The sequence below is a fragment of the Carassius auratus genome, unplaced genomic scaffold (assembly GCF_003368295.1).
Source record: "Carassius auratus strain Wakin unplaced genomic scaffold, ASM336829v1 scaf_tig00005214, whole genome shotgun sequence".
Lineage (NCBI taxonomy): Eukaryota > Metazoa > Chordata > Actinopteri > Cypriniformes > Cyprinidae > Carassius > Carassius auratus.
Genome location: NW_020523638.1, coordinates 2,729,611 through 2,799,560, shown reverse-complemented (window position 1 = coordinate 2,799,560; position 69,950 = coordinate 2,729,611). Strand labels below are relative to the sequence as shown.

Sequence of the window (69,950 nt, the reverse complement as noted above, 5' to 3'; positions counted from 1 at the left end):
TACCGAAAAGATTGCCTACTATGACTGACACAGTACGTCTGAACCGAACTGGTTCTTTTGGACAACTGATTCAGTAACATTGGGCTAACACTGACTGAACTGAACTGCTGTGAAGAGAGAACTGATGCAGCGATCTGATGAAGCTACCGAAAAGATTGCCTACTATGACTGACACAGTACGTCTGAACCGAACTGGTTCTTTTGGACAACTGATTCAGAAACATTGGGTTATGAGTGCGGGTAAACCGAAGAATGAAGGGCAATCTGGCGAAACGTACATTTATTTAATAACAAATAAATCACAATGTATTATCTATAGTAAAGGTGGGCGTACACTAGGGATGTCAACGATTAATCGATGATCGATTAATTGTCGATAAGAGATGCAATCGATTAAGGCTATCGATGGTCGGTTAACCGATTCAATGTTGGGCTGCGTGCGGCTCATGCGCACTCAACACGTGCGAGCGGCTGTGAGTGACGGTGACGATATATAAAAGCATCATCATTCATTCACAATGTACAAATTAAGCTTTTAATGTGATTTAAACTTTAAAGTACATTAAAATAGAAACAACATAAAAGTTCTTCAACATTAAATGCAATAGAAATGTAGTTACTAATCATTTCATCAGATAACTGTTTTATATCGTGCGCTTTGCAGGGCTGCGGGACACAGTGACAGGACAGGTAGTCTATTCATTCCTACAACTTTAATTCATTCCTGCGAATTATTAATGTGGCAATTGTCCATGTTTCATTAATTTTGTTCCCTAAATAACCCATGATTTAAGTGAAATAAAGGAACAAATTAATAAATCGAACGAATTCTTAATTCATGAAATCTTTAATTTCCCTTCCCATGTTTACCACAGTAAGAGATGCGAAAACAGTTATTAAAAGCGAAAGATAATAAAATAAACCTGGGAAATTAGAGGGTTAGACTATGAAGATTTAGGAAAAGAAACAATGCCTAAATATACTGAATTTGTGGAAATTCGTGACCAACCGGCAAACCAGAACAAAGCCGCGTAAATGAAGACTATGGGGTCCAAAAGCATGGTCGCGATCTAACATTTTCCAGTTAACCTATTATTCCTCTAATAAACAAAGCTTTTATACCACACTTGTCATAATCTGATCTTATCATTTCTAAATAAATAATTGCTGGATTCAAAACAGCGATTAATAGGCGCTGTGACCGACACATTCCTGGAGCATTCAGTTTAAATAGACCGTAGTATACCGGTCCACTCTGCTGTTATGCCAAGGACGTTTTTGCTCATATGAAGAGGATCATCTTTTCCGTCTATATGCGAATGCGTGTTAAGTACAAGCCTAGTTTACATTATAAATAATAGTTTAACATTCAAATACATTGCGAATATGGAAACATTTCGATTTGTGCCGAATGAGACATGAGCAATAACCTCCAAATAAATCTAGCCAAAGCCGCGCTCGCTCATCCTCGTCTGCACGCATGCACTGTCACGATCTAATGACATTTTCTAGGACAGAATCCAGCAGGATCAAATTAATGTGAGCAACTGTGTTTTGGTGCAGCAGCGCCGATGTAGTTCACTTAATGTGCAGCGCAGTCACACGCGCTCCACATTTCGGATAATTTTATACAATAATGTCAGTTGAAAACATTGCAATTGTGCTTTAAAATACAACAACGAGCACCACAAAACCATTTAAAGAGGCGCATTCAGCGTTCTCCGTGCGGGATTGGAAACTGTCAACAAAGTAAAATGACCTCAAAAGTATGGCGCGCTCTCTTCATTTTATCAAATGATCATAATCGCATCTATTCATTTTATAATCCTGCTACTAGCATTTTATTCAGACTAAAACCTCTTTAATTCAAGTGAGAAAGCGTTTTGTGTGTGTGTGTGGCTTTTGCACATCCTGTCATACCGCTGACTGCGTGCCTGCAATAGACGCATTTTGCAGTATTATGGTTAAGGATTAATCGATTAATTGATCGTTAATTTAAACGACGATCGATCATGGAAATAATCGAAATTTGACATCCCTAGCGTACACGGTGCGATTTTTGCTGTTACGAGTTTGCATGCTTTTTTTTTTTTTTTTTTTCAATCTTGTGGAAATCGCTTGTTCTAGTATGGTCGCGGCTCGTATCATTTGCGATGAATTACGAGTCGAGCAGAGTGGCTTACGAGCACTTCCCGACCTCCCGATCATTTTTAAACATGTCTAAAAAGTTAGTGAGCTATCGGTTTGAATTTGTGCCATTTGTGCGGCTGAACGAGCCGATTTGTTGATTTATCTGAAGTTGACCAATCACGAACTAGGAAAACCACAGAAGAAGACGAAGACGGCAGCGCCACGGTGAATGTGGACCAGGAGGATAAACTCGCTGAAGTCTGACAGGAACAGCGAGCGCTGTATGATGTTTCTAGCAACGTATTCCAATGCCTTTTCAGTTCTCTCTCACACACGCATATTTAGTTTACAGGGACTCTATACTGTATATCCCCATACACTACCTCTATCCATCACGGAAAATGCATGTTTAAAATTTCTATTAAACACCGTATAGTATTTTTTAAAAGCCATTTGGTTTACGAGGCCACAGGAATTGTCCTCACAATCCATGTTTACATTGTAATACATATTTCAGATATTTATAAACCATATACAAGAACACACACACAGGGTAAACAAACGTCCCGGTTTCCTATTGCTGAAAAGTAACCTGTACGTGTAGGAAACAGTCACGGCTCGTATCAATATTTTATATGCAGTTATGAGAGAGGGAGAGCATGTTATATTAGGCGCGTTCCACTTGAAGCAGCGCTGCACAGAATGATCAACGATTCTCACAATTTGCATTGAATGATGTTTATACCGTTGTTTGATGCAACTGCATGCCGTATGATTAAAGTACCGCGAGAGCGATTCGAATGCATTGGATATGTGTGCTCTCTTTTCGCCCTCGTGGTACTTTAATGTCACTCAGTGATCCTTCTGTGCGTGCAGCGGTGCTTCAAGTCGAACGCGTCTATCAACTTCGTGCGATTGCTTCTGGAATTCGCAGGTTGTAAAATCATGTCGTATATCATCTCGTCCGTACGATTTTCAGATAAACTCACTCGTGCCGTGCGCGTTGACATACGATCTTCCGACCATCCGAATTCGCACCGTGTATGCCCGCCTTAAGTGGATCATGGTTTCTGCGCTGATTAAACCTAATTTATTTACTTTATATCTTCAAGACTTCCTATGCACATTGCCTGTTTGGGTAGATGCCAAACTTGAACTTTTCAGATAATGATTATGAGGTTTTAACTGACTGAAGTTATGATTACTGCCTTTGTATATTTGAATGTTTATTTTCATCCAGGTGCTTTGTGTCTTAGATATTTGGTGTGCTGGGCTGAGTAAACATGAATATCCATGAGTCTGTTTCAAACGACTCTGAAAATATTCGTTTTCACCCCGACCACAAAAGATTCTCAACAAGGTAATTGTTTAAGTTTCAGTGTAAAATGTAATTATGATTAAAGTATTTGTAAAAAATAATTTGATTGTCATGGTTTGATGGGCAATTTACCTGAGGTATTCATGGGTTTCAGTCACTTTTGGGTTTCAGACTTTTTTGTTGCGGTCCATCTTCTCGCTTATCGGAAATTAAAATAACACTTAACAAAAAGCAATGCAATTTAATTGAAGGTACTTTTACTCTTGAAGGATTTTAACCTTATTTATATGTTCAAGCGAACTGCTGACTTGCTAAAGTCTTGTGAAAACGTACCAATTTTTCGATGTTTGATTACATCTTTTACCTCATACACAATCCCTCTCCTTACACTCAGATCATTTTCAGAATTCAATGGAGGAAACCTCACCAACCGGGAGCCCTGCATTTGTAACTGGGACCATACTGGTGCATACCTTTGTAGATCAGTAAGTAAACATGAATATCCATGAGTCTGTTTCAAACGACTCTGAAAATATTCGTTTTCACCCCGACCACAAAAGATTCTCAACAATGTAATTGTTTAAGTTTCAGTGTAAAATGTAATTATGATTAAAGTATTTGTAAAAAATAATTTGATCGTCATGGTTTGATGGACAATCTTTTTTGGTTGATCTTTTTTAACTCTGCATCTTCCCATTGCGCCCGAGCCAGCTCATCCCCTTCTCCTTCTGGGGTTACATCAGGAGGCACATTTTGTACTGCAGCTATTACAGGCATGCCTCCTGTCAGTGGTGCTGGCTCCAAGGGCACTGGAGTTGACAGGTAAGCAGGCAGCCTAGAAAGGGCATCAGCATTAGCATGCCCTCGTCCAGGGCAATGAACAATTTTATACTGGAAACTTGCTAACTGCTCCACCCATCTGGCTAACTGTCCCTCTAAGCCCTGGAAATTATGCAGCCACCTCAAGGAATTATGGTCAGTTCGCAGAACAAATTCCTTACCTAAAAGATAATGTTTAAAATGCCTGATGAACGTGACCATACTTAACAGCTCTTTCTTAGTTGTGGCATTTTTCTTTCCTGCTTAGTAAGGGCTCTGCTGGCATATGCTATTGCATGTTCAAACCCCCCTTCTTCTTGTGACAATACAGCCCCAATACCAGCATCGCTAGCATCCGTATCCAAAATGAATGTTTTAGAGGGATCAGGGTATAAAAAAACAGGAGCTGACATTAAACTCACTTTGAGCTGTTCAAAAGCTGTTTGACATGCCTCCATCCATTTAAAACGCCTGCCTTTCTCAGTGAGCTGGTGCAGCGGGCGGGCGATCTCAGCAAACCCCTTCACAAACCTCCGATAGTACGAGGCTAACCACACAAAACTCCTGACCTCTGTTTGATTTTTGGGCACCGGCCACTGACGCACAGCCTCCACTTTGGCAGAATCTGCTTTCACCCCCTTTGAGGAGATGATGTGTCCTAAATACTGCACCTGAGTGGCAAACAAGTTACACTTCGTGGACTTGACTTTGAGGTTAGCCTGGCGTAGTTTTATCAAAACTTCATCCAGACGGCCCAAATGTTCCTGAAAGGTCCGTCCAAATATAATAATATCATCCAAGTACACCAGACAGGTCGTCCACTGAAGATCTGCCAGCACCAGATCCATCAGTTGCTGAAATGTACTTGGACTATTACAAAGACCAAAACTAAGGACATTGAATTCAAACAGACCCTGGCGAGTGATAAACGCAGTCTTGTATTTATCCACAGGATCCACCTCCACCTGCCAGTAACCACTGGCTAAATCAAGAGTTGAGAACCAGCAAGCTTTATTCAGACTGTCAAGGGCATCATCAATCCGTGGCAACGGATACGCATCATTCCTGGTTACATCGTTTAACTTCCGATAATCCACACAAAAACGGAGGCCACCATCACGCTTGCGTACCAAAACTACCGGAGCTGCCCAGGGACTATGAGAAGGCTGAATTATGTTATTGGCCAACATTTGCTTTACGTGGTCCTCTACTTCATGTTGCAAGTGGAGGGGAACACGACGGGGTGGCAACTTCACAGGCTTTGCATCCCCTGTATCGATCTGGTGCATTGTCAGGTGTGTTCTCCCCAAATCCCCCTCCCCCTCACTAAACACAGACATATTTCTTTGTAACAGCTCACAAATATCTCTTAAATCAGATGAAGTAAAATTCTTCTGATGCAACCCGAAATGAGCCATAAGCTTGTCAACAGACCAAGGCTCATTTGGGCCATCCTCACCCATGCCTACAGGTTCAGCCTTACAGCCCACCTCAATGTCGGTATGCAAAGTTCCCAACCTCATACCCCCCTTTAATGTAAGGGCATCTTTAGTTACATTAATCACTCGTACCGGCAGTCTACCCCTCTCCACCCTACAGACCACCCGAGCTATCATTACATCACATTGATTTGATAAGGTGTCTGATGGTTCCAACATACCCTCACAACAGGCCACGAAGGAACTGTCCACCTTTCCAGCAATGATTGCCTCACTACGTGGGGGAATTACAGTATCTTCCAAGACAATCACGGTCCGAGGCGTATCAATATCTGCCGGAACAATCAGGGGAAGCATTTTACCCATAATTCGACATTCCTTTTTACCAAAATCCACAACGACACCATATTTACTCAAAAAGTCAAAACCCAAAAGAATATCCTGGGATGGCACATCAGCTACCAAAAACTCAGTGATTAATGCCAATGAATCAAACTGGCAGATGGTTTGCCATTTTCCCAAAATCCCCATCAACCCTCCATTAGCTGCCGGCACCTCACCATGATGTCCAGACAGGTCTGTTCCCCCTTTAGTGATTTCAAGCCAACGTTGTTTTGGTATAACTGATAACGTTGCCCCACTATCTACCAAAAGAGAGTCTGACGCACCTATTTTGGCTCCGATGTATCCAGAGCCACCCTGGTTGCTTGCAGAGGCCACATATGTACCAACACGCCAGGGGGCAGGCAGTGGGCCTACAGTACCTGCCCCCTGTAGTTTCCCTGCGAGTATGGGCAATCTCGTTTTATATGTCTAGTACATCCACACTCCCAGCAACCACCCCCCGCCCCTCTGGCTCGATCTATGGCCCCTTGTGAACCACTATTCCTGGGCTCTCATACAGGTTCCCTAAAAAATTGAGAAGTAGGAGCGTTTACCACAGACTGTTGAATGTTACTCACTGTTGTACAAAGAGATTTGACTTCCTGCCTCAATTCCTCCACCATTCCAAACATCATTTGCATTTGTTCTTCGCTTTTAGTTTTATTCTCTACCACTCCCCTTACTTTTGCATCAGGCATTAGATGGGTTTGCTCCATATTCCGAAGAAGCTCTAATTCTGAAGCAAGATCAATTGCATCTTCTATGGTATCAGGTTTTGCTCTGCGCAGGCTAATACGGAAGTCACCGTTTGCAAAATGTGTAAGAAATTGATCTCTTGCCAACATATCTCGCGTGCAATCATCAGCTGTGGGGTAAGCTTTAGTGGCAAGACACCGTAAGGCATTTCCGAATTCCCTTACGGTCTCATTGTGCATACGCCGGCGGGCTGTAAATGTAGCCCTACTCCAATCGCTACTATCACAAGGCTCGAAACATCTAGCCGTAGCAGCTTTTAGCAGCCCATAATTTCCTTTAGCCTCAGCGGACAAACCACTATAAATATCTCTTGCACGCCCAGAGAGTAGAAGAGACATAAATTTAAGTTTTAAGGGTTCATCCCAATTATTTACATCAGCCGCCAAATCAAATTGTTCGGACCAATCAGACCACTCCCAGCCTACACAATTGAAGGTTTCAGGCATAAATACTGGCTGTGCATTAGCTCTTAATGTTCCCATCTCCCTTACATGGCCCCCACCTTCAGGCCCAACATTATCATCCCCCTGTAGCATTTTTGCAACAGTGTCTAGGTTTTAAGGTTCACAACAGCAACAAAAAAAAAACCAAGGTCCTACCGCTGCCACCAATGTAGTAAACCTAGACAGGAGACTTTGTTGTGGCTAGAGGAATCTACTCTACAGACCAAGCAACACCACATGGGTAGAAACCGTAATCTTTATTTTATATAATTCATGCAGTTACCCAACATGTCAGACGGGGTCAGGTTCAGTGTTAATTTCGTTGACGAAGACTATGACGAAAAATATTCGTCAACTAACCTTTTTCACGGACGAAAACTAAATAAAAACTAAATAAAAAGTCAGATATGATGACGAAAAACGTGACGAAATATAACTGACACTTTAGTCAACGAATAAAAATGAGACGAAAATATATGGGCGGGACGAATGGAGAAGAGATCCAATCAGAGCGAATCTTTGAGGGTAGGTTGATCTATGCAGAAGCAGCCGAGCCATTTTAAAAAGCCGCGGTAAATGCAAGCGCCACAGCTAAACAAACGCAGCAGCAGTTACACAGAAAAGAGAACAAAGATGAGTTTGCAGAAATTCGCACAGTTTCGAGGACGTTTTAATAACAGTTAAGTTGTTTACACAGGGAACTACACTGCGACCTTTTGAAATGCCATTGCGACCCAAATTTTTATGGGGTCGTAAATGTATCACTGATTATTTTTGTACCTACTTATGTGTAATGCTATGTTTTAATATGAGCATTTATTAAAACAGAAATGTGTAAGAATACGTTTTATAACGTGCTCCAAGCATTCAACACATCAAGTTGGCTTCAGCCCCGCGCTGCGGGAACGCTGAACTGAGCAGATGGTTACGCGCAACACTGAACCGAGATCTCCTTAAGGACGTTTGCGTCCTCCTGCACCTGAACGAACAAATACAAATCGCATTTTAAATAAACATAAGAAAAAGAGCGAAAAGTGAAAGAGCTCAATTCAGCAGCGCGGTGTTCAGGGAGCAAGCAGAGACGCGTCTCAAAGTCTTCTTGCTTTTGTACCGACAACAAATACATACTAAATATGTCGAAATACCTGTCTTGGAAAGTGTGTTCGAAAAGGTCTGTAGTAGTGTCTTCAGTGAAAGTAAAGAGTTGGAAAGAAATCGGATGTGTATATTTATAACGGATGCATTTGTCTCTTAAAGTGACCGCGCCTAATTTACTAGCTCTGCTGTCAGTGTCTTTAATGTATGAAAATGAAAGTAAATCACTCACTGCTCTTGATTAAATTACTTTGTAGTTTTAACAAGAATTTATCCAAAGTCAATCCAAAAATCAGATAGAATAGATTATATTGTTTTACTAGTGACTAAAAAATAAAAAATAAAGAAAAATAAAAAATGATTAGGGACCTGAGCATGTTTTGCTTAAATGTTTCTTTCTTTAATTGCTAATGCAACCTTTTCACACCACAGACTGAACCAAATTAAGCATTGCATCAGACATTATCAAGATGAATTTGTTGTTCTGACACAGTTTAACCCTGAGTTATTGTCATATTTTATTACCAATTTCTAAACTACAGCAGATAAACTGTGATATTGTAAGAAACGTTGAAGGTGTCTGAATACATTTTGGTTTGATTGTGTATTTTATTTTACAGTGGAGACTATGCAGTGCTATTTTAAATGAACAAAAACAAACTTAAAAAATGTAAACTTTGTGTAAATATCACAAATAAAGAAATAGAATGAACATACAATACAAATATAATATAGGTGGTTGTCTATTTCAATAATACTGTACTTCATCTTGAAAGAATGTCATTTGCATTGCATATCATTCAGGACGAATGCATATCTTTTTCAGAGAGCATGTATATTTTTCATTGAGAGCAGGCCTTATGTTTATTTTATAAATACCATTCCATAACAGACTGATGGAAACATTTACAACTAAGTTGACTTTGTTCTACTAAAAAAAAAAAACTAGACTAAGACTAAAAGACTTAAGACTAGACTAAGACTAAAACTCTTATGATATTTAGTCGACTAAAACTAGACTAAGACTAAAACATTTCAGATGACTAAAATGTGACTAAAACTAAATGGTGTGTTATTCAAAAGACTAAGACTAAGACTAAATCCGAATTTGCTGTCAAAATTAACACTGGTCAGGTTCTGAAAGTCCCAAGCACTAATGTTAAACAAATCTGGGCAAACAGCACCACCATGGAAGCTGCTAAACAGAGAACCGCAATAAATAGGCCATAAAAAACCTAGCGCACATGCAATAAATAGGCAAAAGCTATGAAACACAGATCACCCCCGCAGGACACGGCACACGTTCACACAACACGTCACCGTCACACAAAAGACGCCATCAGACTGCCACATAAGAATTTAGTTCATCATAACCCTCCCACCCAATCATTAAATGGCTATACTGCTAGATTTAAAATTACACACACCCCCACACATAAAGAGTTAAAAACTTAACTCTCCCGGGATGCGAGACCCTCCCCCGGGCCCGGGGTCTAGGCTTTGCGCTGGTTGGTAGAGGGGAAAAAGTAGAAACCAGTCCAGCGCTCGCGAGGCCTCCGACTGTAGCGAAAACGGAGCCCCCCTTTTCTGAGAAGCCGCGTCGCCTAACGCACTCCTATACCCAGCCTTATCTACAGGTTAGCCCGCTAACTATCTTCACCGCCGGCAGCCCTAAACAGCATGCGAACGGTACCCACCCCCCAACCTTGAGTGCAGCTCGGCGTTTAGCAAAAACACTGCTTCCCAGAACATCCCACGCTTCGCTATGCCTCTCTATTTATTGTTCTCTCTCCTTCACGCTAATCAATGGTCAGGTGCAACAATTATTTACTCAACCCCATCTTCCCTCAAATCCCTCCCGCCCACACGCAATCATAACAATGCATCTTTACCACGTCACTTCATTACAATATAAGTCTACATAGCAACTGTAAAAGGAAGACACAGCTACTGCAAATGATCGCAGACATATTGATACATATAAATTTGATTGTAGTACATTGTCATCTTAAAAATCTCTGCAAATAGCTTGTATATTTAACTGAGATTATATGAAAAGAACGTTCTTCTATAGAATTATAATACTAATAGTACAAACAAATTTTATTCACTCTAACACCCTTTAAGTAATTACATTCAGTTACATAAAAAAATAAATAAATAAGAATGTGGAAACTAAAACTACAAACCTTTCTATTTGTAATGTTACGCACTGGACCATCATCCTCCTCATCTGTTTGTTTGCAGATCGGAGTGTTGTTGATCAAAGTTTAGTGCAGCATAAATATTCTAGACTCACATAACTGTACTTACATCAAAGATAAAAAAAAAAAAAAAACTTTTCATTGCTTTATTTCCGTTAGGTGGAGCATAACTAAAGTTTGCTGGCAAATCAACAGTTTCTCACGTGAATTGAACCTTTTGCAGGTTTCATTATGAACTTACTAACTAAAATCCTAAAATGTAAAAACGCATCTATGCTTACGAGAAATATTTTAGCATAAAAACCCCATCCAGATGTCTTGGTAAATCCATTGTGATTTGCTTTTATCAAATCCCAGAGTACAGCTCAGCGGACTTCAATTCGGTCCTACAAATGACGGCCTCAACGCTGTGTGACGTCACATGAAACCTATGAATAGCTGAGCTATGCATCATCTCAATAAACGAGCCCACAGCTAAGCACTTTTATAATATTCTTATTTTACGTTACCTTGAGAGTAATTAAAATGAGTAATTTAATAACTTGGCCAAAGTGTATAATAAAGTTTTTTATAATGATTATTCTGTGCCATTCCTAATTGTTTGCTCTATCATTCAAAAATGTTTTTTTCGCACAAAGAGAAAATCTATATTCTACAATTACAATTAAAATGTTTAATATTTTAATAACAAATGGCTTAAATTAACCATACAGTAATGTGTACATTTTCATGTCAAAGATGAAAGTAGTTTCCTTCCTTTTAAATTTTATTAACACGTAATGAAGGCATGACATGACTGATATTTACAACACAACTGTATGAATATAAAATGCATGATCATGTTATATATATATATATGGGAGAAGAAACTTCTAAATCAGTGGGACCAGATTGTTTATTCCCACTGCAGAATAGGCCATTCAAGGAAAACCGATGTTTTTAATATTCATAGAATATCTACCAACATGGTATTTTTGCCAAAACCCTTTACCCATGAAATGTTTTATTATGTTTTGCATGGTTTAAACCAGTGCAAAACATTTTTAATACAGTAAGACATTTTGGAATAATTTTAACCATATATATATATATATATATATATATATATATATATATATATATATATATATATATATATATATATATATATATATATATTACAAATCTGATGGAATTTACTATAAATTACTGAAATTGGATTAAATCATGTAATTAATCCTTGGTTTCAGCCTGGAGAAACCCTTAAGTATGTGTTATTTAAACATTCCCTGTATTGGACCAAAAATTTAAAAGTATTAATTCTAAGAACGTTTACTGTTTGCAACTGGACACAATTGATCCAGATATCCTGGAATTTTTCATGTGTTGAATGTTGTGTAGACTCATGCAATGCTGTACTTTGCTGCAAAGTTGAAGGTATATTGACTCGGCTTCACTGACATTTGATTTACATTCACTGACATGTACAGGACTTGAAGTATTACAGTCCATTTGATAAGCAACATATCTTCTTATGATAGAAATGCTTACAGGTGCTGGTCATATAAAAGTGAAAGTGATGTGACATTCAGCCAAGTATGATGACCCATACTCAGAATTCGTGCTCTGCATTTAACCCATCGGAAGTGCACACACACACACAGAGCAGTGAACACACACACTTTGAACACACACCCGGAGCAGTGGGTATTAGAAGATCATCAAAATTTTATTTATTTCAGTAATTCCATTCAAAAAGTGAAACTTGTTTATATTATATTCATTCATAACACACAGACTGATATCTTTCAAATATTTTTTTGTTTTAATTTTGATAATTATAACTCACAACTAAGGAAAATACCAAATTCAGTATCTCAGAAATTTTTTATATAACTTAAGACCAATACAAAGAAAGAATTTTTAGAAATCTTGGCCAACTAAAAAGTATGAAAATGAAAAGTATGATCATGTACAGCACTCAATACTTCTTTTGTCTGAATTACTGCAGCAATGCAGTGTGGCATGGAGTCGATCAGTCTGTGGCACTGCTCAGGTGTTCAGCTCTTCTGCATTGTTTGGTCTGGCATATCGCATCTTCCTCTTCACAATACCCCATAGATTTTCTATGGGGTTAAGGTCAGGCGAGTTTGCTGGCCAATTAAGAAAAGGAATATCATGGTCCTTAAACCAGGTACTGGTAGCTTTGGCACTGTGTGCAGGTGCTAAGTCCTGTTGGAAAATGAAATCTGCATCTCCATAAAGTTGGTCAGCAGCAGGAAACATGAAGTGCTCTGAAACTTCCTGGTATACGGCTGTGTTGACCTTGGACCTCAGAAAACACAGTCCACCAACACCAGCAGATAACATGGCACCGCAAACCATCACTGATTATATAAATGCATATTTGCCTAATGCGGCAAAGGATAAAGTATTATAATGTTTGCCTTTCTATATATGTCTTTAACAATGTCTAGATATATATCAAAATTCAAGTACCGTATTTTCCAGACTATAAGTCACACTTTTTTTCATAGTTTGGCTGGTCCTGCGACTTATTTATCAAAATTAATTTGACATGAACCAAGAGAAATTAACTAAGAGACATGAACCAAGAGAAAACATTACTGTCTACAGCTGTGAGAGGGCGCTCTATGCTATGCTGTCGCGGCTGTAGAAGGTAATGTTTTCTCTTGGTTCTTGGTTCTTAATAAATGCGACTTATATATGTTTTTTTCCTCATCATGACTTATTTATTGACTGATGCGACTTATACTCAGGTGCAACTTATAGCCCGAAAAATATGGTAGCTAATCATGTGGGAAAGTCCCCAGCCACTAGGCGATCTTGGAAGCATTTTAAGTCGGTCGTGAAGATTTTGTAAAAATCTGATTATAATAATAATAATTTTTATTCATTATTTATTCATTTAAAGTGCACCATGTGTGAGCCTATTGTGTGTAGTGAATTGTGTCTAGGGGAGGGAGAGGGGTATATCTGTCCAATCAAATAGCCTATAGTTTAAATATAATGTCTGTAAAACAACCACTTGTTTTAAGGGAAAAATAAGGAAAATTTCTCGGGTTACTCATCCAAAATACGGGAAATTTCAACATCTTTTTGTTGCTATCCCTCTGCTGACAGCAATTTGTACTACAAAACTGCTGCATTAACTAACATTTAAGCAATTTGTGAAGCTAGGTCTAACATGACTTTAGTTCCAGATTGGCATGAAATCTTGCTCACAACAACCACGCTATCTTAAAAAAGCCCAACACCACGCTAAGGCTGCTTTCAAGTAAGCAAAACGATTTTTTGAAAACATCTGTTTTGCTGGGAGGGCAAGGAGTAGCAACAGGACAACAACACAGAGACTTGACAGGTCCGATTGAAGGGTTAACGGGATATTTTACAGGAAAATACTAAAATGGGAAGACAGTGGGAAAAGAGCTCAAATACGTGAGAACCCCGGATAAAATGGGAGGGTTTACAGCTAACTACACTTTTGAAACACATTGTTGAAAGTCCATGTGTGAAGGGTTGTTAGCACTAACGTTTACTAAACTAGCAGCTAGGTAGAGCGCAGCTTATCAGATTACTGTATGTATACTGTTTGCCGCTGTTCCAGTTCTATGATTTGCAGCTCCTGAACCCATCCATTTGTGAACTATACTTGAGACTTCAATGACTTGTAGCTTCGGAACTATTCTGAAGTGTAGGCGCTCACAAAACAAACAAGGTAGCCGAAGATATCTGCAATGAAAAAGTGCGGCAGCAAGTCGTCAGTACTCCACTCTTTGTTGGGAATTTCATATGGATCCAAACCATTAATAGTGCAGATTTTGTCCACACCGGTCCCTGGCATCCCCATTTAGCATATCCTTATAAAAATCCCACAACCTTTTCGCGATTTTAACAACTTTTTTCTTTCTCCCAACTCTGCTCTTCTCGTTCAAATTGCTGTATGTTTACATTCGCGAGGCCAGCAACATGGCCGCCACGTCCCAGAATGCAACTCAGCACCCAAGCCCTATTGCTGTCTGGGTCTTGTTCAACGCGAATGCTGTATATGAGCAGTAATTTATTCCGTCATCACCTGGGTTCTGATATCTGTGTTTAAACTAAACTCATTTAGGCTTTGTCAGTTTAAACATTTAAGAGCCAGAGGACACAAGCTTGCGTGCAGTGTGAAGAATTGTGCATGTGCTCATCCGAAGCGCGCAAACCCGCACGCAAATATAAGCTCTCTGTGAAGTAAAAAAAAGTTTTTAAATGGACAAATTCACACAAAAATCATGTCAAAATGCCTGTTTTGGTAAGTATCCTACAGCAGACATAGCCAACTGAACATAGGCCACTGTATCAGTGCATTCTCTTAAAGTGACAGTCTTTATATTAATTGAACAGCAACAACAAAGAAATCACTCACAGCACCTGATTAAAAAGCTGAAAAAGAAAATTAAAAAAGAAAATGTTTGTAACTTTAATAAAGAACGATCTTTAATTTATACAGTCAAATATGCAATGCTTATTTACATTTGATTACATTATTCAATTTCTATAGCTAAAAATGAATGTAGTCTGTAATTTGTGTTAAAATATTTTTGAAGAATTGAAGGATAACTGTTATCATAATATTTTGTATGCTAGTTGCAATAACCTGAGTATTTCCATTTTGAAGTGTTTGAAATATGTTTTAAAAGGGAAAGTGAAACAGTACATTATTGGCTTAGGCCTGTAATTGACTGATTATTGTGTTTATATAGCTACAGTAATAAGCCTTTGTAAATACTTAATGTTATATTACTGTTGAAAATGTTTAATTATAGTCGGCAGTTTGCATATTTGTATACTATTTGTATAGTTAAATCATTTGCTAATGACTGACAGGTAGTAATGTGACATTTGAACCAAGGCGTCAGAGCTTGTATCGAGAAAAAAAGGGGCGTGCCAGATGAAGCCGCGATTCGAGGCTTGTGTTGTTGACATGGAAATCACGTGACTGATGACAAACGAGGCCTCGGTTTGTGTGGAGTGTCGGTTCCGGGTAAAGGGGGTACGAAACTCACGCCACCTTGTGGGTATTGTCAGGAGTAGATGAATCAGTTGTAGTAATGGAGCCAGCAAGAAAGAGGTAATCCTCCCCTCTTTTTTTTTAAATGGTTTGAAATGGTCATAATAAGGTATGTGTATTATTATTGTTTTACTGTCTTGGTCTAATAATAATACTCACTATAAGGCTGTATTATATTTAATGTCTATTCATTTATGTTTCTAGGTGAAATGCTTGCTGTGCCTAAAGGAGCTGACATACAACAATAACACCTCCTCCATGCTCAGGCATTATCGAGCACTGACTACTAACAATCTTTATCAATCAAAACAATATTTAACTCACAAGATCTGAGGATCCACTAGTATATTGGGCTCAATATAAACATCTGTATCCTCATATATACCAGCTGGCACTGACATTTTTATGTTCCCCCGCATCCTTTGTTCCATGCGAAAGGATCTTTTCCAAGGCTGGAGAGGTTCTGTCGAAAAGGAGGAATTGTCTAAGCCCCAACACACTTGAACAAATTCTGTTCTTCAATAAAAAGAATATGTGGTCCTTCCTTCACCCACCCCAAACTACAGTGTTGCAGTTCAGTTTGTTCCTCTAAATCCATAGTCCCATAAGCACAACACTGCACTAAAACTAGTAACAGTTTAATGCACAAAACACACCAGAAACAATTCTTAACCTTTCCCACCCCACACTTTTCTGTTGCAATTTGCGTTATTACACTCCCTTCACCATGCACAGAACTACACTCAACACAGTCTCACTTTTGTTGTTCCTACTGTCACTTTCCAAACAATTTATGAATAATGAATGAACTGTGTGTGACAGTTGTCTCTGCACAAGTAAATTCAGACAGACAGAGAAACATATTTTATTTGATACCCAGGCAATGGACAAATGTCTGCTCAGGGGCCCGTTCTTCGTACATCGCTAACTCAATTAGCTGGATTTGAATGTTGACGATTTGGCGTGATCTTGGATCGTTTGGTTCTTCGAAGCTCATCCCGGAGCTGCTGTCATAGCAACAGGTCCGTTAGCTTAAACCTGCTCGGGAGCAGGCTTATTTCATGTAAACAGGATTAGATCGCTTCTTTTCAACGAGAACTGATACTCAAAATATGTCTGCTACCACCGCTACTTTATTACAAGAGTATTGTACTGATCCAGGGACGATAATTTAAAACAATAATCATTTAAACTTTTATTAAAAAAATAATATAAAAATGCTGTGTAGTCCATAACAGCTACAACAGGTTTAAAACCATTTACCATCTCTTATTCTCTTTTAACTACATTTCCAGTGTTTTCTGGCTGTTTGGACCTCTACCTTCAGACCTAGACGAGTGACCCCCATCCTTCTCTCCTGCTCTCTTCACCTGGAGATATAAACCCTTACATCCCAACAGATGGTCTCTGCTGCATAAAGGCATAAACGCAACTATTGATGGAAATACCCCTCAGAGCTTGTGCATATAAGATAACTGACTTTTTAAAAATGCATTGGAGAGCAAAATAAATAAATAATAATAATAAAACTTTAAATAATGCTCCGTAAAACAATCTTATGTGAACATTAGCATGTATATAATAAACATAGTTTATTGATGTTTGGGGGGGATTTATAGCTTTAAAACCTGTTTCTTGCAAATTCAGATCTTTCTCAAAATTTTGCAGTCAACTGTTAGTTCACAATAAATGTCATTAAAAAAAACTATACAAACATCAAGAACAAGATCTATAGTATTATAGACCTTAATCAAGTCAGTCAACATATTGAATTTTACACAGATGAAAACAAGAATGTAAAAAGATCCTAGATCACATAATTTCAACAACTCTCAAAAACTTTTAAAACTGTTTTATGGAATTTGTTTATTGAATTTTCTGTTTCAGAAAGACGTTTCATCAGCTGAACAGCTTCTATCACTCACAGTCTCATTTTCATTCCAGTCCTAATTAAATAAGGTGCTACCATGACTGAGGTCTTTTACTTTTAATTAAAGCCTTTCATTCATGACAGTCCTTTCTGCCCACCTCCAGCTTCATCTTTTTCTTCTTTTTTTTCTTTGTCAAATTTTCCACCACAGTTGTTTGCTCTTCTGATCCCTCTCCATTAAATTGTTTCTCTGATACATGGGTAATGTTCTCCTCACTTCTCTCTGTGGATGCTTTTCTTTTTTTCTTCTTCTTCTTTTTAGTGACTGTGCTTTCCTCTGCTGACTCTTTGGTTGTACTTTTCTCCTCAGTTTTCTCTGTAAGATGTTGGGCTGCAGAGGAGAGGATGTCTGACACAGACACAGCGGCTTCTCTAAACCTCATTTCCATCTCACTGTCACTGTCACTGTAGAAAGTGAGAAGCTTAATGCAGATTATCAATAATATACACACAAGCATACATATATATACACATACAGAATATACAAAAATAGAATTTCATTTTATCCATCCATCCTTCTATCCAAATATTATTTTAGGGTGAATCTCATGAAAACATGCATGCATGCAAATGATTTAAAAAGTAATTTATTTAATCAAAAATGTACTCTTTTCTTCCTGATGCATGTTTTTGTGAGAGTCACCCTTGAAGGGTGTGTGTATCATAAGCAGGAGTCAGACTCACCTAGAGCTGGGAATTGGTCTCCTTTTAGGAGGTGGAGGAAGTGGTTCCTCCATCCAATTTCCAGGACTGGACGTGGAGAAGAGACGGAAACCTTCAGAAAACGACAGGAAACATGCGTTAGCTGAATATCTGGATTTAATATAGCTGCAGCTGTGGATATTATCTATATTAGTGTACATCTGTCAGATGTTCATGTTTTCATGAAAGCAGATGTCAGTTTACTTACTTTCTTGATCCTCTTCATCTCTGTTTTTGGACTGAACAGGTTTTGACTCAACAGTCTCAGAAAAAACTTCTGAAATACACCTAAAGTTGAGTGCATTTGTAAAAGAGAGTGAGGTAAAGAAACTGTACTGACTGACACAAAGGCACTCAAAGATAACAGTTCTTGAAGTAGTCACAACAGCAGGAATAACACTCATCGTGTCTCACCCGTCCAAAAAGGCTCCTAACTTTTTTGCCACATGGGACTGAAATTCAGGTGTTGTCCCGAGCTCATTCCCATCATGTTCATGCTTTGAAACATCAGTTCTGTGTGACAAATTTAACCCGAATTTATCACAAAACAACAATCTAGTCTTAAAATACAATGAGGGAATGTTCATACTGGCATGAAAAAAGGTGAATTGTTATGGTCAGCTCACCTCTGACTTCGTCTGCTTCTGCTGGTGTCTCCATCTGTGAGGCAAAATCAGCACTGAGTAAGACCTGAGGTGACCCGGATAAACAGCAACTTATTTTTATTAATATTTAATTGATTTGTATTACTGTATTGATTAGTAAAGTAACACCATCCGCTAATTAAGAACATTCTGAATAGCTACTTACAGGAAGGACAAGAAGCTCCGCCGTTTCCACTTATCTTACCATCCTGTGGAAGAAAGCTCCACACCGCTTCTTTCAGTCTGTCAGAGTTTTCATCTTCACTGCTGCTTTCAGACATTCCCTGGGGAGGGAGGCTTGTGTTCTTGGTATACAAATAAAAGAGAAGTTGTTCGTAACAATGACACTGAAGTTAAGGCATGTGTAGATATTAAGAATGAAGTTGTTTTAGATTGACTGACAATGAGCTGCACACAGTCCCAGCAACTACAACAAAAAGCAACTGTCAGTCTGTTAAAATACAAACAGGTCGCTTTAGAGAAACGCAAGCAAATACAGGAGCGCTTCACCAGCGCACAGCGAGCTCCACATGTTTTTCACGCTCCCGCGCTGTAGCTGAGAGCATTCGGTGATTTACCGCCCCCTACAGTCCCGGAGCTGCAGCTCCACACGAGGAAACCTAGCGAACCTGTGTTCTTTTTTAATAATAGTTTTAATTAGTTTACATTTTTATTTCATTTATTTTTTACTTTAAAGTTTTACTCTATTATTATTATTATTATTTTTTACTTTAGTTTTATTAGTTATTTTTTAAGGCTACATCAAGTTGAACTTAATTAAAATGAGAAATGTTGCTCGGCAACTGTAGCTGAAATAAAATTATTATTATTTTTTTTTATTATTATTCCAGTTAACATTTTTATTTCAAGCATTAAAAAAAGGATTTTATTTTCTAGTTTACTACAAAAGTCTTAAAACAAACACTTCTTTAAATAAGCACTAATCACTTTAATAACTTTACAAATTGTTTTTATTTTTTATTTATTAATTTAAACAAATCAAACATTCTGGCCATGTTTTTTTTTTTTTATCTTTTTTTTTTTTTTTTTCTGCCAGTTTGGAAGTACAATGAAAAACTACACTGTAAATACAAAATGCGCATGTGTGTTCCACAGTTTTACATTTCATTTTCAAATGTCACAGAACTGTGATGGTAAAACCAAAACAAAAGCAAGTAATACACAAAGTTGGGATGCACTGCATGCATATAACTGAACATTTGTAATTCAGTAGGCTACTGGAAGGCACATAATATTGTCTATATTTTTATAATAGCCTATTATAAATCAGGTTATCATGTTTCATATCAGTAGTCATCATCCTCACTGTTGTATTCATCAGAACCGTGATCATTGTAGCCTTCAGAATACTTGTCATCAGACCCCTCATCACTGCATGCAGAGTTGTCTTCCTCATCATCTCGACTATCTTCTTCCCCGTCCTCCTCATCAGAGCCATCTTCCTCTTCATCAGAACTATTTTCAGAGCCATCTTCCTCTTCATCAGAACTATTTTCAGAGCCATCTTCCTCTTCATCAGAACTATTTTCGGAGCCATCTTCCCCCTCATCAGAACTATCACTGTCCCCTTCATCATCACTACTTTCATCTGAATCTTTCTCACTGCAGTCCTCATCCTCTTCCTCTTCATAACATTTCTCTTTCTTTGTATTCTTTCTCTTTGAGAGTCGTTTTTTAAGCCCTGAAACTTCTTGCTTCAGTGTGGAGCACATACGTGCAAGATTTCGAACCTCTTTATTATCTCTTGTTTTAGGTTTTGCAGGTCTTTTTGGTTGTGTCTGAAGCTTGGCGGGTTTCAAAACACTTTCAAAGATGCTCCTGACTGCCATCTCCTACAAAGGAGAAAATACAACAAGCAAGCTGATAAAATATACAGCATATAGACACATACACTACTGTTCAAATATTTGGAATGCATAAGATCAAAACAGGAATATTGTGAAATATTATTACAATTTAAAATTACGTGTTTTCTTCAGAGTTTATTCTATTATGCTGATTTGGTGCTCAAGATATTTTTCTTTTTATTAACAATTTAGATTTTTTTTTTTTTCAAACATATTTTTGTGGAAATTGTGATACAGTAATTCCATTAAAAATGAATAATTTTATAAGCAAGGATCAATTATCTTGGTAAAAGTAAAGACATTTATAGTGTTACAAAAATATTAATTTTTCAAATAAATGCTGTTCTTTTGAATTTCTATTCATCTAAAACATCCTGGGAAAAAAAATATCATGATAAAGAAATCAGCATATTAGTATCTTTTCTGACAGGAATAATGGCTGCTGAAAATTCAGGAATTAATACATATAAAAAATATACTTATTTTAAATCGTAATTATATTTGACAATATTACTGTTCCAACTATATTTAAAAATAAATGCAGCCTTGATGGGCAAAACACTTCATTCTACAACATAAAAGAAAAAAAAATCTTTTAATACAGAATTTCATTAGGATACCAAACCTTTATAATGTCAACAGTTTTATCGGTGTGATCCTGTTGTCCAGAGCTAATGCTTCTGAAGCTGTTGTCTGTGTTCTGGCACTGCTGTGAGGGTCTCGTCTTCACGTCTGACAGTGTGTGTTTCTGTAGTGCTGGTATTGTGTAATGCTGCTTGATGTGAGTCTCACAGAGGGACACGTCACAGGTTAAACAACACTTCACAGCTTTCAGTCTGCGCTCAGTGCAGAAATCACAGGCCACGTCTTCCGCTCTGGCGTAGGATTGTGGTGGAAGTGCCGGACTGAAGCCTGCTTGCTGCAGGTTTTTAACCACCTCAGCCAGAGCTGCATTTGTGTTCAGCACCGGCCGTGTTTCTGATGGATTACCACATTGTGGACAGACATAATATCCTGCACAACTGTCCCAGAATTCATTAATACAACCTCTGCAGTAATTGTGTCCACATGAGGTGGACACTGGATCCTTCAAAATCGATGTGCACAATGGGCATCTAAAGTGATGCTCTGTCAGCAGTCTGGAAGTCACAAAATTAAAGTCATTCCATAAATAAAACTTTACTCTCACATTACTTCATGCTAAGTTTTAAACATTTTTACATTATTAAATACTTATAAGTAAGAATAATTTCACCTTGGACCCAGTGGCAAAGTTTCCGCGGCTCTGAAGTTGGTTGGTGGATCCATTGACCAGTCTGTGTTCAAAGACATACAGGTGGATGTAGGAGAAGCTGCTCTGACTCTGTGAGGAAACAATGTCATGCTCTTATTTCTCTATGTTAGAGAGATCGTACTGATGAGTCGAAAGCACATGTATGTTATTGAACCAGCTCAAGCTAAATAGAGCTACTTACAGTTGAATTAAATTAGTTTTATAATGAATTCACTTTATTGATCTAACGTGAACCAACACAAAACTGAGTGGAGCTTAACAATGACACTATTTTATTTTTAGAACTGCTTTCCAGCAGAATATTTGGGAAGTTTGAATTGATACTTTCCTGTTTAATACTGTTAAGTTGATTTAAAACAATCTCTACTGTGTAAAGGGGACTTTAGTTAGAAACTACACATTTTCTGTGTCTGTATTAATAGTAAATTTGTTCAAATTAATGCTTATTTTATCATTTAAAATAAAACGAAGTTACCAAAATGCCATTGAATGTATAACGATTCAACAGAAAAACATAAAGAAGCACCCAAAACACACCAATCGTTTTTGTAGATGAGGAGCTCACAAATCTTGATGAATGTAGAAAAGGTATATCAGCATCTTGCTCCAACCAAAGTGATTTGAATGCACATGACTTCGTAATTTACCTAAATTGTAAATATGTACTTCTCGGCAGGAGGACTTGAATGCACCAATAGGACAGTGAACATTTTCCCTGACCTTAGCATGCGTTGTCTCTTGAATCGTTCATTGGGTTGTCGTGTTTCAGGGAGATATAACTGGTGACTTGTGATGTCTCTCTTTTTCTCTTAATCCTGTGAATTTTTTAAAACAGTTTTGGAGTATGTAAGTGTTTGTGTAAGGGAAGGTTTGAAAATGGTACTGCTTTGTCTTATAAAGACATATTTTCATTCATTGCTTTAAAATGATGATATCAGATTATTGTTTATATATATATATATATATATATATATATATATATATATATATATATATATATATATATATATAGTAAGTTATAGTATATATAAGACTACATAGTAAAATTCACCTTGAATGCAAAGGAAATGTCTCTCCACCTTTGAAGTTGCCTGGTGGATCCATTGACCAGTCCGTCCTCATTGACAGATAGCTGGGGGTTGGAGAAGCTGCTCTCTTTGACTTTGGACTAAAGAGAGAGACGGTCAGGTCATACAGAACTGTGCAAATAAACGTTCATATTTGAACAAGTTGTAATATTAATTCAAATGTTTTGCTTTATCAGCAACATGGCACATATCCGAGAGAGAGGGGTGGTCAAACAGACCTGTGCAAATAAACGTTCATATCTGAATAAGTTGTAATATGAATTTAAATGTTTTGCTTTCAGCAAACATGACACATGCTGATAGGCACCAATGTTGCCCCTAGCTAAATTCCCACTTCCCTAAGATGTTATTGTTAAATGAGATAGCTTGGTGCCAGAAATGGTTGTTTGGCATAAACAAGATTTTATTTATAGTAACTATAAAATGGGTATTATTCCTTAAGCATAAATGGAAATACGGGTTGTTTACCTTTTGTTTTGGCGTTCACTTGGTAGTTCTGCAAGGTTATTGGCAGTGCTTTTAGACTCTGATCTCCTTCGTTTGGAATGGCTTGAAATCAACATTACAGCACGATTTAAAATCAGTTAACATTTCTTTTGACAATAATAAATTAACTAAATATTAACAAAACAATTCAAGATTCTTAGTTTTAAAACTGGAATGCATATTGAAAAATAGTGAACTTTACGCACCTTTTAAAATCACGCGTTTTTTTAAGACTCATGTTCTACGGGCAGGCAAACATCTGAGACCTATGAGAAAGACAAGCTCGCAAACACGAAAGGATGTTGTTTGACTGCAAAACAACAAAGTAATGTTAACTCATCTATTATTGACGATAGGAACAAATCGAAACTTAGTGGTTTTCATTTCATAAACTGTAAAATTAAGCAAAGAAATGTGGGAACAGGAGTGAAAAAGGAACTGAAACACTTCTCAAAATGTTTATGTGAATCAGTATACTTACAATAAGAAATGTTCAGTCTTGCATAGGCCTATCTGATTTCGATATCATTGCTGATCCCCACTTCCGATCAAATTTAGGAGAAGCACGTGATGTTTAAATATTTGTTGTGAGCAAAGGTTTTCCAGCATGGCATCCAACCGAAATCTGCCTTACCACTATGATCAACTATCAAACTTCCCAAATAAATACATGTATCTTGGCATAATGGACAATAATTTAAAAGTATATTGTACTTTTGAAAACATTCTCCTATTAGGGCTGTACAAAACGTGACATATTAATCCAAATAAACAATGAAAATATTTGAAAATCTAAAATCATTTGCTGGCTGCCACCTTGTGGTACAATATTGGATCGTGCTGCAGAGTTCAGAATAAAACAGATTTCGTTCATAAAATGAATTTTATTTATCTCCCTAAACAAATTCCTCTTGACACATTTTAACAGAATTCCTATTTTATACATTATAATACACTGTTCCTACAATTCTGAATAAGAAAGTGAAGCTGGGCACACTTGTCTTCGATGCAACTGTACACACACAATATACAATATACAACTGAGCTTCAAGGGCCAAAAAAATTAAATGAGAATTATTTTTTGACTAATATTTAATGTAAACAATCTTAAAGACAGAAGTATTACTCATGCTTGTCGTTAATGAAAGTGTTTCGTTAAGGTGTAATGTACCTATTATTCACTTTAGTGGTCCTTGTTATCTCTACATAATGTACAAACAAGACATTTTTGTAGAATGATGCGTTAAAGAATGTCATATTATGAAATCTTTCATTTTAGAGTCCTGATACAGGCTTCATTACATGGAAAACAAATTTACATAACAAATATCTAAATAAAAAGACCAATGTATTCTACTTGACATAATACATGACACATGTAATATATGAACAGCATTCCTAAAGTAACTGCAATGATTAAATCCACACACTAGTGTGCATGATATAGAAGATCACATCCTTGTGTTAAAAAAACAAAATGTTTATATATATAAATATATATATAAAGACACTATTACGTCTCTCAGTTAGGGATTAAACATAAATTGAGACTGAAAAGGGAGGAGAATTAATAGGAATAAAACCAAATATTTTATCTTGTGTGCAGTTTGTAGTAAAGCTGATATAGGAATCAAAAACACAGCATGTCAACACAGATGGTGCACGTGCCTATGTAAACAGCACAAGTTAGGCATTAGACAGATATGCAACCACAAATACTTCACAAACATTGGTCCTTTAGCCTCATATTACAGATTTTCTTTCTTAAGGACACTTGAGAATATATGCAAATCGCCGTCCAGCTGAGAACTGACTTGTGTGTGAATGGATTGAGTTGAGGACTGACTCTGAATGAATTACCATGGGTGTTTTGCAACTGTAACATGATTTGCTTTGATCAGAAGCTAATCAAATCAATTTAATATTGATTAAATATGCAAAGTCAGAGGTCTCTAATGGGCTCTAAATGCCTTTTCGGTTTTTGTTTCTCATCTCAAAACCGCTTGGATTAGATCAAAGGTAAACATCAAAGCTCTGATAGAGGCTAAACAGCTTGAAAGGTGCACAAAGACACCATGTTGAGAATCCCAACCCTCTCTGTGTGTGACACGAGTGAAAACAGGGTTTCTGTATGCACAGCTGAGTCTGACATCGAAAGGCCTCGTACATGAGAAAGACAGATGCCCTGTGAACCCCACAGTGTGTACGGTCATATCCAATCCAGACTCCTACAGGACTGACACTATACACCTACAAAAACTCCACTTGTTCTTTTGTCAGATAAAGACTTGACATAAAACAGTGAAACAAAAAAAAATAACTCGGGGGAAAAAAAAAAATTACACTACAAAATGCAATTACTTATTAATAAGTGGCCACATTCTTGGTTCTCTCCATGAGGTGAGTTTAGGGTTAAAAATTTTGGGGTCAGTATGTTTTTTAATAAGAAATTCTGCTTAACATCACAGGAATAACTTACATTTTTAAATATATTAAAATAGTAATCAGTTATTTTAAATTGTAATGATATTCATTTACAAAATTACTGTTTTTACTGTATTTTGATCAAATAAATGCAGCTTGGTGAATATAAAAGACTTCTTCCAAAAACATAAAAATATTACTGAATCCAAAATATTGAACAGGTGTGTAGTTTAAAAAAAAATAAAAAATACTGCAACTGTTTTAGGGTCACACACACACACACACACACACACACACATAAACAGATCACATCCTCTTTAACTCAACATACCCTGATCAAATGTCCGAGAGTGTTGTAATAGTGTTTGCTCTGATAAACGAAACTATCTCAAAAATATACCGCAGTATCCGTTCTATCACTAAAATAATCATCAATAAGTACAAATCTAATCTGTGGAAAACTCCTCTTTTTGTTTAATAACCCAAGATATATGTGGCAGCATTGCTTCATTTTAGCACATTTAGAAAGACCCTATTCAGATAATCAAAATTTAGTTTGTTAACAAAACTTCAGAGCTTAAAAAAAAAATCTCACAAAAGGTGGTGGGTGCAGGAAGTAAGACAACAAAAGTGTTACAAAACAAAAACCTGTCCTGAAGCAGGAAAACCGGACTATTCTTCAGTTCCGGCTAGTCGAGTGTGGCGGAGGAGAAAGCCTCTGCTTTTTTATGGCCTAACCCACAAGGAGTGCGTGAAGTCTGTGGAATGCAGGAACTTCTCTGAGGGAAGGTCATTTCCAGTTGGGTGGGTCGATTGTGCCAGATCGTAATGCTGATGACAACACCATGTGTAGCTGCTAGTGAGCTGTGGTCCTGCATTTGTATTCCACACGGTCACTCCAACAAACAATCGTCAGGTTTCCTGTTGAAGAGGCACTACTGGCCCCCGTTGTAAGCGTAGTCTGCCTTGTTGTGCATGATGAGTTTGTTGTCCACAAAGTAGAAACTGTCTGATCTGGTCTCATACGGGTGCTCAATCATCAGACGAACTGCAGGAGACAAAGAAACGCCACAGCACAGTGTTACATGACATTTTAACAAATGAACACAGACATGTAATGCACTCATCTCTATCGGAGCACTGCTAAGAGAGTGAGCTCTGAAATTTGATACAAGCCTGACAGGAGGAGGGAGATGTCAGAAAGAGTAAGGTCAATGTGGTACACCTTTAGCACAGCTCCATCTAGTGAATGCATAACCCAAACCAAGTCAAACGTTTGATTGCAGTCTCTTCTATTCTATGTGCCTTATAATCTGGTGCGCCCTATGAAAACAGTTCTAAAATAGGTCATTCAGGGTCATATAAGGTGCGCCTTATAGTGCGGAAAATACAGTAATAAAATGAAATAAATTAAAGTTAAAACAATAAAAAAAAAAAAAGCATGTTTGGTTTAAAAGCATAAAGGACTGTTTTATTCATTAAAGGGCTAAATAGTTAATTCAACTAGTAACCAGTAACACTCACTGAGGTCATCTGGGAGCTGAGGAAACTCATAAATGTGTTCACACGTGTTCCGGCTGTTCGGGATACAGAAGCCAAAGTCAAAGTCGAAACTCTTCAGGAGGCGATCTTGAAAATAATGTCTCTCAATCATTCTGAAGTTGGTAACAGGTCGATCGCCAACTGTGAACTCCACACTGAGAGAGTGAGATAGGAGAAAAGACACGTTACCCTAGCAGTACACGACCAAATCATGCAATAAAAGCACATTCAGATCAGTTGGTCTTGTTGCTCATGTTTACAGCAAAACTGAAGGAATTACTGAGGCTAAATCATGATTTATGATTTCTGTGGGATTTGGCTAATAACATTGCTCAAGTGTTGCAGCAGATGACACAAGCTCCTTTGTTTCAAAACATGAGAGCTGGACAAACAATTTCAGACCCACCAGGGATTGTTTAAACAGCAGAATGCACAAGGCCATGCTTAATAGAGAGACTTACGTGGCTCCAACTGTGCGTAACTTAAGGAACGCAGGTGTGAACTGGTAACGGACGAAGCGCCCCGCACTGGTGTCAACCTCTCCGTTTTCCTCATCCTCCTCATCAAGATCTGAATGCAAAAGTTTGAGATCGAATGTAAGGGCCTGGGCCAGGGTTACTGTCCTTAACTAAAACCATTTAAATATAAATATAAATATATATATATATATATATATATATATATATATATATATATATATATATATATAAACTTTCATTGCATTCAAAAATTCCATGACAGTAGGGAAACTAAATAGATTTGATGCACTTAAAGTTGCAATGTATGCTGAACTTATCCAATCATTTCTTTACATCAGCATAGAAGATTAATATTGTGATAAATAATTACAAGTTAAACATACATGGATAAATGGTTCACAATAAGACCTATAACATGCATTTACAAAATAGGTTGAATTTTCATTACACAACTTGGTGATTTTATTGGAATGGGTGGTCTTCAAGATTACACTTCATATGTTAAAAGGAAATAAAGTCAGTCATGATAGGAGAACTATTGCGTGACTCCATTTACTAGTTTAACTTGAAGACAATGACAGGAAACATACCACAGTGAGGAGGTTTGGCAATCTCGAAAAGGACTGTCCCTGTCTCCAGGTCTCTGATCTTAAACCGTGTGAAGTCGATGCTGTAGATGTTGTCCTCTGGTTTACACAGATAGTCTGTGGAGGGAAAATATCATGTTACGTTACTTAAATTTTAGGAACATAGGGAGGAACATAGTATATACTGGTAAATTGAGACTGGATTAGAGCAAACACATGCAATCTATTCACTGAGAAAGCTATGTAGCAATACTCTTATAATGCTAAACCTGAAGCATGACACAAAATGCTTAATATGCTATGTTAAAAATAAACATGACGGCAAAGTGCCTTCTGGAAACTCTATAATGTGTTGCATGGATTGGGCCTGTTACTATAACAAACACCTGAAATCATTGGACGGATGCTGTATATCATAATGCATGCACGTTGCAAGCTGTTGTGAGTTGTGAGATGAAGCAGGTAACGTTAACGTTAATGTTATCAGAGAGGAGTCTCGGAGCTCTTACCGCGAGTGATAGCACGGAGTCCCAACACTTCATCCGTGGTGATGTCTCTCTCCAGCGCCCGCAGCTCTTCCTCCGTTACAGGCCGCCGCTCCACTTGATTCCGTCGCGATTTCAGCCTTTTCAGGACATTGACTCCGGTTTTGCGGTCTCGAGGAGCAGCCGCCGTCGAATCCGAGCCGTTAACCGCGGTGGCTGCCGTTTCGGTGCGGGATCTCTGGCTGTTCATCTCTCCGAAATTTAACTGGGTAACTTTGTTTAGCGACGAAGCGCGAACTGCGTCTCTGTTGTGCTCGACGCTCGCTGTATGCAAGATGGCGTAGCGCGTCACTATGGAGAACCTACGCCGACAGAACTGCGATCCGATTGGCTGAACGCGCTCGAAAGTTGCTATGGTTACCATCATCTCGGTTTACAAAAATCTCCCCATTAGCTTAGGTCAGTTTACTTTTAGCTAACGTTACTTAGTTTTACTTTAGTTACGTTACTTTACACTTCTCCCAATTTAATTACGTGTTATATTTGAGTCCCCTCTTATTTTTTATATTTAAATAAACAAATTACACCAATTCTTTATTTTTCTTATTTTAGCTTTACTTTTTTGTTGATAAATTGTTATATTAATACACTTTCTCTCACACACAAGCTACACTAATATATATTTGCTGATTAATTTCGTTTTCACTCATTCATTAATATATTATTTTATAATAATTATAAATCAATGATCTTAACCTAAATGATTGATAAAAATCCTCTAAATGAAACCATGAAAAAGAGCTCATTAAAAATACCCTCAAAGCCATTTAGATAAAATAGCACATTTATTAAAAAGAAACAGCATCAATTTGCAGTTCCCACTTCAGAGACCTTCATTAAAGACAGTGTGGGTGCGAACCGTTCCAATTCTGTTTCACCAATTCCCAAGATCTCTTCAGTTCTGAGGGAGGAGGGGACAGGTAGCTGAACACGACTAACACTAACAGAGAAACTACATCCCTCGTAAATGCAGCAGTTTCTGTGGCATGGAGCAATACACATGAGCTCTTTATGAAGGAGGACACGATGAAAGGCCTCCATGTGGTCTTTGGCTATTGTCCAAAAGTTGTGCATTTGTGCTGGACAAACTAAACAACTGTTTTTCAGATGACAAAACAATGAAAAAACTCAATCATGCAATGAATCAAAGTATACGGTGAAAAAGATTAGAGAGCACAAAATGATAAAGCACATGAGGGATGTATTTCAATTTAAGGCAACAAGGAATCAAAATTACACAAGGCATAACAAAAAGAAAGAAAAAAATAATAATCACACAAGCTAAATGCTTTTAAAACAACACCGGGCAGTGCAATCAATTCACACTCATAAAAAAATCATTCAAAAGATCCTGAGGAAATAAAACAATTAGTTCTGGAAAATAAAGTCTTTCATTATTTTTAAGATTCAACCCATTTCCATTTCCTTTTGCTTAAATTACACAACATTAAACCCCAACTGTAAATTAACTAAACTCAAAACACTCCAAGCTCTTTCTGCCAAATGGTCAATGTGGCTGCAAATCAAATCACTATCTTTTCTAGACCACATCCACAACCAAAGCCATTTTCAAGGCCACTCCTCCACTAGGCAAGAAATTAAGAAACCCAGCCACCCCAATAACAATAGCAATTACACACACACACAAAAAAGAACAATATTCTGAAGAGAGAAATAACCGTATGGCACAACAAACCAAGTACCTTATATACACATGCACCGTGTAAAAGAAAACAACTTTGGCGACAATAAGCAATCAACTTTCTGCAACTCTGATAAATGAAAAAGGTGCCTCAATGTTTTTATGATTGTTTTCTATTAGAAAAGAAAAAAGAAAGGCAAAACCTGCCCTATCATCTTACTCCCTTGAGAAGGTAAAGGCCAAAATAAGTTCACAGAGACGGGGACAAACGGACCTGCAGCACTCACACGTCAGACAGCACAGCGGCATGAATACTCGATTGTGGTCTGATGTTTCATCAGTGTGAGAGGTGGTCTCTTGATAGCACACTAGATCACATTTTAAGGCAGGCTTTCTGGAATGAAATAAAGTAGCAATTCAAAGAGCAAATGAAGAGGAAAAGAAAGGAAAGAGAGGAAAATACACAGACAACAAATAGCATAACAGTTACAGAACATTCAGAGAAAAAGATGGATGAGGTGGAATGCAAATGTTCACTCAACTTATGCAATAACAAAAGTCCAAGCTAAACGACAGCACTGAAATTTGCCACCTTGAGAAAATTCACTCTTTTGCATCCACACTTCACAGTATATGGCAGACATGTATCTTTCATTCTTCCACCACATGCATGCTGGTGGTATTGTGTGTGTGACACAAATCCAAGAATCTTTGGTGGTATTGTTTAAAACAGCCTGTATGATTAAATCAAAAGGAAACATGGCAAAATGTCATGAGAAAGAGCATGCGGATTGAGCAACTATCCTTCTCTACACCAAGTAATAGGTGATCGAGCCCTTACAATGTTAATTAAAATGCCATTACTTAGATTAACCAATATAATGCAATCCCAGACACATCATACATCAATGAAAGTGGAGAAATTAAGTGTATTTGACACTTCAGTCCAACACAATCTTGTTTCTGGGACTCAAAGGCCAGTGTATTAAATACCCTTTTTGTTAACTCTTGTTACCACCTAAACAAAAACCATTATGCTTTTTCAAAATATATATAAAAAAATATAGAGCACACGCAGACCTAAAAAGTCCCAGTAAATGGAGAAAAAAATAATTAATATCTCCCTTGTGCAGTTAAGAGGTTCAAAGAAGTGTTGCTGTGGTCTGAAAATTAAAGAACGAGAAAGCAGGTCAACAGGCAAATTTGAATATTGATGCTTTTTAAATCAAAGAAAGGAATGAAAGAAGCTTGTATGAGTGTAAGGGGGGGGGGGGGGGGTGTACGTGAGGTAAATAGAAACCGAGGTCTCAAATCACTTAATACAACAAAAACACTTTATGATTTGCCACTGAGATTTAGATGCTTTAACCAAATGATCAAACGGTCAAACTTGTTCTGAAAAATCATGTCCCATTTCTGCCTCCCACTAGAGGCCGAAAATCAGCAGATCAACGCCACAGCTGATCAGAAATATACACCTAGCCAATAACTTCCCATGAGTTGGGACACGTGATCTAGGTGTGTCTCCTCAGTATCTCCTGCTAGACAGGACTAACCAGGTTTGTGAAGTGGTTAGTCCTGCCACAGATGTGTGTGTAAGTGCATTCAATCAGAACCGCTCGGATCTCCTCAAACTAAGATTGGTATTAAACGTGTATGAACACAAGCACAAGCACAAGCACAAACACACACATAAAATGAACTCGTGCTCAAAATTTTCCGGGTCACCAATTTCAAAAACCAGCAATATCTGAAACCTCCTAATTTCTGCATGTCTCTCGCCCACCTTTTGCTCTCTCTATCTGTTGTAGCGTCAGTCTATATTTCTGCCTGTCCCCACGGCTGTGCGGCCCAGTCCCCCCTCCCCTCCACAGCCTGATGTCCGCTGCTTCTCCTCTCGTTCACTTGTTCCCCTCACAGGCGGCAGAGGCAGAAGAGGGTTGGGATGAAGACCCCGAATGCCACAAGTATAGGGAACATCAGGCTGCTGTTGTCAGCGGCGTACGGGTTTGGGGTGCGTGGCCCAGACCGAACCGGATTCTTGGGAGAGGTGGAGGCACTCTTCTTTTCACTCTCTCCTCCCTCTCCATCGTCCTCTTCCTCCTCCTCTTCCTCTCTCTTTTCCAGTCCGGGATGTGGCTGCAGCTTGGGCACATCTGAGAAACAAACCAAAGGCTTTTAGTAGGAAAAAAAATAATAAAATTAAATAAAAACAGCAGGACTGGACTTGATCGAGGATGCAACCCAACCAATCCCAGGGGTCCCCTCTTACCCTCTAGCTTGCCCTTCATCACATATAGTGCACATATCTTGGGGTTGTCATAGTAACCCTGTGGACACAAGAGATAGATAGATTAGGTTTCACTGCTCTTACAGTGTATGAATGCATGCAAAAACATGAAGAGAATATGCAAATGGATTCTGTGCGGCGGCTAGCCTGCAGGGTTTCTAACAGTGAATAAAAGGCTAAGGCACGCTCGAGGTCAATTTTGTGGCTCTCAGAGCCATTGGTTTTGGCTTCGAACCTCAAAAAAAACCTCATAAAATATTTTTTTTACATTTGAAATATTTTTTTAAATATTTGTATAATATTGTTTAGTTAGTGGTTAAACCATGCAGCCCATGAATTTGCTAAACAATTCTGGGACGATAAGTCAAAACAATGCATATCGCCAGGTGCAAAAGCGTCAAAGTGATTCATTTTAAGAATGAGATGTTTTATCCGTTGACTGACAGACAAGCTAATGCATGTTGCAGCCTCATATCCATTAATGTCATCCACCCTCTGGATTGCCGTCATGCTCAACGTGCACGGCTCCTCTCAGACTAATCGCTGATGGAAACCCCACAAGCCAAACACGTTTGCTGTTTACTTAAGAAAAAAGGAGCAGCTTTGAAATAATTAATTCAATTGCACTACTGAAAAAAAAATGCTACAAGGGACCACAATTAATTTTGACAGAATTCATATTCTTGGAAATACTAAGCTTCAGTGCCTGTAACTATAGAACTGCATCACAATTTTCAATGAATGTTCCTTTAGCAAAAAGGAAAACAAACAGTAAGTCTTATTAAATTGCTTATTCTCTGTTTTATTCAATAAAAGATGACTGCATAGCTATTGCTCAAAGAGGTATGTCCCCTTTTAAGGATTTTACAGTGCTGAAGCGGAAAGATTGCATTCTGATTTCAACACTGATAACAATCAGAAATGGTTCTTGAGCAACAAATCAGCATATTAAAATGATTTCTAAAGGATCATGTGACACTGAAGACTGAAGTAATAACGGCTGCTTAAAATTATGCTTTGCCATCACAGGAATATATAACATTTTAAAATACATTCAATGTATTCAAAAAAAAAAATTATAATTATAAGCGTAATATCTCACAATATGAGGTCTTGCTGTATTTTTGACCAAATAAATGCAGTCTTGGTAATATTAAAGACTTCAAAACCTTCATATCAAACTTTTGAACAGCATTTTAAAATGTTTAGGTATAAGGGATTAGGAAAACAGGGCAACACTTACCTTAACAAACTCTACGGTGAGTTTCCCATTAAAAGTGGAAACTTCACCATGCACACTTAGTTTTCCTCTTTTTATTGAGAATGGCACTATTTCATCATGAGCCGTGCTGTGACCCACACGGTCAAAGATATCCAGATCCTTCACCACAACGTGGCCATTTAAGCGTACATCGAAAACCTGAGAAGACAAGAAAAGAAAGCAGAAGAGAGAAAGAGATGATGTCATGAGGACAAACGATGAAATAGAGAACATTTCCATGTTCAAATATCGACTACTAAGAGTGACTGTGCGCACTGCTGCTGCGAGCAAAATTCACACCTTTTGTTGAGACTGAGCAAAGTAAACCTCAGCATATTTCATGACCAGTATGTAGTCTCCTTCTTCTCTTATAGGGATTTCATAACCAAATGTATCCTCGTTGTATCGCTCTGTCTGGTAAAGAACCTGATCCTCCGGGCTGGAGCGCAGGATTGGCAGACGGAGACCGTAGTCTGATGCTGGAGGGGGGCAAAAAAATGACAATGACATGGCATTTGTGCTTCAAACATGCAGAGGAAATGTCAAACCAGAGCAAGATTTTTGCCTTATTTTCATTCTGATATCTATTTATAGTCAACAAAGATCTGAGTGGAAAATTAAGTACCACATTTATAATGCTGGTGTTTTCTGGCGACACTGATGCAATAATGTGAAATATGACACAAAACACATGGTGCTTGATGTCTTTGCAGAGCTTTAGAAAGCACTATACAGGCCCTGACATGTGCATGCTGCATTTCTCATCTGACTCAGGAAGTGACAGTCATCACATTTCAAGTGACACACACTTCCTGATATTATCGACAGCTCTAATAAAAAATGACTAATGAGACAGATGAGCTGACAACCAGGCCTTTTCTTCAAAATATAGTATGATCAACATTCTTAATATAACATTAAATCATACCGTAATTAAACAAGTACAGTGCAACCAAAATACCTGTAATATTTATTAATCCCTACAAGGATAGTTCACTCAAATAACAATAGTCATCATCCACATTCTTCCTCAAGTTTCCAAATCTACATGATTTTCTTTAAATCAGAGGAACACAAAAGATGCCTCAGTCATCATTCACTTTTATCTTTTTTTCATCTAATTAAACTGAATGTGTTATGTTTGTGCTTAATATCTGCTTTTGTGTTCTGCTGAAGAAAGAAAGACATACAGGTTTGGAAATACCCTTGTGGAAAAGAAGTACAATTTAGCATAATTTAAGAAAAAGAGTACTTATTACAGAATATACTTTAAAACAATACACTTCAGTGTTAACCAAATTAATTGTTTTTGGACACTTCATTGAATGTTATTTATAATCTATTATAGTCAAAATTCATATTAAATGCAATTAGTGCCATTTTTTTGTCTGAAATATGATTTAAGTGAACAGATGTCTGTACTGACGAGCATTTATGGTAACTAAAACATACCTTAATGTTATTTTTATTGAAACTTGAATGTATCAGTGTCATCAGTTGTGTGTGTGTTTAAAATATTTGTAATTACACAAATATATACATTTTAAAAATGTACTTTAAAGTGTTTTGAGTAATCTCTTGGAGTACACTTAAGTGGCTTTTTACTTTATTGATAATATATTATCTGCAAGTACAGTTTGTTTTTAAATATACTTCTACAATATGAAGTACACATACATTTATTACAATTAGGCACTCTTCCACAAGAAAAATGTAAATCTTTTTTTTTTTTGGTTGGTTGAATTATCCCTTTTAAAATGCAGAAATACTGATTTGGACTGTTCTGAGTCTGAACTGTACTGACTGTTTAGAAAAAAAATGCAAGCCAATACAACAAGGTTTTAAAAAATAAGAATACCATCACAAATACGGTTACTTAAAATATAAATTCCATCTTTTTTGGTGCAGACGACTAGGAAGGAAATATAACACCCTCTCCTTCAATCTGTCACGTCCTCAAGTACTCACCTTTGCCCAATTTTCCTTCCAGTGGATCTTTTTTATAATGAATACCGTGCACGTCCGTGTGCGCGTCCCCGCCGGCGTTGACAGCCCAGATGACCCGCTCGGCCAGACTCTGGGCCCCGGTCTCAGCCCGACACTCGTCCACCAACAGCCACAGAGCTGCGAGGACGAGCCGGGCAACACGGTGCAGTGTCACCCTCCTCATGGCCTGCAACAGTCCGAGAGGAACAGCGAAGAAGTTAAGAAAAGCGCTACGCAAGGAAGTCGCTTGAAAAGCCAGTAAGCTTTACACTAGGACATACAACTTGCATTAACACCGTGTCAAGCGCAGGGTGAAGGGTAATTTTAACCCTGGGTTAAGCTTCAATAGAGTAAGCATTACTTTTAACCCTGTGTTAGCCTGGTAAACAGCGAGATGTAGTACTATGTATTGACTTAGAAAGTGACCGCGCGTCGTTTAGCAACAAACAACCAATCACAAACTGCCTCGCAGCTCACCTCATTAAATATTCAAACACCTTGAACAGTTGTAGAAACTTTCACGCGCGGTTTAGTTTTAGAAACATGTGAAATAACGACGAGAAATGCAGTGGTATTCTATATTATTTGGGTTAGCATTTCTAGGTTTTTGTATGTAGCGAAACTGACAGATAATCAGACCGATATTAAGAAAAGAACGTAACGGACATCATGAATATGCAAATAAGAAGGTTAACGCAGGATATATAAATGTATAGTGTGAGATCTGAATACCCGGGATTAATACCTAACCTAAGGTGGAGAAAAGTGAACAGCGTGACGATTTGAAAAAGACAGCCTAGGGTCTAGAATGGCCCTATGTTAACAGAGTTTTATGTGTCAACAGCCCAAAGCAGCATCAGTCTGTGTTTGTGTCACTCTTACTGTTCAGTCTGCGGTTACTCTCTGTAGAGGACGTCCGGCTCCGGTCAGATGTTCGAGGTGCAGGCTATCGCTGAACCGTTCAGATCTCCGCACATGTACCTGTCTGGTAGTCGAGTTTAGCTGTGGCTGGTTAGCTGGCTAACTGACTTCCCTCTCTCTGTCATCAGTGTGGCAGCTGTGGTCTGCAGATATATTCCCTTACATTTGCACCACTATGTGCGGCGCGTGCTCGCTCTTTCATAGACGATCCCCGTGTAGTTATTCTGCGATTGTATACTGCCCAGTTCGGATGTTTTGTGCGTCTGAAATCACAGGAGTTTCTGACCGGAGGGCCGCGTCAGTGCTGTGGGTATGTGTGCAGTCAGACAGTACGGAGAGACAAACTATCTTGATAGTCGTGTTCCGGAGTGGGCGGGACTATACGAAGATTAGCCAATCACGCAAGGCCAAATGCAGGTCCTTCTTGTTGATTTGCGTGTGAAAAGAATTGGTTCGAGAAGTCCGACGAGCTCTGACAAATCACGATCGGTGGAAGTGTCCAGAAGCAGCGAATCAAGTGTATCAACTTTCACTCACTTCCTTATATAAATTAGCTGGCTTCAGCTTATTGGTAGTTGGTGCATATTCAGCGAAAGGTGGGCGGAATTAGGAAGACAACGTGTAACAGATTTAGGTTTTATTTTAAATAATTGCCAACATAAAGAAATTTAAGAAACATAAAATATTATAGTATCTTATTCATATTTTCTTAATTATAATTTCTATTATTAGTTTAATAATAATTCATTGTAAAATAAAAACAACAAAAAAAAGGCAAAACGCACTTTATTTTACATGTAATTAGGCAATTATGTACGCATTGAGTGTAAAATAACATAATTATTTTATTTTATTTATTTTGTGAAATTATGAAATGGAAATACATTATCCAGGAAGTTCCACGTTTGCCTAGCAGAATGTTTTATTCAAGTTTTTTTTCTGAACAGCTACTTATATTAATGTAATTACCCATTTCTTTATAAATTAACCCCCCCCCCCCCACCACCACCACCAAAAAAAAATCATAATAAAATAAAATAAAAATAAATAAATAATATATATAGATAGGCTTCTTTTATGGATCTAGTAAGCCTAGTTTTTACACCCTGATGTGACAAACTTTCACTTAAATGATTTTTGTGATTGATATTAAATATTGGGGAAAAAAATGACTGAAAGTTTAAAATTTCAGATTAAAACAGAAATGCATTTTATATTTTAATATAGAATCAACAACCAACTCAATAGCCTGTTTTTACCACACGGTGGCGTTAGTGCTCGGGGTGTGTCTCTTTCTCTTTCTCTCTCTTAATCTCTCTCTCTCTGTCTGTTTCTCTCTCTCTCTCTGTATGCACCACCGAAAGAGAAAATTCTGTCCCGTTTTGGTCCGGAGGAAAAAGCCCGTTGCTATGACAACACGAACATTCTGTTCCAGCCGCTGGGAAAGTGATGCTCGCTGCTGAATGATTTGGAGAACAGCTGAACAGACACCAGTAAAACTGTTGCTCCTTATGCATATAAATAGCATTTCTTTAGAGTAGGTGTAAGCAAACGTTTTTATGAGTAATGAACTAATGGAAGAACTAATAGAGTAATGCACAGGCGTGGGGATGAAAAATAGATGCTATTACTTGACACAGTTTTATTTTGCTGCAATGTATTAAAACCACTTTAATACATAGGAAGGTCTTTTTGGCATGCAAGAATTTGGTCAGATGACAATTAAGACAGAAGATGTCTCTTACACCGGTCACACAAACAGACATAAAGAGGCTCAATTCAAATGAATAAATCTATTTCTTAAACTTATAGTGGTCAGGTTTTGAATGTTTGTTATATCTCGATGTTCTGCATTGAGTCAAAAGAGCCTGTGTGGCATGAAACTGTGCTCTTGAAATTAGTATGCCATGATAACTAAAAATAGTGAATCAAACATTTCTAAACTTATAAACCATTCAGTGATATATTAAAATTAATTTGGTTTCCGTTTAAGTCTCATCTTGCACAGTGGTTGATTTTTTTTTAATGCATGCACTGTGATTTTAGAATAGAAACAGGCAACTGTTAGACAATAATAGAGTAAAAACAAATGGAGTTAGGTAGCTGAGCTTGACATATAACAAATTATCTGGAAGTCAATTAATTTACACCGTTATACTGCAAACAAAAGAAAACATCGTTTAAACATCGTTTTCTCTCAGCTACCTTACTCAGAGACACATATGCACAGGACAACAGAGATAACACTTAATGTAATATTGACATTAACACGCATGGTACACTCTTTCAGATGTGCGTGTAAAAAACAAATATTGTTTGGTCTTGCATGGTTGAAAGTGCAGAGACTCTTGGCTACAGTATAAGTGTATACTTTTTTTGTTTTTATGTGTGCATGACCACCCCCCAACACCCCCCCCACCCCCCAACCCCAAAAAAGTCCAGTTTTCCGTTTTTATACCATGCACAGGCTCAGCAAGGCTTTTCTTGCAGTAGTCTAATAGTCTGTCTGCTTTGACCAGCAGGAAGCAGTACAGCATCTCACTTTCTTCTGTTGCAGATACCATATAAACGCTGCCCTCTCAGCGGGACACCATTCGCACAAACTCTAAAAGGGACAGAGCAAAAAAATACACAGACTTTAACTGAAAACTGCTGCACATCTATGTTTTCTTTTGCTTTTTTTTTTTTATCATATCGTGATTCTGAAAATTTTACCTTCAAAGTCTACTCGGCCATCTCCATTCAAGTCAATATCCCTCAATATGTCCTCTAGGTCTCGATGACCAACCTAACAGACACAGGAATATGCTGTTCAAATCAGGTGACAGGAACCGTTCTCCCAAAAATGAAAATGCTGTAATGGTGAACCCTAAAATATGTTATTGTATATGAAAGAATCATTCTTTTGGGCTTTTTCCTTTCAAATTTCTAATGAATGATTCTGGTCATTTCCAGAGAGGAAAGCACATATTTACTAATATTCATGTAAATGAATATTCATCTAAATGCCACTCTTAGCAGCATAGCATTGGGATGTTCATTGACAGTACACAACTATTTGCGGTTTTCGAATGTCTTTTGCCTCCAAACAAAGAATGAAACAGAACTTCACAGGGAGTATATCAGGGCATTTAGCAATCACAGATGTTTCAGTTTTGGTTAAACTATCCCCTTAAAGCTGCTCAGACACACATATATTTACTTCTGTATTGTGAAGTACATTTGAGTGAAACAGATTACCAAAAAAAAAAATTGTAGATAATCTTGGTTTTATTCATCAAATGTTAATTGGATGGAGGCAGATTTTATCGCAAGTTTGCAGTCGATTGTAATTGGACTTTTTGTACTTGGGTCATTTGATGCGATTTCAAGTTTTCCTTTCTCTTTGGAGTGTTACAAGCTCTTGGTGCATAAAGAAGATCTGTAAAGTTGCAAAGACTAAAGTCTCAAATCCAAAGAGATATTCTTTATTAAAGTTAGGAGTCCCCCCCCCCCCCCCACAAAACGTCTCATTCTAACACGCCCCCACATGTCTACATCACTGTGTGGGAATATTTGCACAACACCCGCCAAATGTTCACGCAGAGAAAGAAGGCTTAACTTTGATTCTTGTTGTTGCCACCAGCGCCATGTTGTAGAGATGCTGTTTCTTTGTGAAAGCGAGACTACTTTGTTTGGTCTTCCAAAAGAGGACACAACTCAGTGGTTAAGTTGTATTTACAACACTGTTCCAGAACAGTTTAACCCAAATATTTTATGGAGGACTGTTTTCTTATCCTGGAAGAAAAGAATACAATGCTGGCTGTTCTGACTTAAAGTCTATAAGTACGTTTACATATGTAAAGGATTTGCCACTGATTATTCAAACGGCAGTTTTGAGCAGTTTAAAGCAGCGGTTCTCAACTCCATTCCTCATGACCCTCTGCTCTGCACATTTTATTATGTCTCTCTTATCGCTTCAGACATTTGTTCTATTCAAACTTAAGTGCCCTGCAAAGTGGAAATCTCAGGATATTCCGCCATGATTCCAGTTCGAAGCGAAGGTATATATTCCATTCAAAATGCACTGAAGTGTGCGAGACGTGAATTTAAATTGTAATTATTTACAGAGGTATATGATGTCACACTTGTCCACACTTGCGCAAATCTGTGAACGGATGTTCAGAAGTGAGAGAAACTTCAATAGATTTCCCCTGCTTCGGGAGAAGGGAGCAATGAACACTGTGTAGGGACCATGTCATTGGGAACACAGTTCATACACGGAGCTCACTTCTAATGAGCTGATTATCTGAATCAGATGTGTTAGCAAAGAGAGACTTGCAACATATGCAGAGCTGGGGGGCGCAAGGACTGGAATTGAGAACCGCTGGTGTAGAGTAGAGCTTGTTGTTTGGCGTTTCTCTGATCACAAATGCAGACATGGTTTCATGTTTACATGAAGCAATGCAACGCAATGCGAAAAAAGACAGTATAAGTCATTATAATCCGTAACTATGTCCCCACTGGATGCAACAAATGCCTCATTTGTAATGAGATTTATTGTTTTTGTCTTGTCTCGCCAGTGTTCTGACTGGGACACGCATCAAAGTATGACAAGTGGGGTATCATTTCCATCACACGCTAGAGGTATTCGGACAATCACAATGGATAGCTGGCCAATCAGAGCACAACTCGCTTTTCAAAACGATAACCTTAAAAACATTTAATTACACCAAATAAACAAAATAATGTTCTTTTTAGCAACATCATATGCCCCCTTTAAGTGGATGAAATGATTAGAGAAGTCCTGCACACGCCACCAGATAAAAGTCTGTTGTTTCACTGGAAGTTATAACATTTTGATTAAACATGATGAGGTTCAAATTTATGTATGCAAGGAATGAATCGGTCATAATAAGATCAATAATATACATTTAGAAAATAGTAATGTCACTTTCTCACAAATGTACCAAAAGCACTAACCTGTTGTCCCAGCAGCTTCCTCATAGCTTCCCTTAGCTCTCCTGTGCTTATTTCGCCATCTCCATTTGTGTCAAACTGTAAGGCACAATATATACTTTTTATTTTTATTTTACTTTTATATTACAATCATTTAAACTCTCCACTCACCTCTTTGAAGGCGTTTCTCAGCTCTTTTATCCCAATCATGTCTGCTGTCTCTGCTAGGAGTTTAGGTCCCATCAACCCTACAAAGTCCTCGAAATCCACGTGGCCACCTACTAAGAAAAACAAACTGATGTCAGTATTTTGTAATGAATAGACATTGATAAGACAATTGTCTGTGTGCACACATAAGCTTACAGTTCATGTTGATTTGTTGGCTTAGTTCTATTAGTTCCATCTCGGTGGGCATGTAGCCCATGGTTCTCATGCAGTTCCCCAGGTCTTTACAGCTGATGAAGCCATCTTTATCTTTATCAAACTCCTTAAACGCTTCTTTTAACTCTTCACTCGTCGAGACAAACCAAACACATGAATGGCATGTTAACACACAGTAGTAAAAAACAGGCTAAGCGAAACATGAGCTCTAATAAAACAATATAAGAATGTTTTCATTATTGTAGTTCAGTTTATAGGTTTGAAGTAGCTAAATAAATGGAATTTGAATCATCTAATAACAACAGATTAAAAAACCTACCATCAATCTCCTCTGGTCTCAATTCTCGATTCTGCAACAACAAAAGATGAGAAAGAAATTGTCAAAAAACACTGACAAAGGTCCAATTTTAAAGACACACACACATCCAGAAATGAAAACCTTAGTTCCTCACAATAAAATACAGTCCATCCAGGAAATGCAGTTCTTCTGGAGATGGATCCATTACCAGAAAACCTTTAACTAATGGTGAATCCAAACCAGTCATAGCAGCTATTGTTCCATGCCTTGAGTCATTCCAAGTCACTCAACGTGTAGTTAGAGCTCGTTTTATAGTGTTAAGAAAGAGCAAATGTGCGTTACTAAAAGGTGAGGTGGTCCTGGTCACATGGCAATGGCATTTCTCCAGCGTCACAGCTAAGTGAACAAATCCCGGCAAGTGAGACAGAGAAACAATCTGTCTTCACCTAACAGTGACAACCTTTAAAGGCGATGGAGGAAAGAGAGAGAGAAAGATGGGGAACAGAAGCTGTAGCATTCACAGGGGAAGAAATTAATATAAACATGCAGTCTTTACTGACGTAAGACCATGACATTCACGCACTCACACACATGCAAAAACATACAACCTAAATTGTAGAACCAAACAAAGGAGCAGCATTTATGCGACGTAAATACATACGCCTACGCAGCAGCATGCAGAATAAGAAAAGCTAAATTAGTTATATAAGCAGCATCAAACATTCCAGGGCAAAGCCACACATGAGCAAGACTTGTGGATTGAAATCATAGTGAAATTAATTGTTGAAATCAAACTTTGATGCTTGTTATATCTCATAATTAGATTTGGAGACTTAAGCCTGGATTTCACAGACAGGGGCACATATGTCTGTGCTTTAATTCCATGTCTCTGTATAGCTCAAAAAAAATATTATAAGGCCATTGCCCCAAAAATGTCCCTCCTCCTTTTGTCTGTCTCTCTGTGAAAAAACTCTGCACTCTTCTACACATTTACGACACTTTTTTTCCAGGCTCTTAAACACACTCTATAAAGATGACAGATACTTGTGTTGAGTTAAGCAGACAGACTGTCCTCAGGGTGAATAACAGAGAATAGCTCATGTTATGTTCAACCAGGAGTCACTGACAGAAATACCTCATTAATGAGGTTCCAAAGAAACATTTAAGAGGAACGTGTTCATATAAGCCCACAAAGCACAGCAATAAGGATGTGTTAACATCTAATTCAACACTATTCTCACTTTTCTCCCCATTGGGTGTCACAATTAAGCCTTATACTCAAAACCATTCATTAAGAAGAGTAAGTCAAGTCTGTATATCCATTAGAGGATGGTTCTTATACATAACCCAAGAACTCACAAAGCATTGCTTATTCATGCATATACACACAGCCATATATGTTGTGAATGTCACAGAGAAAGGGCAGTATGCATATGCATGAATTTGTATTTGTGAGAAAGACAGACAGAGAAAGAAATCCCATTAATAAAAATATGCAATCCAGCCAACATTTTCCATTCATTCATCATAACAGTTTACTGAACACTTTGTGTAGACTGGCTCTTCAGATCTATACACTCTCACAGCAACTATAAACAGAGAGGAAGGGAAAGTGAGGGTGAGACAGATACAGAGAGAGACAACAAAAAACTCCAAAGACATAGAAAATACATTATCTGGTTTAATAGCATTGGGAAACCAGATCGTTCGGCTAATGCATTCAGTCTGACTGTATAAGCCACAATGGGACATATTTGCAGTTATAGCAGTTTGGGGGAAAAAAAAGTATTTCAGTTATGGACAAAATTGTGATTTTTCTGTAATCTATATATTTCTACCTGATTTAACCAATATAAATTAAAATTAAATGTATTTAGGTTGATTCAGATTGATACTAAGTAATATTTTTGACTTGAATTAAAAGAGTTAATTTACATATTACTATTAATATCTGCTTAGAGCACTACTTATTATATTTAAAGCTAATGATAAATGAAATAAAATAAATAAATGTATTTAAAATATATTTAATAAATACAGTTATGTTGTGACTGCCTGTCGCTATGTGGTTTCTCAGGTGTTCTGAGTGTATTTTTACTGGTCCAAATCAACAGAGCATCTCTCCAAATCTCCATTATATTCTAGTGTCTATTAGATATGTCTTCAGTTCCTCAACCAAGACATATGCGAATTGAAATAACTGGGACACCTTTCAAAATGTAAATTCACTCACTTCCTTTGTTTTACGAGCAGAATGAGATCACCAGGCTTCCGCGATCATTATGGTGTGTTAGTCAGCATCCATAAAGGCTTTGGGATTTTTCAAAGATTTCCCTGAAAACCTGATTTCATTCAAAGTCTGTATGCCCAGATAGTACAAAAATATGATGGTCTTTACTGATAAATAAATCTAAAACTAGGACACTCTTACCCTAACTGTAGCAACAGAAAAATGGGGCACAAGAAAATAGGGCTTGGATCTCAAAAACACTGGTAAAAAACATAATGAAACAGAATTGTTCATCTTTTTGTTACCAATATTTCTTTTGTAAGTGTAGACATCATTAAATACGGTTATGAAGGGCTCTGTCAGGAAACTGGGAATCAGTTTCATTAGTCTTTTGTGCAGAGGCAAAGCAGTGGTTTAAGATAAATGAATTATAATAAGATATAATAATAAAAAGCTAAAGCTCTGCAAAAAGGATAGAGGAGGGTGTAAATGAGAAACTGACTCTAAGTGTGTGTGTTTAGAGGAGGGGAGGAGAGTGGTTCTCATTCAGACATGCATATTACCATTCTCACAGCTGGAGGCCTGGTTTCTAATCCAAACAATAATTTATACACAACAGCTAAAAATACCACACACACACTCACACACGTAGCTTCAGATCGTTCGCATGCCTTGTTTCAGTCCTGCTTGGACAGCCTTCAGTGTGTTTTTTTAAATACCTTGTAGATCAGTGACTCACTGCTGATTTTCTTTCCACTTTATAAAATCCTTAAGATAACATTCTGAATGAGTGGGTTATTGCATTAAATAGGAGGACAAAGAAGAAATCACAGGAGAGGAGATTTGGTCAAGAAAAGGGCCTTAAAATTAGAACTCAAACTCACAACTGCAGAGAACCAGCATTACGAATAGAACTAATTTTTCAGTTGCATCCCACCAGTTGAGAACTACTGCAACTAAATACCAAGGTACATGACTATGGCAATAATCATTAATTACTAGTATTTATCAAAGTACCATATTACTGAATCATCACTGGAACTATTTCCTGTTTGACACTGTAAAGCTACTTTGCACAATCTTGACTTGACATACAGTATTGTTCAAAATAATAGCAGTACAATGTGACTAACCAGAATAATCAAGGTTTTTAGTATTTTTTTATTGCTACGTGGCAAACAAGTTACCAGTAGGTTCAGTAGATTGTCAGAAAACAAACAAGACCCAGCATTCATGATATGCACGCTCTTAAGGCTGTGCAATTGGGCAATTAGTTGAAAGGGGTGTGTTCAAAAAAATAGCAGTGTCTACCTTTGACTGTACAAACTCAAAACTATTTTGTACAAACATTTTTTTTTCTGGGATTTAGCAATCCTGTGAATCACTAAACTAATATTTAGTTGTATGACCACAGTTTTTTAAAACTGCTTGACATCTGTGTGGCATGGAGTCAACCAACTTGTGGCACCTCTCAGCTGTTATTCCACTCCATGATTCTTTAACAACATTCCACAATTCATTCACATTTCTTGGTTTTGCTTCAGAAACAGCATTTTTGATAAGGTCTGGAGATTGGGCTGGCCACTCCATAACATTAATTTTGTTGGTTTGGAACCAAGACTTTGCCCGTTTACTAGTGTGTTTTGGGTCATTGTCTTGTTGAAACAACCATTTCAAGGGCATGTCCTCTTCAGCATAGGGCAACATGACCTCTTCAAGTATTTTAACATATGCAAACTGATCCATGATCCCTGGTATGCGATAAATAGGCCCAACACCATAGTAGGAGAAACATGCCCATATCATGATGCTTGCACCTCCATGCTTCACTGTCTTCACTGTGTACTGTGGCTTGAATTCAGAGTTTGGGGGTCGTCTCACAAACTGCCTGTGGCCCTTGGACCCAAAAAGAACAATTTTACTCTCATCAGTCCACAAAATGTTCCTCCATTTCTCTTTAGGCCAGTTGATGTGTTCTTTGGCAAATTGTAACCTCTTCTGCACATGTCTTTTTTTTAACACAGGGACTTTGCGGGGGATTCTTGAAAGTAGATTAGCTTCACACAGACGTCTTCTAACTGTCACAGTACTTACAGGTAACTCCAGACTGTCTTTGATCATCCTGGAGGTGATCATTGGCTGAGCCTTTGCCATTCTGGTTATTCTTCTATCCATTTTGATGGTTGTCTTCCGTTTTCTTCCACGTCTCTCTGGTTTTGCTCTCCATTTTAAGGCATTGGAGATCATTTTAGCTGAACAGCCTATCATTTTTTGCACCTCTTTATAGGTTTTCCCCTCTCTAATCAACTTTTTAATCAAAGTACGCTGTTCTTCTGAACAATGTCTTGAACGACCCATTTTCCTCAGCTTTCAAATGCATGTTCAACAAGTGTTGGCTTCATCCTTAAATAGGGGCCACCTGATTCACACCTGTTTCTTCACAAAATTGATGACCTCAGTGATTGAATGCCACACTGCTATTTTTTTGAACACACCACTTTCAACTAATTCAACTAATTGCCCAATTGCACAGCCTTAAGAGCGTGCATATCATGAATGCTGGGTCTCATTTGTTTTCTGAGAATCTACTGAACCTACTGGTAACTTGTTTGCCACGTAGCAATAAAAAAATATACGAAAAACCTTGATTATTCTGGTTAGTCACATTGTACTGCTATTATTTTGAACAATACTGTATTACCATCTTGAGTACTCAAATTGTATTATTGCAGGTTGCACTTGTGCAACTGTCCTTGTCCTTTATTGTGAGCTTAAAAGTATTCATAAACCTTTCAGAAATGTCATAGCCGTGCTTTTCATATGCAAGCCATAACAGACATCAGTGGACAGAGGCCAATTAATGATGCTTCTATTTATGTTGCTCGGCTATCTGTAACACACAGATAAATGTTATTTTCTGGCTCTTGTTTTGTTCCTTACAAATCACTTTCTCTCACAAACACACATGCACATCTTTTTTTCTGTCATCTTCCATCTCTGTTTTCCCCTCGTTTTTCTCCATGGATGATTCATCCTGAGAAATAGATTCAGAGGCAGAAGCCCTTCTCTGCCTCTTCTCCTCTGACCTGTTGGTTTTATTTATACCTCCATCCCCTTTTCAAGCTCTCTGTGAACTTCAGTGTGCAACCTACTTTTAACTGTCACCTCTCATCCTGTCAGCAGACAGAGTCACAAGCTCAACGTGGACTCAAACGCACACTCATTGCAATGCAAATGTTCACACAATATCTAACAGAATCCTTGAATGTTCAACTGTTTCCACCTGTACAAAAACAAAACTGTGCATAGGCAAGAACAAAAAAAAATCAACAGCAAAAGCATTTCCTAAGGTCATAATACTGTGCATTATTGTACCAAGATAAGACTTGATAAGATAAGACCACTCTGATAAAAACATCACCATAATCCACAAGTAATCCACGACTCCAGTCCATCAGTTAACATCACAAACAAATACATCATAAGGTGTTTTAACTATAAACTGATACTTTTGGCCAAAATATTAGTCCATAATTTATAATAATGCTTCGTCCAGTGAAAAAGTCCGTCCCCTGTTGTCCCCTCACATCATAATCCACTGACATTTTGGTTTAGAACTGTTTTGGGCTGTTTTCACTTGTAAATGGTGCTTGATCAGTGCATATTTCCCTCCTGATTCAGAAGAGATAAATTTTTTCACTATAAGAAGCATTATTGGAATACAAATATGGTTTATGGAATCATATTTTAGCCAAAAGCAACAGTTTTTTTTAAACATGGGTTCACTTCACAAGATGTTAATTGATAGACTGGAGTCGTGAGGATTACGATTAATGCGATGTATTTATCAGTTTTTTTGGACTCTCATTCTGACGGCACCCATTCACTGCAGATGATCCACTGGTGAGCAAGTGATGTGATGCTACATTTCTCCAAAACTGTCCTGATGAAGGAACTGATCTACCTCTTGGATGACCTGAGGGTGAGTACATTTTCAGCTAATTTTCATTTTCTGTGTGAAATATAAAATGTTTTATAAATATTTTATGGATGACATTCATATTAGAATATATGTATTACTTTGTCAGACTGTTTTCCACCCACATTACTGATTGCTCTTTTTCCCTTTATCATTAATATTTTTAATGCAAAATGATACTGACTATAATATCCTTTTGTTATGAAAGGATATTTAAGCCTTCCAGATGGGGCTGATGAAGACATAAAAGTTGGGAAACACCATTTTAAAGAATGTATGCTATAAAAAGACATGAGAAAGACAAATTAAACTGGCAAGAGAGACCTGTGAATGTGTGAGGAGATGAAGACTTTTAATGAACCTATTCGTATAAACACTTCTTGACTGAGAGAATTATGAATTTGGCACCGTTAGATATCTAATGATGTATGATCATGAACCTATAGAGCTCTGTCCATATATTCCGATGATGTTTAAAGTTGGTATGACATTAAAATTCATGTTTAATTAAAAAAATAATAATTGGGTTTAGTTCTTAATCAAAATGGTGAAAAGCAATGTAATGACAGGCTTCACTCTAGTTGCGTATGCTGGAATTTTCTAATCATTCAGCCCATTTAAACCCTTTCTAACAGTGGACTGCCTTCATCCAAGCAACAACCGATTTATAAAACCAAGACCCCACTCTACGTACGTTCCTTTTTTAAAAATCTGTTACACTCATTTTATTAGCTGCAGTAGGGAAATAACGAGAAAAATAAAAACGTGCAGTAAATGGTAAAACTGTTTGCACTACAAACCAGAGAGTATCAAAATAATACATTAAAATAATATGGTAAGACACACCACGAGTTGTTTTGTACAGCTAAAAATAGCTGGATGCGGAAGAGACCGGACCAGACACATTAAATTTACAAATGGCCACGCACACTCTTACGGGAAAAATAAGGTGGATAGGCAAGTAAACACTCTGAATGGGTTGCTAGTGAATCACAGGACTTTTTATATTATACAAATCAAAATAGTCTGCAAAAACTGTGCAAGATCAAAAACAATTTGTAGCAAATAAACTCAGGCTACAATATTGACCCTAAATCCTTTCAATTTCCTTCATCTTTTCATCTTCACATCCTCACTCTCAAGAATCTGGTTCTTGATCTCCCAGAAGAGCATGGCAAGGTCATTGTGACCTCAAATATCACATTAGTAAGAAAAAAGAATAAGGGGAGTGTTTGACAATAGACACAAAAACATAGAGGTGCACAAAGGGGTGTGAGACTAAAAATAGCACTAAAGCGAAGTGGAGACCATATCTGGTTTAACATCTACAAGATTTACGGAGGGAAGGAGTCGCATTGTCATCCAAGGCCATTTTTGTCTTATTTCCACTTCCAGTCAATACAAGAATTCAGACAGACCGAAAGAGAGTGTGTCACCCCTGTGATCTGAAGCCTATTACACTGCATTTCTGGTAAATTGTGTTTACACACATACCCAGTGAGAGACTGTAGGCCAGCCTCACTGATTCATACAGCGTCAGCCTAAACAACACTTGCAAACAGAAGGTTTCTCTCAGTGATGTTAGATTCCTCCATGAATGCCAATGAAATACTCCAGCATTTTAGACTTGAATGATGCAGTACAGGCAATAATGGTGACTTATATTAACAAATTAGGTTATAAAAGCCTATATAATAATCAGGGCATTCAAGAAGAAGAAAAAACACTGTCTGAGGCAAATGTAAATGGACTATCACAGTATAAACAATGGCAGATGGAGGGTTACAGTCAGGAATGCTCTGACCTTGAAGGCGAAATTCATAATTGGTCTCATTTGGTCTCATGTCTTCTAACTAGCCGCCAGTTCATTTTACCCTTTAATCTAACAAGTGGTGCTTTTAATTATTTGAACATTGAGAATAGATCTGACCTTGAAGCTGGGTATAATTAATGGGTCAAATCTGGTTTCTGTTTTATGACTAACCCTCCAGTTCCTTTTAACAGCCTCAAAAAGGGGTTTACCTTGTTAACATGGATTCTAAAAAGTGGCAAAATGTCAGTTTTAAAAGCTTCCGGGATGCCAATAATAGCAGGACCCGCATCAGAGTAGCTGCAATTGAATGTGTGTGTTTGTGTGTGTTGTTTTCTAACCGCAGCACAGCATCAAAGTCATTGTGGCGGTGCCATCAGACAGCTTTTAATCATTTATGCACCGAATCTCACAGAATCGGATATGCATTTCACAAACAGATATTGTATTCTTCAAGCCTTGCACAACAAAAAAGGCACCCTCCCGCCCAGAGCTCATCCATCCAGCAAAGACTCCTTTATTATTAATGCAATTGATTTTCAAAGTTCTTGCGATATGTGCTCTGAAGGCAAGCTTCCACAACGTTCTAGACATCCAATCATCCGAGGAGCACATTCAATCAGTGGCAGCTAACAGCTGTTTACTGTCAGAAAGCTTTCAATCAGCAATGAAACACTGGGACACATTGTGAAAATAAATTCATATTCATTCTGATAATATTCCTTATCATATAGCCCTACTGAAACAATCATCTCAGTCAGTTAAACATGCAGATTCAGGTACACAGTACTGTTGCATTATATGGTATTAAATGGCAAACTAACCATGCGAGAAATCATGATCCTCATCTCTTTAGATTCATCGGGTGACATAGAAGTTGAATGATAAACAAGTCTTGGTGGCCATATTTTTATATTTCCCATAGGCAGCTATTTTCAGATATGAATGGGGAAATAACTAAGTAATTGTTACAAAACAATAGCTTGACTATATTATGTTTCAACAACATGTCAAATCAGTAATATCTGACAAAAATGGCATTATTTGTGTTTCTTAAGCATAAAAAAAGGCATTTTTCAGGATGAAATCCAATGATTTCAATATGAATTTACATTATTTTATTTTATTTTATTTTTTAAATCCACACAGACTTTGCTATGGGTTCAAGTCTGAACAGCATATTCGCCACATTGACTAACAAAGAGTGGTTTGGTTTGAAAGTGACTTGTGTGTGAGGTGTGCTTTATTTTAATACTTGACAAGGGACATTTTTAGCCGGCAAAACTTCACTGAAATTTTTTTCAGAAATGTTGTTAATGTAACTGCATCTTAATGAGGGACTACTGTTCAACAAACCAAGCGTAAGGATTTTGGTCATACATGTATGTGCAGGTTGCCCAGTCTGCCAAATATTTAAGTCAGCCACACTACCCATCTGCCATTTTGATTTTTGTGGAAAAAACAACACTATGGCTGCGCCTGAAATTGCATACTGTCTATTTGTGACCATTAAATGCATGCATTTCACTCTCGTTCACAACTCATCTCGTGTGGCCTCATGGGACAGTAAAGTGCTGTGCACTGAATTCACAGAATCTTGGTGGAAGTAGTAGGTCACCTGGACATTTTTCACCTATTTATTTATTTATTTTTTCAAATACTATGAATTTGGACATATTACTACTCACTGTCTTTTGCTTACTGTACAGATGGAATAAGACATATTTAGACAACATGTGCATATATGACAAAACTTGTTACATGTGTGCCCTGGGTACTTTGAAAGTTCAGTGACAGGACCAGCTTAAAAAAAACTAAACTGATATATGTTTGGAACTTTCTGATTAATTTTACCCTCTTTTGACTCATTTGATTATATGGAATATGATGGCATCCATTTTTTTCTGTACAAAATGGCAATGCCTGTCCACCATTTTGAATTTAATTGAAAACTTTTTTTGAACTCACATGGTTATTAGACTTTCAACACATTTGGGTCTGATAAGACCATGCTGGACAAAATATAGTTCAGTATACTCAACTGTTAATTCAATGTCTCATGGTACACATGAAAATGACTTAAACCCTATACCTACCATGTAGTGCTAAATTGAACTCAAACCTATTTCTGCCTCTAAACATACCATAACTCTGACTTTATTAGATACTTTTATCCATCGTTCCCTTCTTAAACCGAGTATTTACACAAAACTTTTGTCATTAGCACAATGCTCAATGACTATAAACGTGGTGAGTAAACTGTAAGCATTTGTATTATACGTGATTTCACCTATAAGAGGTTCAGGGCTTTCTTACCTAAAATCACAATATAGCATAAAGTTTATGTCGATGTCTGTTGGGCCCCATAAAAGCATCTTACAGCTATTTAAATGAGACCCATTATAAACCTCGTCTTCTGATCGTGTGTTCAGGCCTTACCTGTCCAAACACGGAGCTGAGGAACGGCCGCAGGTTGAAGTCCGCTTCCGAAGATGCAGCGCTGGACCTCCTCGATCTGCGGGAGGAGCGGCTGGAGGACGCGGGCACCGGCGAGGATGAGGCGGTGGAGGCTGGACACGCCTCTCTGCTCGATGAAGACCCGGGTCGAGCCAGTTGAGGTGATCCGAAAAAGAGAGCCGTTTCGTCCCTGGACTCGGAGAAAGACTGAGTTCTGGTGGGCATACGAGCGGCGTGAGAGTGCTTGGGTCGGGGCTCCTGAGGCAGGTCGTCCCGTGTGGACCGGTGGCGGTGATGGTGATGATGACGGTTGTGGTGGTGGTGGTGGTGATGATGGTGGTGGTGTCGCCTGTCAGTCTTGCGCTCTCTTCCACCTGGAAGCTCCGACAGGTCCTCCTGACTGTGAGCCGTGGAAAGAGCGTGTCCATGGGAGTGGGAGTGTTGTGGGTGGCTCTTCTCTGCGCTATTTCGGGTACCGACCAGTGAGGGGTGACAAAGGGGTCTCCGCGAGCTCGCATCGCAGTCCGCCGTCTCCGCTCCAGATGCCGCTGCCGCCGCGGAGCGCTGATGGTGTATCCGCCGGGCTCCGGGATGATCGGGCGGCTGAGCCATGCTCCTGGCCGGTGCGGAGGATCTCAGTAAAGAGGTCGTCGATTCGCTTTTGGGGAGCGTGAAACTCATCCTCAGCCTAGTAAAATGCCCCTGAAGGTAAAGGCTGACTTCTGAGGTGTCACTTTATTATCGTTTGAATATAATAGCCCGGTGTGGAGTGCTGAGAGTACATCGGAACGATCTGCGATGTCATGTTGTGCTTGAAATGATGCTGTCGAGATCTTCTCCTCTTGGAGTTGGTGCCACCTGATTGCTCCGTGAGGCGGTATGAGCGCTATTCTGGTAGGACGCGTAGGTAAGGGTAGATGGGCTAGGAAATAAACCAAAAAAAGATTCAGAGAGGGGGGTGGGGGGGAGGACACGCGGAACGTATGGTGTGCATCATCAGATGTCTGAGGGTGACATAACACAACATGCAATGTATGGACCAAAACATATGGAAATGATCTCTCATTGTCTAATCTTAATTTGTGATATATGTTTATAAGTAGCCTAAAGGATACTTCAGTAATGCAAAATAAATTTGGATGCTGCAAGGAGCGACAAAAGAAAAAAAGCATTGTGACCAATGTCAACCCCCTATTGACATGATTAAAGACTTTCCTGGACGTTTAGAAATTAAGAAAATTAAGTTTATTCTAAAACAATAAAACCAAGAAAAAAACATTCATTCATATATAAATTTTTAAGCTAACACGTTTTTCAGATAAAATATGACTAGAACAGTTTAATGGAAAAAAAATATTTAATATTTAATAATGTTCTGTAAACTTCAGAGGTAGCTGGTTTATCACATAAAATAGCATATAATACTTGTTTAATAAAAATCTTGCATTTAATATTCAGTAATGTCCTGTATATACAATTCTGAGTTAACAGATTTATCAGATAAGCTATGATTAGAATGAATGTAAAACATGTGTTTAATATTTAATCATGTTCACTGTGAATTTCAGAGGTAGCAGGTTTATCAGATATACATAAAATAGAATATAATACATTTTTAATGAAAGAAATTGCATTTAATATTCAATTGTCCTGTATATACAATTCTGAGTTAGATCAGATAAAATATATAAAAGTGATAGTTTTCAATGGATGTTTTAATTAAAATATATTAAATATTTAATTATGTAGGCTACTATGTAAAATTATGAGCTAACATGCTTATCAGATCAAATATACATAAAATAAGAGTTTAGAATGCCTCTTTAATGAAAAACATTTATTTAATATTTAAGAATAAGTAATATCAAAGTCCTTTCCGCCATCTTGGCAACGCCTCCGGGCAGCTATTTCAGACTAACAAGACTAGGCTCCTATCTAAATGAATGCGCAGAGAGTCAGAACTGCACTTTCACTGGTCACCGGGACATAAAAACTGCATGTATAGAAACAGCATTAAAATATGATTAAAATCGATCAAAAAGTTTGATGACTTTGCCCCAAAATAAAGTTTAAAACGCCCTTTTCCCCACAGGTTATACTTTTACTACACATGAACAAGGGTTCACAACACCAACTTAATTTACGTCTCTATCCAGAAAGCAGGTGTTGTGTCAAGCACTTAAACGAACTCTAAATGTCATTTGTTTTATCAGTGTACAGTACAATATTTTGAATTATTATTATCTTCACGTTGTTATCACCCTCTTCTATGTGGATTCCATCTGATCTTGCACAAACCACAACTCACTGTCGCCAAATTGTCTCCGCTAACGCCAAACCTCAGCGGAACCAGACGATAGGCTTAAATGTTTCGCGGTGTTGTGCCCAATTTCGACCCCCTGCCGAATTATTAGCCCCCTTGTTCAAATCGCTACCTGATTGCCTAATCCTAACCCCACCCCTAATCCTAACGCCTCCCCCACACCTACTCCTTTACCTACCAATACTAGGGGGGTAATAATTCGGCAGGGGGTCGAAATTGGGCACAACCAGGGGGCAAGGAACTCGACCGTAAGTTGAAGTCGGGTGGGGGCTGCCATCTTTTAGCAGAACTTCACTTGCGTTAGCATTCCCATTGACTCCCATTCATTTTGGCGTCACTTTATGACAGCGAATAACTTTACATCTGAGGCGTTTAAAGACTCCGTTTGTCCATTATTTATTTCTAAAGATACACGACAATGTATAAAGGGCTCCATTACCTTCTATGTTACATTATGGCCCCGTATAAGCAGTTTTTGTAAAAAATAGGCTAACGATTGCGTCATAACCACTCGTCTCTCTGTCGCATTACCATACAGACAGGAGGAGAAGCTTGCAGGCAATTAACTTAATATGGCGTACTGGCGTTGCATTTTAAAATACTATACAAAATAATTAATCAGAATACTTACTCCTGCTCACTCACGACAAAGAACTCCCCGCTCAAGCTCGCCATCTCTGCAAGATTAACTATGGCAGTTTGCACGCACAGCCACTTAGAAGATTTACATCTGGCAGACAGGTTGCTGACGTCGTCAAGCTTCGTTTGAGTCTGCGCGTCAGAAACGGAAGTGCTAAAAAACGCTAAAAATGGGCTTCACTTGTCTCAATTGAGTTCCAAAGGGGTCGCTGTGTCCATTTCTTTTACTGTCTATGGGCACAACACCGGCTTGACTGTTAAAAGCAGATGATTGGCTTTCCAGTGGGAGGGGCGGGACATATGCATACAACCGCCATCTTTGCCATTAGGGGTTTTCCCAGGGGGGCAGGGTTTCATATTTTTTGAAGCACCCCTGGGCGCTGCCATTGGTTAGCGGACCCCCACCTGCTGTTAGCATTCCATTGACTCCCATTCATTTTGGCGTCACTTTGACAGCGAATAACTTTACATCTGAGGCGTTTAAAGACCCCATTTGTCCATTAATTATTTCTAAAGAAACACGAAAATGTATAAAAGTCTCCATTACCTTATATCTTATGTTATGGTCCCATAGAAGCAGTTTTTGTAAAAAATAGGCTAACGATTGTGTCATAACCAGCGACTCTCTGTCACACAGTAGATAACTTACCGTATGGACAGGAGGAGAAGCTCGCGGCAATCTTTTAGTGTCTATGAGGCTATCGGGGGGACGTGGAGGCATGAAGTCAAGGGAGATAATTAATCAGAATACTTACCAAAATTTGCTCCTGTTCACGCTCGCCTTCTCTGGAAGATTCGGTGGGTGATTCAGATTTCTCTTGGCACAGCGATTAGAAGATTCACGGGTGTTCACATGACATTTACGTCATCAAGCTCAGTTTGAGTCTGCGCATTACACTGGACTCTCAGGAAGTGTGTGCTTCTAATTGACTTCATTTGTCTCCGTTGAATCCAGTGGGGTCGCTGTGTCCATTTCTTTCTATGGTTTTCCAATAGACAGTAAAAGAAATGGACACAGCGACCCCATTGGATTCAACGGAGACAAATTAAGTCAATTAGAAGCACGCATTTCCTGGGGGTCGAGCGAACTGCGCAGACTCAAACTAAGCTTGATGACGTAGATGTCACGTGAGCAACCTGTCTGACACTTGTAATTCGATGCCAAGAGAAATCTGAATCACCCACCGAATCTTGCAGACGTTGTTGAATTAATTTGTCCCGTTGCTTTTATTGACCTTTTATAGGGTTTCATATTTTATTGAAGCTTCCCTGGGCGCTGCCATTGATTAGCGGACCCCCACCTGCTGTTAGCATTCCATTAAGAGCCATGCTTTTTTAGCCAATAACAACACAGTGGGCCAGCTGACCAATCAGAGCCCATTGCGTATTTCTGAGGGAGGGGCTTCATAAAAACAAGAAAATGATTAGTGAGTTTCTCAGAGAAGGGACAGAGAGGTGCGGAATAAAGAATGTTTTTTTATATATCATTTTTTATTTTTAAACCAAAACATTAACACATGTTAAACTGCACCCCATAACACACTTAAGCCTAGAAAAAAAAATAACAGCCAACCACCCCTTAAAATTGTTATTGACCTGTTAAAAAAATGTTTTCATAAGAGTAACCTTTTATAATGACAAATGTAAAAAAAAGTCATCAAAAAATACTGATCATGTCAGCTTCATTCTTATATCTTAAACTTTCAGACTGTATTTCTAAACCCCAAAATCATCCACTAATGACCAGTTAATATTTTTTAGTTTGAGTTGTGTCTGACTACATGCAAACATGTACTGTTGTTAGGAAAACAATTGCAACAACAATTGACATTCAGATATTCAGAATAGTAATTGATTAATATTGTTTTTCAGTGTTTCAATTTTTATTGTTCAGTTCTATTCTTACAATTTTATTTATAAGGCTTCCTTAAGTGTTTGGTAATGTAATTGCCTTGAAAAAAAAAACCATAAAAAAAAAAAAAACATATTTTCATTAACTGCAGAAAAAGCTTCAGCCATCTAGAATGTGCTCTATGTCCCCAGGGTGATAAAGTTTTCAGAGCGCATCATGTTGTGGAGTTCTCTTCTCTCGCCTACAGATTTTCACTTGATTAAACACAGCATCCTACTGCGCTGAGTGTTCCGGACATCCCAGCCTCAGGCCACTCCATGGTCCATTTATTCCTTATGAACCAAAACTGAGGCATGACATTTAGACCCAAAATTCCACCTCTGCCTTGCTCATTCCAAGCCTTATTTTTAAAAGCCATTTTCAAAAGTATGCAAACATTCACAAGATTAATCCAAAGGGCAAGGCTAGTTCAGTCTATGGTCGTAGTAATATTAGGAGACTTAATTTTCCTTTTGTGAACATTTGCATGTCCGTTTTTTTTTTTTTTTTTTTTTTTTGTTTCAGCAAAGGGCTTTTAGTTCGTAGGCCTTTTTTAGTTAGGCCTTTAATAACAGGGATGGATGCAAATTACAGGCTTATGATGTGGTAATATCTGCCCTTTGAATTTGCAGATATCTAAACAGATGGTTAGATTGTTTTAAATATTCATGAATGATGAATGGATGATGCCGAAATAGATGAAATACATGTATTGTAATACAAATATTTGCAGGTATTATTCAGCATTCTCCTGCCTTTCTCACATCTTTTGCATTCATCGGTGCAGGGTTGTTAGGGGAAACAATGGTTGTTGTGTAGTGTGTGTGTGTGTGTTGAAGCACAGCCACAGACTGAGAGCTTGTCTGCTGTAGTGCTCAGGGAATGTGTCCTGCAGTGTCCCTGTCTGCTTCAGAATGTCGCTCCACTATGTTGCCAACCTCCCAACATCCATCACAGTTTTCTCTTTCAGACACTGCTATGTGCAAAGGTGCCCTTTTGTGCTGATATAAGCCTTGCTCGCCCAATTAAAAATCTTAACCTTTACCTTCAGAGGATGAGTGGAAACATTCATCCAGACTGGTTATTAGCTGCTTGTACAGTCGTCCTGTCACATCCATCGAGAAATGACTCTCTAGCCCCCCCTTGCGTCAATGATGCTATATCGCAATAGGTAGGTGAAAGTTTCCGTGCTGGTACATTCACACAGAAAAAGGTTTTTATAAAGAAAAAAAATATTTTAATCAAATTTAGAACGCCGTCTAACACGAGACACGAGCACAAGCACAGAAAAATAGTTTTTATAAAGAATTTATTTTTTTTTTTAATCTAATTCAGAACGCCGTCTAACGCGAGCACAAACACGAATAGCGTGATTACACCTTTACTGTCTATGGATTACACACTAAAAACAATGGAAGAGCATCGCAGTGTGGTAGGCCTATGTAAAGTTTCATTTTACATAAATTTGAATGTACTGTAGTGCACTCTGCTAAAATGTATATGGCCTGGGTCCAAATTATTACAAACGGACCTCTTGGGAAAATACATTTTCAGTTTTTTGAATAGTATTTAATTGAACATTATTCATCTGAAAGGCGTAACATTTGTCTGCCAAAAGTGGATTCAAAACATTTTACATCACGTGAGCCTTTGGTGCTGTAAGTGTTTCTTGTAATGATATTCTAATGATTTTCCTTTTTGTTAAAGACTTATGAACAATAAACTGAATATTAGATAGATCTGCAACCTCTGCAAAATGCCATCCAGAGAACAGATATAGACCGTAGGTGGATTACATCTGCCTTTCATCTGTTGTTTCATTCATCTACTATTTATCTCTCCCCTCTGTGATAGCAAAAGAGGTTAGTTATGTAAATCTCCAAAGCTGCAGTCTGATAATGGCTGCTGTTTGCAGCACTACCCCTCTATCTGCCACCCCCATATACAAAATCCTCCAAACATCCAGTGTTAATGTTTGTCAAAAAAGCCTGTACACTCCCTTAAAGAATCACATTTTGTTGTTTTCAGATCTATTTTTCATAAACCACAGTTAATTTGCATTAATACAAAACACTAGTGTATTATGCTATTTAACATATTTAAATACAAGCACCCCCCCCCCCCCACACACACACACTTTGTTACACTTGTGTTGTTTCCATTCAAAAATGAATGGCCTAAAAAATAAAAAAATAAATGCTTGTAAATCTCTCTTTATGTTATATCATCGTGAGATACTGGATCGATTGTTTTCAAACTGAGAAGCATAAGTTCAGTTCGGTGAGGTCTATGATCAATCACTCGCAAAAAGAAATACAAAATCTGAAATAACTGAAAGAAACAAATTTACAAAAAGACTGAATCCAGTATTTGCTGGAAATAATGAAAGCATTTCAAACAATTTTTTAAAAGGTTGGTCACTTTTGACCAGGAAACCCAAATAAGGTAAAGGATTTTCAGCATGGCACAAGGGTTAAATTAATTCTTTATTAAATCTACAGAAATACTCATCCATTGCAAAGTGAGTCCATGGCACACAATTTGGAAACATGGAAGTAGGAACATTGTCATAAAATTGATCTGCAACTCCGAAAGTCTCACAATGATAGAAAATGTCACATCTCACGAAACGGTCTCAAAACTGTCTGCCGGCTTACAAAAGGAATGTACCAATATCGATGCGACAACCACGAAAGCTCTGCTTCCAAGCAGTACGACAAAGCACAATAAGGTAGAACCTAGCACATATTAACAGCCAGAACGCTGTGTTTCCAAACACAATAAGCGTTGTGTCCCTCTTTAAGTTTCACAGAGATACAAAGCGATTGATAACGCGTTTCGTTTTGATTCTGAAATTCAGCGTAGGAAAGAGTAAAGTGGAAAGCAGGCTAATTTGATGTGCTCGTATTCTTCCCCATCGGAGCGATCCAACCCTGACTTAGGTGTTGTGGCAAAATAACTTGCCACTAGTGCGTTTAATGGAGGTCATTTTACACAATAGCTGGTAGTGCTTCTGCTCACTTCGAATAACATCTCTGCTATATATCTACATTCCTTCACTGTAAATGTCAAATCCCCTGTCATTGCAGCATATGTCGCTTTACGACTGTTTAGCTTAGCTTCTGTAAGCCTAACCTCAGTAAAATGTACAGACCAAACAATGTACTGTGCTTCCTATACAATCCTACCTGGCTGTAGTGACCAGGCTTGGCAAAAAGTGCATTTCCATGTGGGCTTGACTGTCAATGCTTTAGGTGAAATTATTCTATGAACCTCACTGGGTATAAATGTGACCCTGCAGCTAAACTGTAGGAACAACATGAACACTAGGGCTTTGTCTCAAGCACAGTTCACCAGCAGGTTTTTGCTATGGTTGGATTTGAAGAGTTCTGTAAACACGGATAATGTACAATAGTGACGGTACACTGAAGTCTCTACTGAAGCAGTGCCAACAGGGAAAGTGAGAGTAAAGGTACATATGCTAGAGGGAGAGACTTATGTTCTCCACACTCTTGTCTTTCCCTTTGCACTCATCTCATACGGTTAATACAAACGCTTTTCTCTTTACGGCTCTCTTTCAGCGTCCAGGGGTGAAGATGTAGTCCAGTGCCTGTCTCTCGGCTGCGGCCACATTTGGATGCCACAGATCCACCATGAATACCACTCTCGGGCCATCTTCTGAAGAACCTGAGCACACATATATGGTGTTCATGACAGAGGTGGTAAATAGAAACAATTCTTAGCATTCACTAAGTGTGTATGCACATGTGTGCATAAAATCTGCAAACGAACTGCTATATTTTCACAAAACAATAACGTTCATACTAAAATGTACTCTAAATTAATGCCAGGAACCTTGCACACTTTGTCATATCAAGCTGTGTGCATAGCCTCTGTAAAAATGCTGTTAGTCTGTGCGTAGCAGTCCATCTGTGTGGAGTGGATGCAGAAAGGTGCATTCTTTTGTCACGGGGTAATCACGAACCAGCAACTATAAATCCTTCATTTGCTCTATCCTTCACACAGGCTGCTTTTTATTTGAGAAAATATGATTCCCAGTGCACCACACATTTTCCAGATTACCGAGTGTACTGTTGGTTACAGTTTAATTGCTTTTATATTTAAATCTTTGCATCTTAAGTTAAATTGTGTGACATCAGATATTGGCTTTATTTCTATCACAAAGCTATTGAAAATAATATCTTGGGCACCAAAAATCTGTAACTATTGCATGCTTTTTTCCCTTAATACTGAATAGACTCCTTATGCGGTCCTATCTGCTATAGTTATTCTACACAATATTTATTTTTCTCACCATCATGGAAAGCAGTGTGAAGAAAAGAGTCATCGAACAGCAGGCAGCTTCCCTCAGACCAGCACTGCGGCTCTCCACCTACTACCAACTCACAACCAGAGGGCACCTTCAGTCCTGCACACACACAGAAAATGGCTTACACACCTTAAACAGCCAGACAGATAACTAATATTGCTGCACTCACATACATATAACCCTTACATTACCAGTCAGATGTTTTTTATGATCATTGATGCAAATATAAACTGTGCCCACTAATGTAATTCACTTGTACAAAACTAAAACACATCTAAGCGTCTAGAATAGATGAAGTATCTCAGGATGCAGCTCATGAAGTTGCTTGAGTGGGTTGTGAATTTAAACAACCTCAAATATGTAATGACTTGTTTTAAATACACTAGAGTTCAAAAGTTTGGGTTAGGAAGATTTTTTTTTTTTTTTTTTATCTCTTACGTAAATCACTTCTGGGATGGAAAGCTGGATTTTCCGCAACATTACTCTAGTCTTCAATGTCACATGGTCCTTCAGAAATCATTCTAACATTACTATGAATGATGATTATTATGAAAACAATAGTGGTGTTTAATATTTTTGTGGAAACCATGATTATTTTTTCAGGATTCTTTGATTAACAAAGTTTATTTCAAATATTTTTTTGACATTATAAATGTAATTATCTATGAAGATTCGGGAGGAGCGCGTCAGATACTTAGCCTAATCATCACAGGTGGACCACAATCAAGTAATCAATCCCACAGTATAAATATCGCTGACTTACCTCTATCCATTGACGGTTTATCAGCATCCCTCCTCCACCCCATCTCCTCACTTCAAGTTCACTTTACAATATACGGGGAAGGGGGGGTACTCTAGCTTCGGGCAATTCCCGAGCTCGGAGCCCTTCCCCGGACAGCACGCCAAATACGCATACCATACCTCAGCTAATTATATGTAAGCGTGAACTAGTGAAATGTCTGTAAATGTCTAATGTACTATTAGAACAATTCAATGCAATTTTGAGAAATAATAAATATTTATTTCTTGCCAAAGAAGTTCTGATCCCAAACTTCTGAATGATAGCATAATTCTATAATTTGTATAATTTCCCTACCTTATATTGTGGTATTTCTTAGTTTAGATGACTTAACTTTGAATCTAAAATGTGCAAAGCAGTTTTAATAAACAATGAATAGCTATGCCCAATCTTTTGACTGGTAGTGCACATATATTCACATCCTCTGACCTCTGACCTCTTACCAAGGTGGCAGCGCAGGCGTACATTGGTTGGCCCGTAGTGCTCAGTGATGACGGCTCCTGGACTGAGCACCGAGAAGCAGGCGTTTCCAAACACATTATTCGCAATAAAGGTTCGGAGTTGTCCGAGGACCCTCCACGTGCGTGGACAGCGCCTGGCGTTCAGCACCATCGGAGTACCCTGGTTCACCAGATAGAAGGTCCACCACTGGCCACGAGGTGTGCTGTTGGCCTTCCAGCCCAGGGGAAGTGAAGAGCTGGTCCTACTGGACCGGTACACACTCTCAAATTCAGCCAGGAGTGCGGGAAAACTTCTTTCCAGGAGCTCCACGTCATGCTTCTGTGCCTCCCGTGAGAAGAAAGGAGCAGATGGAAGGTCCGGCAGAAAGAAGACCTCTGGTTTTTGGATAGACGGGCGGTTGCAGAGCAGATATCGGCCTTGCTCACGTACGCCCTTGTGCACACGGCCCATACCGGCCCAGGTATAACGCTTGGCGTACTCCTGCAGACTATGGTAGAGCCGCTGGTTCAGGCCCTCGCCTGGTTTGGTGCAACGGAAGCACTCAGGCGACTGACAGTAGGCGAAGCCATTGAGTTCTTCCTCGCTGGCACTGCTTCCTCCAACCCCGCTGACCTGAAGGAGTTTCGATGAGCCTACACGGGCCGAGAGGTCAGAGGAGAGAACTCCACCAGGAACGGCCCCGCCACGCGGCTCGGGGCTGAAAGCACCACGGAGCGAAGGTGCGGTGTGTTCACATCCAACACGATAGCAGTACCAGATAAACAGAAGGGCGAGACAAAGAGCAGTGCCTAGAGCACTGGACTCACACTCTCGCACCGACTGCATGCCACCTGCCACCCATTCCCTCATCCGCTCTAAAGACCACTCCATCCCTGCACACAAACATACACACACACTCACTCTATCTCAAGCGCACACACTCAGACGTACATGTAGATATGATTTAGAGATTCTTATTTGTTGGACCGTGGCTTGATTTAGCGTTTTAGTGACGTGGCACAGCCTTTGCCTGTCATCAAGGAGCTTTTTGTGCAGTCTAATTCGATCACGGGCCAACTGTTTTGGTTAACGCAAGCAAGCTTTTCTCTTCCATTTCAATGCATTTGGAAATGTTGACAGTGTGCTGGCGTGAGATAATTCAGCTGCTTCTTGCCTCCTGATCCAGACCAACAGGGACACAGTGCACCCGAGGGCACCTGGGAGAGAGAAAAAAAAGCAGATATAGACATTTTGTAATAAAATGCAGCAGAATATCACTACGCTGACACTGCCGTTGAGGTAAACTGCATCACACCTGCCTTGACGGCCTGGTTTGACCACATGATCATTTCAATGTACCACCCACACTCATTCGGCTACTTCTCTACCCCTCCCCACTCAAGCACAGAGCGACGAGCAGTTTGATAGAGACCGCAGCACAACACGGGTATGACATCTGAAATCCAGTCTTTGCAACACCTCCGCACTGCACTTTTTAAAATCACGAGTCATGACAGTATTCCTGTACTGCAATAAAAGCATGCATACAGTCAACACAAACCTACAGCAGGGATCAATCTGACCATAGAGCCTGACTGCCTGACATAAAGACAACAGGGAATTGTTGCATTACTGTTTATTACTGCATTAAGATCCTTCAGATGCAACCTGACAGGTTAGTAGAAATGAAAGACAAAATCAAACCTAAGGTTTAATGCAACATCTCACGGCGGCTGTCAACACAGACAGATTGCGAAAGTGAGAAAAAGAGTTACAGCAAGGGAATGCGTAAAATAATACAGCGCAGAGAAAAACAACATTTAAATGATAAGATTAAGCATGCTAAGACTATAAAGGACGATGTTAATTAGATAATTAAGGCCCAATCAACTATATATTTACCGAGAGCTCCGCTGCACTTCTCGTGTCTGTCAGATTTGCAGACTGTTGTTCCGCGCGGAGCGTCCAGTTATCTGCCTCTACACTTCTCTCTCAGACACCTCCCTGTCGCTGTGTTTCATTGCAGTTTCTTGTGCTGCCCTTATGTCTGTAAAGCGCTGTCGGGCGACGTCCATAATGCCGAAGACAGCCGGAAAGAAACTACCATGACAGACGTCTGACGTCTCATCACTGAAATCTGGCCGTTTATATAACAAAGACGCCCAACTGACAGACCGGTTACTGAAACCATAACAAACGCTTCATTATAATATTAATCGATGCTGTTCCTAGTTAGTAACCACATTAACACGAATAATATAAAATAACAGTAATCTCAATAATGATTAATAAATGGAGTCTCCTCCTACAGCACTACATGCAGGTTGTAACGCGCATAAGGAGGGTGCCACGGGGAGTTGGGGTGGGGGTGTTGAATCATCTCAGTGAATCGAATCTTCATCCGTTCACCAAAAAGATTCACTTAATGACAAATTTCAGTGAGCCTTTCGAGGATGGGGCCTTTCTGCGTTCTCTGAAATATTGAACAATTGAACACATTTAAACAATTGCATCGAGCGGGTCGTTGAATCCTACACGCAAAAGATTCCTTAAACTCCGAGTCGTTCATGACAAAATCTTCAGAAAGTTTAAGCGTTCAAAACGGTTACGTTACCTAATAAATGTCAAAAGCAATGAATGATCTATCTTCACTTTTAACATTAATAGAGACTATGTTTAACTAAATACACTATGATTAAACACGATCATCAGTCATTTTCACGTTCATCATTGTTTAATCTGCCGTCTCTGCTGTTGTGAATTCAGTAATGTTACTCAAAGGTGAAAAGGTTTTGGATCAAAACACTGATCAACTGAATTCGCAAACGATTCAATCCACTAAATACCTCGACCCTAGAGGAAAGAAAGCAAAGAAAGTCGTGTGCTTCAAATGGTTTAAAGCCGAAAAGTGCTTAGTAATTCACGATTTGTTCGTTTTAATATTCATTCACATCCATCTGCACACTTACCTGTAAGCTACGGATGCTCACGTAGCCTTTCTCTGTCAACAGATATAAACCCACAGAACACGAACTAATCACGAGGAAACATGACAAAGAACAGAACAAAGTAAATTAAACTTCTGCCAGGAAGTTAAACTATACGTCAGTTTCACTCTAAGATTGCGTGTTTTTTTTTCTAATAAAAGCATTAGTAGTTGTTTACAAGTGACACCTCAACGGTCTACAATTCCCATGGTGCATTGTGCGCTAAACAGACAACTTCCTCTGACGTCAGGCTCGTGAGCGTTTAGCTCAAGAACCGCCAACAGATGCGCCTGACAGACAGTATTGTTTGGAAAAAGGTTTGGTTAATATCTAATAAATATTTGATTACAAACAAGGTTAAGGAAGTATCATTCGAAATTATACACAGGATTTACCCAGCCAAACATTATTTGGTAAAATTCAAATCTGATATCGATATTAGTTGCTCTTTTAGTGTTAGTTGCCCTGAAACTGTGGTAAATTTGTTTTGGCATTGCCCTTTTGTAAACCTATTTTGGCAAAATCTATGTGATTTTATTGTGCAGAATATTGATCATCATTTTGTTTTGTTATGGAAATTTGTATTATTTGGTATGTTGGAAAACAGCAAAGAAAACGTTTACATGATCAATCTTATTGTTTTACATGCAAAATTTAATATTCACAAATGTAAGTTCTCATGCAAAAAAAACCTTGTTTTATTTCTTTTAGGAAGGAAATGGAGCATTATATTGATACTATACGATTTTAGTTTAAACAAAAAGCAATTAAAACAGTGAAAGTTTGTAAACGCTTTAATATTTTTATATAAATTAGTATGTGGATACAGCCCCCTAGTGTGAAATTGTTTATTTCATGTGTAATGTTTGTCTATATCAGGTATAATGTTTGTTTTATACATGTAATTTGGATCTTGTTAATTAATAAAAGTTTACATCAAAAAAAAAAAAAAAAAAAAACCGCCAACAGATGATACCGTAAAAATGTACCGCTTTGTGATTTGTTTAGAAATTGCAGCGTGTCGTTGTTATTTCCAATGGTCTTCGTCGATTAGTTTTTGCTCTTATTCATTTATTTAAAAATCGTGCGGAAATCTGCTTTACACTTATTGAACCTGCAAGCTGGTAAACTGTCCTGTTCAAAATGCAGTTATGCAGGCGTGGTCTATTAATGAAACCTGTCACTTTTCCAGAAAACAGAGACAGCGCAAACTAAAAATTACTGCCAGTGCCAAATTCGAAACTTGCCTTAAAGGGCCAGTTCACCCAAAAATGTTAGTTCTGTCATCATTTACTCACTCTTACGTCGTTCCAAACCTGTATGAGTTGCTTTCTTATGCTGAACATAAAAGAAGAAATTTGGAGATTGCTGGTAATCAAACAGTTGGTGGATCCCATTGACTTCCATAGTATTTTTTATTTTTTTTAACCTACTATGGAAGTCAATGGTAACCACCAACTTTGACATAAGAAAGCAACTCATACAGGCTTGGAACGACATGAGGGTGGGTAAATGATGACAGAATTTTATTTTTTTGGGCAAACTGTCCCTTTAAGGTGACACGAGATGAACAGCTTCCTGATGTTCTGCCTGTTTGCATGGGCGAATCCTCAAAGATAATCTTTCTAGATTTCATGAAGGACCTCCCTCTTTTCCAAGCCCTCATATGAGAAGCTTACCAACAAAACCAACTTGAAAAGCAGATAATGTTTCTTAAAAAAAAGAATATTCATGTGTAACTTAAGTTAAATGTATGTATAAATACAGTTTTGCTGAAAACTGAAATTAATTGAAATATAGAACTCGTATAAGTTATTTTTTTCTCATGCATGCATTAATTCTCTTTAGACTTTATCTAATAGAAGTTTAAATTTGACAATATGCTTTCCTGTGCACATAAATACATCTATTAATATGTGATGAATCCATACATTTTCTAATAATGGCAGCATATGCCCAAAAAGGTATGCAGTTTGAACATGAATTGTCACTTTAAAAGAGTTTTGATGCAAACACTTACAGTATGACTGAATGTATAGTATTATCAATTTGATTGCATACTTGACACATGCGCACTTGTGAGTTTCATCCTTGTCCAGTGTCAGGGCTATTTTAGAAGTTATGACTGATAAAGATGTCTTTTTAAACTCGTTAAACTAGAGTTGCGGGTTTCTTCTCTGCGAGGTAGTATGTTGTTTGTGCAGCCTCCAGTAGTCCAGTAAGCTTATTTGTTGCTTTTCATCTGTAAAACTTACATACAGTTGTTTGTGTGGTTGAAAAATATGTCTGCATGCACGCTATAGGCTGATGATAAAATTAATGTTCACATGCACGTACAGTGCATACCTAAATCTGAAGTATACTTTGTGGTTTAGAAATACAAGTTGCACATGTGCAATCCTATGCTGGTGACAATATTTTTGTCTTGTACACTATATGTTTACATTACTATATGCATAAAAACCATCCCATGAGGCCAAGTCATATTTGTAAATGGTAGGGAACATAACATTGCAAACAAGGAGAATTGTGCACATGTATAGTACTGTGTGCTGATGACAGTATTTACATCACATGCACTATACATAAGCGTACAAGCTTTGGGGTTTTAGTAAAGAGCTGTACTCGTATAGTAAGTGCATACTATGAAAATAATGAAGTGTCACATGCACTGTACGATGTCTGCACATGTAAAAGTATACTTTGGGCTTTACTGTCCCATGAAGCCACATGAGAATAAAAATATACTACAAAAATATACTATGCCATTTTCCCCTAAACCAGTCCTTCTTTAGTAGTGACTACATTAACAATCTCATTATTTGAAGACTAATTCTCAAAGCACCAACACATGCTGACAATAGCATTTCATGAACCAACAAACACTCTGCACATGCTGACATTGGTCAGTACTTGTTTTGAACATGTTGAGTGTTTGGCAACAGGGATAACACACTGATCTGACAAATGTGACAAATCATGGCTGTTGCTGTTGATCAGCCTATGTCGGTGCAGTGTGCATTAGCTTTTAGAGAAACATTTAAAAATATAAATGATGATTTTTGATCAATTATTTTGTGCACAGTTGTGCACCTTGTAATACAGTAATACTAGCAT

General features: G+C 38.2%; 7 protein-coding genes across 17 annotated transcripts in view; 1 reads left to right on the top strand and 6 right to left on the bottom strand.

Moving 5' to 3' along the window:
• Positions 1-17,359: 17,359 nt before the first annotated feature.
• Positions 17,360-19,465, bottom strand: cunh12orf43 (chromosome unknown C12orf43 homolog). 2 transcript variants are annotated; one of them, XM_026244230.1, is made up of 7 exons: positions 19,320-19,462; positions 19,084-19,222; positions 18,900-18,933; positions 18,688-18,786; positions 18,482-18,561; positions 18,256-18,346; positions 17,360-17,976 (listed from the first exon to the last, which is right to left on the bottom strand). In XM_026244230.1, the coding sequence occupies exons 2-7, from the start codon at positions 19,196-19,198 to the stop codon at positions 17,643-17,645; spliced, it is 753 nt and encodes a 250-aa protein (XP_026100015.1). In that variant the 5' UTR covers positions 19,199-19,222; positions 19,320-19,462; the 3' UTR covers positions 17,360-17,642. The 2 variants fall into 2 exon arrangements, with proteins under 2 accessions (XP_026100015.1, XP_026100014.1); XM_026244229.1 differs by having other exon boundaries at positions 17,361-17,976; positions 19,084-19,465.
• Positions 19,466-19,948: 483 nt separating this feature from the next.
• On the bottom strand, positions 19,949-24,296 carry LOC113070780 (E3 ubiquitin-protein ligase TRIM4). 5 transcript variants are annotated; one of them, XM_026244225.1, is made up of 8 exons: positions 24,135-24,296; positions 23,860-23,963; positions 23,636-23,716; positions 23,131-23,247; positions 22,041-22,148; positions 21,411-21,924; positions 20,443-20,770; positions 19,949-20,409 (listed from the first exon to the last, which is right to left on the bottom strand). In XM_026244225.1, the coding sequence occupies exons 2-8, from the start codon at positions 23,889-23,891 to the stop codon at positions 20,225-20,227; spliced, it is 1,365 nt and encodes a 454-aa protein (XP_026100010.1). In that variant the 5' UTR covers positions 23,892-23,963; positions 24,135-24,296; the 3' UTR covers positions 19,949-20,224. The 5 variants fall into 5 exon arrangements, with proteins under 5 accessions (XP_026100010.1, XP_026100008.1, XP_026100011.1 ...); XM_026244223.1 differs by having other exon boundaries at positions 19,949-20,770; positions 24,135-24,295; XM_026244226.1 differs by adding an exon at positions 22,800-22,894 and having other exon boundaries at positions 19,949-20,770; positions 23,860-24,293.
• A 221-nt stretch (positions 24,297-24,517) lies between these two features.
• On the bottom strand, positions 24,518-29,689 carry unc119b (unc-119 lipid binding chaperone B). Its single transcript, XM_026244228.1, has 5 exons — positions 29,195-29,689; positions 28,689-28,802; positions 28,081-28,189; positions 27,602-27,774; positions 24,518-27,125 (listed from the first exon to the last, which is right to left on the bottom strand). Exons 1-5 carry the CDS (start codon positions 29,595-29,597, stop codon positions 27,013-27,015), a joined length of 912 nt encoding a protein of 303 aa, XP_026100013.1. The 5' UTR covers positions 29,598-29,689; the 3' UTR covers positions 24,518-27,012.
• Positions 29,690-29,996: 307 nt separating this feature from the next.
• On the bottom strand, positions 29,997-37,678 carry mlec (malectin). Its single transcript, XM_026244222.1, has 6 exons — positions 37,292-37,678; positions 36,392-36,596; positions 34,724-34,902; positions 34,406-34,582; positions 33,145-33,202; positions 29,997-33,028 (listed from the first exon to the last, which is right to left on the bottom strand). Exons 2-6 carry the CDS (start codon positions 36,591-36,593, stop codon positions 32,787-32,789), a joined length of 858 nt encoding a protein of 285 aa, XP_026100007.1. The 5' UTR covers positions 36,594-36,596; positions 37,292-37,678; the 3' UTR covers positions 29,997-32,786.
• Positions 37,679-39,741: 2,063 nt separating this feature from the next.
• Positions 39,742-54,354, bottom strand: cabp1a (calcium binding protein 1a). 3 transcript variants are annotated; one of them, XM_026244220.1, is made up of 7 exons: positions 53,406-54,354; positions 42,969-42,999; positions 42,632-42,775; positions 42,440-42,546; positions 42,293-42,367; positions 40,046-40,118; positions 39,742-39,935 (listed from the first exon to the last, which is right to left on the bottom strand). In XM_026244220.1, the coding sequence occupies exons 1-7, from the start codon at positions 54,102-54,104 to the stop codon at positions 39,910-39,912; spliced, it is 1,155 nt and encodes a 384-aa protein (XP_026100005.1). In that variant the 5' UTR covers positions 54,105-54,354; the 3' UTR covers positions 39,742-39,909. The 3 variants fall into 3 exon arrangements, with proteins under 3 accessions (XP_026100005.1, XP_026100004.1, XP_026100006.1); XM_026244219.1 differs by having other exon boundaries at positions 42,440-42,549; positions 53,406-54,350; XM_026244221.1 differs by lacking the exon at positions 53,406-54,354 and adding an exon at positions 43,102-43,546 and having other exon boundaries at positions 42,440-42,549.
• A 6,395-nt stretch (positions 54,355-60,749) lies between these two features.
• Positions 60,750-67,031, bottom strand: asphd2 (aspartate beta-hydroxylase domain containing 2). Of its 4 annotated transcripts, XM_026244218.1 has the most exons (5): positions 66,816-67,031; positions 64,834-65,063; positions 63,849-64,739; positions 62,592-62,705; positions 60,750-61,963 (listed from the first exon to the last, which is right to left on the bottom strand). In XM_026244218.1, exons 3-5 carry the CDS (start codon positions 64,735-64,737, stop codon positions 61,854-61,856), a joined length of 1,113 nt encoding a protein of 370 aa, XP_026100003.1. In that variant the 5' UTR covers positions 64,738-64,739; positions 64,834-65,063; positions 66,816-67,031; the 3' UTR covers positions 60,750-61,853. The 4 variants fall into 4 exon arrangements, with proteins under 4 accessions (XP_026100003.1, XP_026099999.1, XP_026100000.1 ...); XM_026244214.1 differs by having other exon boundaries at positions 63,849-65,063; XM_026244215.1 differs by lacking the exon at positions 66,816-67,031 and adding an exon at positions 65,749-66,783 and having other exon boundaries at positions 63,849-65,063.
• A 30-nt stretch (positions 67,032-67,061) lies between these two features.
• Positions 67,062-69,950, top strand: part of ggt5a (gamma-glutamyltransferase 5a) — a 9,193-nt gene continuing 6,304 nt past the window's right edge. Inside the window, exon 1 of the mRNA XM_026244213.1 lies at positions 67,062-67,150. The gene's annotated coding sequence lies outside the window, so the exon portion shown is untranslated. The remainder of the gene's footprint in view (positions 67,151-69,950) is intronic.

What these genes read in the sequence shown, in the direction of transcription:
- cunh12orf43 (XM_026244229.1), bottom strand. Translation starts at nt 19,198, where the DNA reads ATGTCTGAAAGCAGCAGTGAAGATGAAAACTCTGACAGACTGAAAGAA. An exon ending in TTAGGAGCCTTTTTGGACGG is followed by an intron (nt 18,562 to 18,687) that starts GTGAGACACGAT and finishes ACTCAACTTTAG; the next exon opens with GTGTATTTCAGAAGTTTTTT. An exon ending in AGACCAATTCCCAGCTCTAG is followed by an intron (nt 17,977 to 18,255) that starts GTGAGTCTGACT and finishes CACTTTCTACAG; the next exon opens with TGACAGTGACAGTGAGATGG.
- asphd2 (XM_026244214.1), bottom strand. Translation starts at nt 64,737, where the DNA reads ATGGAGTGGTCTTTAGAGCGGATGAGGGAATGGGTGGCAGGTGGCATG. An exon ending in ACGCCTGCGCTGCCACCTTG is followed by an intron (nt 62,706 to 63,848) that starts GTAAGAGGTCAG and finishes GTGTGTGTGCAG; the next exon opens with GACTGAAGGTGCCCTCTGGT. An exon ending in TCACACTGCTTTCCATGATG is followed by an intron (nt 61,964 to 62,591) that starts GTGAGAAAAATA and finishes ATGTGTGCTCAG; the next exon opens with GTTCTTCAGAAGATGGCCCG.
- cabp1a (XM_026244219.1), bottom strand. Translation starts at nt 54,104, where the DNA reads ATGAGTTTCACGCTCCCCAAAAGCGAATCGACGACCTCTTTACTGAGA. An exon ending in GAGACCAGAGGAGATTGATG is followed by an intron (nt 42,776 to 42,968) that starts GTAGGTTTTTTA and finishes CGACGAGTGAAG; the next exon opens with AGTTAAAAGAAGCGTTTAAG. An exon ending in TGGCCGAGTAGACTTTGAAG is followed by an intron (nt 39,936 to 40,045) that starts GTAAAATTTTCA and finishes TGTCCCTTTTAG; the next exon opens with AGTTTGTGCGAATGGTGTCC.
- LOC113070780 (XM_026244224.1), bottom strand. Translation starts at nt 23,891, where the DNA reads ATGAGTCTTAAAAAAACGCGTGATTTTAAAAG. An exon ending in ACTTTGCCACTGGGTCCAAG is followed by an intron (nt 21,925 to 22,040) that starts GTGAAATTATTC and finishes TGTGACTTCCAG; the next exon opens with ACTGCTGACAGAGCATCACT. An exon ending in AAACTGTTGACATTATAAAG is followed by an intron (nt 20,771 to 21,410) that starts GTTTGGTATCCT and finishes TCTCCTTTGTAG; the next exon opens with GAGATGGCAGTCAGGAGCAT.
- unc119b (XM_026244228.1), bottom strand. Translation starts at nt 29,597, where the DNA reads ATGATGGTAACCATAGCAACTTTCGAGCGCGTTCAGCCAATCGGATCG. An exon ending in TTACGCACAGTTGGAGCCAC is followed by an intron (nt 27,775 to 28,080) that starts GTAAGTCTCTCT and finishes TCACTCTCTCAG; the next exon opens with TGTGGAGTTCACAGTTGGCG. An exon ending in TCAGCTCCCAGATGACCTCA is followed by an intron (nt 27,126 to 27,601) that starts GTGAGTGTTACT and finishes TGTCTCCTGCAG; the next exon opens with TTCGTCTGATGATTGAGCAC.
- mlec (XM_026244222.1), bottom strand. Translation starts at nt 36,593, where the DNA reads ATGAGGAGGGTGACACTGCACCGTGTTGCCCGGCTCGTCCTCGCAGCT. An exon ending in GGAAGGAAAATTGGGCAAAG is followed by an intron (nt 34,903 to 36,391) that starts GTGAGTACTTGA and finishes GCCCCCCTCCAG; the next exon opens with CATCAGACTACGGTCTCCGT. An exon ending in TCACCGTAGAGTTTGTTAAG is followed by an intron (nt 33,203 to 34,405) that starts GTAAGTGTTGCC and finishes TTGTGTCCACAG; the next exon opens with GGTTACTATGACAACCCCAA.